Here is a 72,089-nt window from a genome sequence, read left to right on the forward strand (position 1 = left end):
CTCGTGAGGTCAACTTTTATAAAGGGAATCTTAAGAGCTAAATCAGTTAATAGAAACTACTACTGACTCAAAACGTTTTGGAGGTTCATATATTATTTAACATTTGGGGGGATATTCACAAGGATTTATCTCTGATTTATCCCCACTTTAACGCATCAAAAGTGGAGATAGATTTAACACCCCAATCACAAGCTGGTGCAAACTGCAGACATTGCCAGTTTTCCCATGATAACTACACCAAAATTTAACTCCATGGTGGACACCACCAACTAACCCTAATGAGATGCAGAGTAGGCGTTCCCGTGCAAAAACACATGAAAAAACCACAACAGTACTTTCACAACAAACTGCCAGATCTGAGAAGTGCAACAAAAACAGGTGATAAGCCGTGATAGCACCAGGGAGTTAACACCTGCCTTTAGGCAGGACAACTACCCACAGCATGAAAGGGAGCCCAGCCAAGAGCCACACCTGAAGACCCACAGATGCCATGGAGACAATGATCATGCAGCTCTGATACCAAAGAGGGCCACAACATCCCCGCCACCACCCAGCCCCCCTCAACCCCCCCAGACATACACATACCGTGCACGACACAAGAGCCACAAAGAACGCATGATGACGCACATTGCCAAAATAAATACACACATGTGTGGCCAGAAGCACGAGAAACAGTCGCACAGCACAGAAGTAACAACCAAAAACTTTATTGAAATACATCATAAAACACCAATGCGGAAGACTCCTGTCCGGACAGTCAGGGACAATCTCGATGTCACAGCCTGGAAAATAAAGCACAAAATCAGGACGTATGTAAGGAGCGAGACACAGAGAAACAGAGAAGGAAAGTAAGCCAGAGAGAGAAATAGAGGGAAGGAAGGGAGAGGGAGAGAGAGAGAGGCAAGGGAAGGAGAGTTAGAGAGAGAGAAGGAAAGGAAAGGAGAGGGACACTGCTGCACATGCGCACACAGGCCCCACTGTTCACCTGCTGCCACCAGTGTGTCCACCAGTAGGCACACCACGTGTCCGTGCAAGCTCCAGGCCCCGGTCCAGCCACCATGGCATGGCCCACATTATGAGGACCCTCCCCGTGGCCCAGCAGCGCCCACACATGACGCTGAGTCCTGAGTCATCAATGGCGGAGACCATATCAGTGCACACTTCATCAACGCAGGCTGCACACACGCTCAGCTACTTCGGTGCCAGTAACTCTGTGCAAAAGACACACAATTGATGGACGGAATGCAGAATAAATCAAAACTTTCATCCCCAGTCAAGAGATCTGGTTAAATCCATTATTCTTTTGCTCACCATGCCACCCCAGTTTAGACCTGGCCATAGCAAATCAGTCTTGACACTGTGCTTCATGGGAACAGTTCAGCCCGAACTGCCAAGCCAGGTCCTCCCTAGACCGGAGACTGTCCCTACATTCATCCACACATTCATACATGAATGATGAAAGACATGACACAGCAGTTCGTTACTGGATGTTTAATGCACATCCAGTGAAGTTTGGCAGCTGGAGCGGTACAGGGCCATGCCAAGCACACTACACAATATGGGCCAGTGGAGGGCCAGCCACAGTCCATTCGGGGATGACAAATACTGCGGAAGAGGAAGGGTACAGCCCGCAGTCTGATTGCCATGTCATTGAACATCAAACAGGATATGGCAGTCCCTGTCGCGGTCCAAGCTGAGTGCTGCGCAGTGTATCAGGGGTCAGTGGAAGGTCATGGGGTCATGTGCGGCACCAAGCAGAAACAGGCCAGGTGGCAGAAATTAATGCTAGTGCCTCCTTCTGAACACAATCCCATCCACGTCCTCAGATGTGTGCTCTGCCCCACCTGTGGGTGTTGCAGTACTGGCTGTGGCACTCTGTGTCACTGACACATCAGGGGTAAAAGAGGATTTTTTGGCCACACTGTAGCAGTGAAACATCAGGTGCCAGAGTGGATATGCCTGCCACATTGTGAGGCACTGACACACCAGGGGGCAGAGATGTGGACGGTGTTGGGGCAGCAGCATTCATCAGCGCCATGCCTTGTGGCAGCAATGCCATGATGAGGATCTGCAGGGCATGGTAGATCCCAGCTACATTTCGCTGATCTGCAGTGGTGGCCGCCATCCTTTCCGCCTCCATCCACACCATGTACTCCTTGAGCCTCAGCATGTGTGCCAGCTCATGGCTGAGATCGCTGGAGACAGTCTGTTCTTCTCTCCGCGTCATGACTCCAGCGATGTCAGTCAGGGCTCTTTAGAGACCATGGAGTGGGCCTTGGGTATCTGTTAAGGACTGGAGCTGGTCCCTGATCGGACCTCGAGACCCATGGATGGCGTCCAGTTTGATAACCATGAGGGAGTACCCCTCCCGCACCTGCTCAGCCATCTCCCTCTGGCCCTCCAGCACACAGCATTGGAAGGCCATGTGTTGTAACTGGAGGTCTTGCAAGCTGCCAGGGCTGTGGGTGCCTCCTGATGGGTGGTTTGGGTAGTGGGTGGGGTCTCCACAATGCAACTGGGCTGCCCTGATCCTGGAGGTGAGTTGCGGATGATGTAAATGATGTGTTGGGGGGCTTGGGTGCCGATGCTGGAGGTTTTCCTCCTCGCCATCAGTGAAGAGTGGCTGGGACTGCTGTGCATGAGGTGTTGACGGTGCCTCTGCAATGTGTAGGGGAGATGGTATATTGCAATGTGTCCACATGTATGTAGCCACATTGTACATGTTGACATTCAGACAGCATGGCATTGTACATTGTGACAGTCTGCAGATTAGGGCCATGACCCAGTGTCATTGTGGGTGTGCACTGTGGTCTGCTTGATTGTGCATGTGCGCCTTTGTGGCCATCTGCACTTGCTCCAAGTACCTGGTAGTCACTCACCCTGTTGCGGTTTTGTTGTGTCCTGTCGAGCAGTGTCCGGCCCCCCAACTCCTGCCACAGTCTCCACACTGATGATTGTTGTCACCAGCTCCTCCATGTCATCCAGCACGAGCTGTGGTGCTGGGTTCCCACCTCCAGTCTGCATTGCTGCCTTCTGGTTGGCTGCAAGTTTCTCCTTGGTCTTGCGCTTGATGTCAACCCATCGCCTCTCGGCCTCGCCAATTGACCTTTTGTGCTCTCCGACGGCATTCACCTTGTCCATGATGTCACGCCATATCCTATTTTTGGTGCCCAATGACATGTTGGAGTTGATGAACAGTTGTTGATGGTGTTCCATCACCTCCATTATCAGAATCCTGTTTTCCTGTGGACTGAACTACGTCTTCCTCTTCTTCTTGTCCTTGCCTTTCCCTGTCCCCGAGTTCCCAGGCTGGTCGTCCAGGATGCTTGTGGGGTTGCGCTTGCCTATGCGCCTGCTCCGGCTGCCTCCATGGTGCTTGGGTGTTTGTCAGTTAGTGTTTGAGTGTTTTTTCTACTCTGCCATTGGTGTATTGCAGGCCTGGCGCCTCTTATCTCTGATTTCCTTATTTTGCTTTGGCCCATCGCATGTTTTTTCGCGCTGAGGTTTGTTTGTGTTTTTATCTCCGTCAAGGTGGATGTATCATGGACATTGGCCGCAGTTTCGGCAGACTATCACATGGTACCACCTTGTTGTGAATTACGTGGTGACACAGGGCTATTTTCCCACGATAGGCTGCGATATGTAAAGTTGCATTAGCATTTTTTGGTGATGTTTAGCACACATTCTTGTGAATATACCCCTTGGAGAGCAGAGAGTTAACAGTGCAAACATCTCTAAAATATTCTACGTTAAACAAGTATCAAAACATTATGGCAAAGCCTATACCTCAATGGTCTACAAGATCACATAAAATCAGTCAATCTTAGATATACTCTTATCTAACTTCATCAGGTTATTAAAAAAGCTAAGACAGGAGGAGCTTCTTGCCCAAATGACCTGTCTCCAGCACATTTCAAAGCTGAGCCTGAACTTTGGTAAAACCTTTAACATCAGTGTTTAAATAATGTGGGTCTTATGGAGTAGTTCCAGACTCCTGGGGAGGAACCACAGTTCATCAAATACATCAAAATGGTGCAATAGGATAGCTAACTAATTATAGGCTTACTGTTTTATGCGACATTGAGGTAAAGTTCATCTTCATTCTCCTACTAAAGGATCATGGAGACTGGGTAGAACAACAGATTTGTATGCACTCAAATCAAACAGGCTTCCTTCAAGAGACTGAAACTACAATAATTCTTAAAGCTCTCTCAGCGATTTTTTAGAATTCCGACAGTAAATAACATCCTCCTTATCCATGCTTTGTGTATTTAAAATCTACATATGGTAAGGTCTCAAGAGGCGCTCTATAGTCCAAATTAATTTTTGGGAGAATAGTGCCAGCATGTGTTAAAAGGAGACACACTGGTAAGATTGTAAGTATTTTGTTGCTTACAAAGTAGAGCTACCAACTCCTGCTGCCAGCCTGTCGGTTCACCAGGTTACACCTGTCTCAGTGAGACATTACCATTGAGATAGAACAGGAAAACACCTGCACATAACTTTGAATGATTACAACACATCCCCTTTACAGAGGAAACAAAGGAGTAAAGAAAAGAAGAAAGAGGAGACCAGGAAAAAAAGAAGAAGTCTGTACATTCAAAACACAGCATTAAGAATTGAGCAAAGCTATACAAAACATTTCAAATTAAAATGAAACTGTCCAGTGTAAACTAAGAACAATTTTAGTGGCCTCAAAACATTTCATAATCTTCATACCTTGTGGTATGACGGTGAGACCTAGAAAAATGTTGCGAAGGACCACAATTGGTGGGCAACTTTGAAGCAGGTGAAACACCTGAGCATGAAGGAAACACAGACTTGTCACCCTGGAACTTCACCAAATGAGACATGCTCCATTTACCACCATTATGCACAGTAACCGCATTGTTATATACTGCAGTAACAACAAATTGTCCCATTTATTCAGTAACACCCTTCCTGTGCCAGTGTGGTCTCTTGATGAGTACTCACTCGCCAAACTTCCATGATGTGACCTTGGTTGATTTTTTTTAAATTAAACCTTTGTTTGTACATATTTTGGTAGGACTTGGTTTTATCATTCACCTCCTCCACACTCAAAACAGGACCCTCGATGACAGGAAGCCACCCAGGATTGAGTTTGGATAGCGCAACCCTCCCTCTTAACATTTGAAATGGGGATTTCTGCAAAACGCTGTTGACTGCAGTGGGATGAGCCCCCCAGGTGTCTCTTAAGATGCCCTTAAGAGGAATGCTCATTTCAACTGCTCTTGGTACGCATGCTTTGACTACTCTGTTCATGCGCTCTGCCAGTCCATTGGCCTGAGGAGCATAAACAGCAGATCTCTGATGAACAATGCCATAGTCATTCAAGAATTCATGCATTTCTTGAGAAATAAATTGCATGCCAGTATCTGTGATGAGGAACTTGGGAATACCTTCAAATTCGTCTTTAAGAAAATCAATAACCACCCTTGTGCTGATCAAACTTACACATCTAGTGGAGACCCATTTAGAATAGTAATCCACCAAAAGGATCACAAATCTGTCTGCCAGGTTCAATAGCTCAAAAGGACCCATTAGATCTATCCCCAACTTGACCCAAGGTTCCAGTGGGATCTCAACAGGAGACAGTGTGGGCTTGTTAACAACACAGAACTTGTCACAAGAAGCACACTCATAACACTCATTACCCACTATTTCCACCTGACCATCCATCTTTGGCCACCAATACCTCTCCCGGAGGCAAGACTTCATGTGGCTACTCCCCAAATGCTCTTCATGAGCCAGGTTTATGAGCTTTGCTTTAAGACCCTCAGTTGGAATCACTCTCTCTACACGCAAAAGTGGGCCTTGGTAAAGGGGAAGCTCATTCCTGATGGACCAAAAAGGGAGTAAATCAGAGTCCATCCTCTAGTTGTCAGGCTAACCTTCAATAACAAAACGTGTCACTGCAGGAAGAACAGGATCTGCTAACAAAGAACTTTGCCACTCACCCTCTTGAATGGCAGACTCCTTGACCCAATTAACATTAGTAGTATCAAAGTCAGACACATTATCAGAATATTCAATAGGTAGCCTTGATAGACGATCTGCTGCTTTGGTGGCAGCGCCAGGGAGATATTCCACATGAACATTGTACTCTTCTAAACCTTCACTCCAATGCTTAAGTCTCTCACTCTCCATGCAGGAGAATACCTGCACCAAAGGGCGATGGTCAGATCTTACTAGGAAAGGAATGCCCCAAAGGTAAAACTTAAAATGCTTTACAGCCCACACCATGGCCAAAGCCTCCCTCTCAATACATGAATACTGTTGGTCCGGCTTCTCCAATGCCCTAGAGGCAAGCGCAACAACTTTCTCCTCATCACAATCAACTTTAGAGAGTACAGCCCCAAGACCACGCAACCTGGCATCTGTAGTTAGGGAATTTTTCTTTTTGGAGTCAAAATGACCCAAGGTTGGCATTTTTCCTGTATCTTGTTTAATGGTACTAAAAGCTGTGGCACACTCAGGCGAGCAAACAAAGTGTGCTCCTTTCCTAAGGAGGACTCTGATGGGTTTAACTGTGGAGGCGAAGCCTTGGATGAATTTTGAATAAAACTCAACGGGGCCGAGAAAAGACCTCACTTGCTCTTTGTCAGTTGGAGCAGGAGCATCAACAATGGTCTTTGCCAGATCCAGCTTTGGTTGGATACCCTCCCCAGATATAACATGTCTTAAATATGTGATAGAAGATACATTAATTGTACATTTCAACCGATTTACTGTTAAACCTTTGTCAGACAGTGTTTGTATTGTTATTATTGTTATTGTTATTATGGGTTTATATAGCGCCGGGTCACCTACAGGTCTCAGGGCACTTTGACCACAGAACATAACATCCAGGAGAGAGAGAAGGTGGAATGCCTAGGCTGGGCTGAACGATGTTCGGAACAAGCTGGTCTTCAGGGCTTTCCTGAAGCGGAGTAGATTCTCCTCCTTTCGGAGAGTTTCAGACAGGGCATTCCAAAGCTTCGGTAATAAAACCGAAAAAGATCTGCCTCCCATTGTGGCCAGCTTAAAGCGAGGACATACAAGGAATTTGGCATCAGAGGACCTAAGATTTCTTTCCGGCCTATATATCTCGATCCGTTCCTTGATGTAGGTCGGGGCCTTCCCGTAAATGGCTTTGTGGGCTATGCAGAGGCTTTTGAAAACAGACCTCTGTCCAATTGGTAACCAGTGTAGGTCTTTTAACAATGGAGAGGCATGGGTTCTCCGCGGGAGATTGAAGATAAGTCTGGCGGCGTCATTTAAGACTACCTGAAGTCTGTTTGTTAGTGTTTTTGGCAGGCCTAGGTATAGCGCATTGCCGTAATCGAGTCTTGACACTATAGTGGCCGAGACCACTGTGCGTAACATCGATTGGGAAAGAAGAGGGGCCAGTTTACGCAGCTGTCTTAAAAGACCTGTACAAATGCCAACCACTGTGGAAACCTGGTTGGTCATTGAGAGGCCACTGTCCAGTTTAATACCCAGACTTTTGACCGTGGCTGCCGGCTGTGGGGTTGGGCCCAGCTCCTGGGGCCAGTACAAGTCACTCCAAGAGGTGCACTTGGATGGTATTATCAGCACCTCTGTCTTCTCCGGGTTGATTTTGAGCTGGTTGATGGACATCCAGTGGACCGTGTATCGGAGTATATCTTGCGCATGCAACTGGGCATGTGTTGTATCATCTATGCCCAGCAGCAGCTGCGTGTCGTCAGCATAGTTGAATACTCGGCAGCCCATTCCCGCTAGTGTGTTAATCAGGGGCTGTAGATATATATTAAACAGGAGTGGGGATAGTGCTGAGCCCTGGGGGACACCACAAGTCAGACTTCCCACTCCTGATACACTGTCTCCCATCTGGATTCTCTGCGTTCTCCCAGATAAAAATGATTCCAGCCACCGAAGGGCTAGGCCCTGAATCCCAAACCCAGCCAGCCTGTTCAGCAGGATGGGATGGCTGACAGTATCGAACGCCGCCGATAGGTCTAACAAAATCAGGGCGCTCGGTCTTTTGCTGTCAGCCATCCTTCTGACCTCATCCAGCACCGAGAGCATGACCAACTCGGTGCTGTGGTGTGCACGAAAGCCTGCTTGCCTCTCATGGAGTAGATGGTTAGACTCCAGATAGCTTGACAAAGATTTGAGTACATGCTGTTCGAGTACTTTAGACAGGAAGGGCAGCTGAGATATAGGTCGATAGGTCGATAGTGTGCATCTTGTGTGCGTCCTGAAAAAACATGATGGTGGGAACATCCTTCAAGATCACTTTCATATTGTGCTGAAAACGGCAGCTGCTGGGGCTAACCCAAATGGCATCCTGATAAAACAGAAAGCTCCCAGTGGTGTTACAAAAGTAATAAGGTGTCTGGAATCTGGATGGAGGGGGACTTGGTGGTACGCTGAAGATGATCATTCAATCAATCAAAGTTATGTGCAGGTGCTTGCTTGTTCTATCTTCATGGTAGCGTCTCACTGAGACAGTTGTAACTTGGGGACCAACAGGCTGGCAGCAGGAGTTGGTGGCTCTACTTTGTAAGCAATAAAAGACCTACAATCTTACCAGTGTGTCTCCTTTTTACACCAGTGACTGGTTGTCAAAGAAACAAATATGGCGGCACGCACGCATGTAGCGTAATGTGATGTGTGTGCATGTCGCATGATGACGAACGTGATTGGAAGCAATTGTGCGCATGGGCAAGCACGTCAGCAGAGGAGTCGCAAGGAGGAGTAACTGCCCAGGGAAAGAAGCAAAAATTGATAAAATTGCCTATTTCTGACCTGGAACCTCGCAGAAAATCAGGAAAAGCAGGAGGAAATCCGTTGGTAGTCGTAGGGAGTTGCGTCTTCACTGGTCTCACGATGGCACTCGATGAGGAGAAGACATCAGTCGTAGGTTCACAAATATTGGAGAGAGTTGGTGGCAGACGTGTCACCCGCGAGTTTTGCTCGTTGCCAATGTTAAAAGGAAACACACTGGTAAGACTGTAAGTCTTTTATTGCTTACAAAGTAGAGCCACCAACTCCTGCTGCCAGCCTGTCAGTTCTCCAGGTTACAACTGTCTCAGTGAGAGGCTACCATGGAGATAAAACAGGCAAGCACCTGCACATAACTTTGAATAATTACAACACATTACTTTGTGCAATCCAATAAGATCTTGGTGAGAATAAAACTGAGGTATGGCCCAACAACAACTGAAAAGATTCCAACAAGGTGCGGTTTGAAACAGGCTGAGAGCAAACCCATTTTCTATTCAAGCTATTTTTGCAGATTTGAATAGCAACTTGAATGTGGCAAACTCTGACCTGCCATGGTTGAACCGGATACCTATGTTAGTCTGCAATATAAGGATGACATATTCCTTTTTTTAAAATAAATTAGCCTAGATTAACAAAAGATAGTGTAATATACTGAGGGGGTATCCCTTGGTGTAGCACCCACTGGAGTTATTTTGTTCTTTAATCCAGAATTGGTCACTCTACACCTCGCTCACCATGAGGGGTACCTCCACAGGAGTGTTCAAGCAATATGGTATAGGGGCCTAATCATTGCACTATATACATATAACAGATTTTTCCCAGTTCTCATATGGGAGCCAAAAATCATTCCTCTTATTTTTTTAAGCCCAATCTAATCAATTGATATATTTGATTGAGATCAACCATTCTATTTTATTTGAGGGAGTAGCTTTATTCCAGTTCTTACATATTTCCCTCCGGGCAAGCAATATCAGAAAAAGTATATATTTTTTACATTATTTGACAGAGATACCTGGATCCCAAAGAAAACAAGAGACATGCTTTCCTGGAGCCTTTCTACAACTATATCACATATAAGGCTACTTATGTCCAACCAAAAACTTTGGATCTCAGGGCATTCCAAAAACATATGTATATCGTCCCCTTTTTCCTTTCCACACTTTGGGCATGTTGGAGTAGTGCTCCTTCTTCTTTTTGATAATTTATATGGCGTCCAATAAACCCTGTGAAGACAGAACTGTGATGTTGCCTTAAATTTGCAGAACATACTGTGGAGTATAGCATGTCGCAAAATGCTTTCATAAATGTTTCAACTGCTCTCCTGGCAAGCTCTTCTCCCACAATATTGATGGTAGATTGAAGTCCTCCTTTGCAAGTTCTACTAGCAGCCAATACCAGTTTGCTACTTCTTTTTTCCGGGTTGCCATGACCATCAAGCTAGATTCCAAGATGTTTGATAGTCCCATACCAGTGCCGGCGGTAAGACTCCAACTCTTCAGTTGCATATATTTAAATCTGGACAGTTGATTATTGCCAATCTCCTGACCTTCCTCCCAAGAGATTAAGGCTCCATCAACCATCAATTGGCCCCAAGTTATTTTCCCTGCTTCTCTTATTGGGAGAGCCAAACAGTCTTTGGTCTACTCTGGAGACATTCCGCTATAATAGTTAATTTTTGATTCTCTCCTAACTTTGTACCATGTCTCTGCAAAACCGAATAAAGTCTTAAGATGCCCTTTTTTGAAGAAACGTAGATCCCCATATTTCTGCATAAAGGCTTTCCTTCACATTGTGGAGCATTAGTCTGAACATTTTACCGATGCCGGAACTATCCACTGTATTAAATAACATAATTCCTCCTTTCAGAAGAAATAGCCAGACATAATAAGAGAAATCAGGCAATCATAGACCCCCCTTATCGTATTGCCTTTTTAACTTTTTCCATGAAATTCTGACACCCTTGGAGGCCCATATGAAACTGGTCATTTTTGACTGAGTTTTTTTAAGCCTTTCCTGCTTGAAAGCCATGGGGATATTTTGAAATAAAAATGTGAACTAAGAAAAGATAGACATGTTCACCGCTGATTCTACCATAGATTGTCAAAGGGAGATGGGACCAACTAAATAAAAGTTTCCCCACTTCTTTACAAATATTTAGAACATTTGTTTCGGGAATTAATTCTATTTTCTGAATGATTTTGATACCCAGGTACCACACTTCCTCTTTAACACATTTTAAATGTGTTTTTATATTCCATGTCATAACAACCGTTTTGCCTTCATTGTTCTTGTGTCCTGAAATCTGACCAAAGCGCGATGCTAGATTATACACTGCCGGTAATGCTGTGGTGAGCTCTGAGGTGTATATCACTAGATCATCCGTGTATAACTCTACTTTTTTCTCCCAGGACCGATATTTAAAAGGGAGTATGTTGTCACTTATCCTAATCTTCTCCGCAAGGGGTTCAATATATAGATCAAAAAGGAGAGGTGAGAACGGGCATCCATGCCTGGTTCCGCGATGTATGTTAAAGGATCTTGAAATATTTCCATTCACTAATATTTTTGCTGTAGGGTTGTTACATAATAATTTTATTGATCAAGAGAAATTATCCCCTATATTAGCTAATCTTAAGATATTTTGCAAATAGACCCAATTTACCCAAACAAAGGCTTTGGTGGCATCGACTGTACTAACTGCCAGTGGTATTTTAAATGTGGATGCTTGATCTATGGCCCAATCGAATTATAGGTTAAGTCTTTCATTTACCTCCCCCGTATAAAGCCTTTCTGATCTTCATTAAGCAACATACTCACTACTCCATTAAGCTTATCTGCCAATATTTTTGTGTAAATCTTGTAATCAGAGTTTTACAACGAGGTAGGCCTATAGGAGTCACAGGAGTTTGGTGTTTTTTCTGGTTTACGTATCAGAGTAACCGTAATAGAAAATATCTAAAAACAACCTACACATAACTGGGACTATGTATAACATTTTATATATTTCCACAGGGAGGCCATCTGGGCCTGCCGCCTTATTCAATTTCCCTGATTTTCTTGCATTTCTGATTTCACCTTCTGTTATTGGGTGGTTTATTCCCTCCCTGTGAATATCTGAAAGTTTTCGGGGGAGTTCTTGGCCCAACCATTTTTCCACCTCCTCATCCAACGTAGTTAGGTCTTCCAAATTAACCTTCTCGAAATGGTTTAGCATAGTTTCTTTAATACCCTCCCTCATCCCAGTAAGGCAACCTGTCTCATCATGTTTTAATTGTTTTACAAAATTTCTTACCAGATTATTCTTAACTTTCCAGGCGAGTAATTTACCACAGCCTTTCCCGTAATTAAAATGGGCTAATTTACTTACTTACCATCTCTCCTTTAGTTTTGCTTCTACTACTGATACAAGTTCCATTTTAAGGGTTCACATAGAGGATTGATGCGGCCCCTGTTCTATGTCTGCCTCTTGTAAGTGTTGTTTCAGCTGCTGAATCTTATTCTCGATATTGGTAATCTGCTTCCTTTGTTGTTTATTTTTTATAGGATTGGCTTGATGTTATATTCCCTCTCAAAAAGGCTTTTTAAGCATCCCACACTATGCTCAATGGTGCACTGTCAATCTTATTTTCAAAGAACTCTCGATATTCCATCCCTAGTTTTGCTATCATGTTCTCTCCAGATAGTATGGTACGATCCATAGTCCACCTTCTTTGTACTTTAACATTTGGTGGAACCAAGACTAGAGTTACGGCTGAATGGTCTGACATATGTGATCCTACATGGATAGAATCCTTAACCTGCTCTTTTACACTTTGGTTGATTAAGAAGAGGTCTATTCTTGATTGGTGCCCATATTTTTTGTTATTACTCTCTCTTCAAATATCACACCAACCTAGTTTCTTTATTGAATTTAATATTAAAAAACATATTGTGTTATGTACTGTCACTCTGCTTTTGTTGGAGCGGACTCGATTGCCTTCCATCACCACATTGAAATCCCCCCATTATAATTGGCTCAGGAAAAAAAGCTCCCAAATGGTGTGGGATCATCCAAGTTTGGAGCATAATAGCCGACCACAATATAGGCTTGATTACAATACATTATTATAACTATTGCCCATCTGTAGCCACCTTCTAGCTTTAACAACATTACACATTTAATTACTAGTTAAGTGGGTTACTTGAAGGATAATAATCTGCGCTGGGACATCTTTTAAATATTCTCATTCTGAGTCCATTTACATTCCATGATAGCAGTTCTAACTGTTCTCTCTGACTAGGGAACATAATCGTTCCTTATATTCCTTATCACATTAAGACCTGAGGACGATGCTTTTTTATTTTCTCCCACTGCTTCCCCACCCATGCACTAAAACCTTCCCGTGCTCCACCTCCCCCCCTTGCAAAACCCACCTCTTCCTTCTTCTTTATGGCCTAAGCCTATGGAGACCCTCCAAGGTTGAGAGACTAGATATCAGAATTCTAAATGTGTACTCCCTATTAATTTATCATTTTAAACAAATCTGTAGTTAATTCTGGATCTAACAGGAAAGGAAAAGAAGAAACATAAGATTCCAGCAATGTATCACAAAGAGAATATACAAAGAAAGACTGTGTTTTGCCTTGCCTGTTCCAACCCTGTACCCAACAAGGATATAAGAAACTCTACACCCTCCTCTATTCTGCGGAAATTTTGCATCTTGTTATTATGCATTACCCACAGACTGGCAGGAAATCTTAACTTGGCCATTACACCCAGCTGTTTAAAGGGCTCAATAATTTTTTGGCTGTGATCTGAGAAACATTGGATCTGATTTCAAAGTGTATCCCTTCTGCTGTTAAGATTTTCTTTTTTAGCGCATGGATTAGAGTTTATTCTTTAATCTTATGCGTATTAAAATTAACCAGGATTTTTCTTGGTTTTGTTTTATTCGGGTTACGCCTGAATGGGTCTCTGTGGATTCTCTGTATATCCTTGACTAAATCTTCTTCGGCATGAACAATATGGATACTCAACTTGATAATTTTTGCCACAAATGCCCTTATGTCTTCCCCCTCAGTCCCTTCTAGGAGTTTTGAGATGCGAAGATGACATCTTCTCTGGTTATTTTGTAATGACTCAAGGGTGTCCTTCAACAGCACTAGTAGAAAAACAGAGGGAGAAGGAGGATAAACAAAACTAGGTTGGCCTCCGAATAAATGTAGCAAAAGATCAGGAACCCAGAGTGCTGGATTCAGAGACCTAGTTTGTGTGTTATGGTCACTGCATGAATGATGTCAGTACATACCAGAAGAAGAAAGAAAAATTTATTTCTAGAGTCCCCTCACTCACCGGGGTTTCCCCAGGGTGACATGCTTCATCATTGGGGCCATCCCAGTTCTCTACGAATAGGGGCGTGCTGCGACTAGCGAACTACGCAGAAGCACTTTGTTTGTGAATAGACTATGTGTGGTGTAAAGTGATGAGGTGGTGGAGTGGGTGTAAGTGAATTAAAAATACCGTGCTAGTGGGCCTCAACAATTTTATTCTGCTCCTAGTTTGGTATATTAAAATGGGGGTGACACTGCTATTTAACCTTAAGTAGGGCCAAATCAGTATTTATGGTCAACATGTTTCAAGCTCCCCAGGCTTTTTGTCAGGACCATACAGGGACCAGCCCTGTATTTACCACTCCTATATTCTAATGAATATGATTAATGAAAATACTACTTCTAACGCTGTTAACTTTAAAACATGCGTGTTATACATACGATTTGTACTTTCTCGATGTTTCTGTGAAAAAAGAATGACACATGATTAGTGGCAAGAGTCCCCTCCTTTAGAGGAAGGGGGTCGCACATATAATTCACGTTTTTTTGTAGGGTAATGGTGTCCCTTGTGCACCTTATTGGTGTGTGCAGGCTTTCCAGTCCAGTGCATTCAAAATTAAAGCAGTGTGAGACTTGTGGTTTTGTGAATTCACACATAGAAACAACACAGGACTTAATGTGACTATAGACAAGACACACAACACATATATATTTTTCATCATGGTAAAAGCGACATATTTACATGTATTGGTGGTTAATGGCACTTCATGGTCTCTGGTGGGGGCGGGATCACCTCATGGAAACATTGCTGTTGGATTCAATTGAAGTTCTTAAAATAGCGTTTCCGCAAAAAAATCGTGTGCATAGGGTGAGTGCGGGACCCTCGTTTCAACAGAAACGTGATCATGCCGACTTTCTATTTGCGTAAAGGTACTTACTTCCTTATCGGCGAAACCGCACCGTGTTACCTACTTGTTACCGCCGGGATTCCTTCCTGAACGGTCGCTCCCCTTGCTCTCCTGCCAGAATCTTTATTGATATCACCTGCATCGCAGCTGAAACCATGTGTACCCGAGTTTTCCTGACTGCGCCTGGTATCGTTGCCATTAACAAACGCTATCGCGTTCTGAAGCTCTTACTCGCGCAGCGCTTTGAGTACTTCATTGCCCATAATTGAATTGTGCTTGTTGTAATTTTATTATCTGCATCTCGCTCTGTGCCACATTGCCTTTAAAGTTAACCGCGTTTATCTTATCTTCAACATTAGCGCTTTGAAGCTGATTGGCGCTTTAGAATCCTAGTTGTTCAATTTAGTTTGGCGCTCTGTGTTCATTACGTGCACCTCATTGATGCGTTGTGCTTCAACGTTGGTAGTCTCTGAGTGGCGCTTTGGCAGAGGTATTGTGCTAGAATTGAGAGCCTTTGGCTGCCTGTTGACGATCATTGTGCTGTGCCCTCGCTGCTGCTTTTAGTTTCACTTTTGCCCTCCATTTTGTGTTTTCCTCTCCCCTGACCCGCCTCTCTGATCCCGCCTCCCAGCTCACCCTCCCACACACGAAGAACAGACTCTCCCCAGCCCGTACCTAGCTGTGACCGCCGGGATTCCTTCCTGAACGGTCGCTCCCCTTGCTCTCCTGCCAGAATCTTTATTGATATCACCTGCATCGCAGCTGAAACCCTGTGCACCCGAGTTTTCCTGACTGCGCCTGGTATCGTTGCCATTAACAAACGCTATCGCGTTCTGAAGCTCTTACTCGCGGAGCGCTTTGAGTACTTCATTGCCCATAATTGAATTGTGCTTGTTGTAATTTTATTATCTGCATCTCGCTCTGTGCTACATTGCCTTTAAAGTTAACCGCGTTTATCTTATCTTCAACATTAGCGCTTTGAAGCTGATTGGCGCTTTAGAATCCTAGTTGTTCAATTTAGTTTGGCGCTCTGTGTTCATTACGTGCACCTCATTGATGCGTTGTGCTTCAACGTTGGTAGTCTCTGAGTGGCGCTTTGGCAGAGGTATTGTGCTGGAATTGAGAGCCTTTGGCTGCCTGTTGACGATCATTGTGCTGTGCCCTCGCTGCTGCTTTTAGTTTCACTTTTGCCCTCCATTTTGTGTTTTCCTCTCCCCTGACCCGCCTCTCTGATCCCGCCTCCCAGCTGACCCTCCCACACACGAAGAACAGACTCTCCCCAGCCCGTACCTAGCTGTGACCGCCGGGATTCCTTCCTGAACGGTCGCTCCCCTTGCTCTCCTGCCAGAATCTTTATTGATATCACCTGCATCGCAGCTGAAACCCTGTGCACCCGAGTTTTCCTGACTGCGCCTGGTATCGTTGCCATTAACAAACGCTATCGCGTTCTGAAGCTCTTACTCGCGCAGCGCTTGGAGTACTTCATTGCCCATAATTGAATTGTGCTTGTTGTAATTTTATTATCTGCATCTCGCTCGGTGCCACATTGCCTTTAAAGTTAACCGCGTTTATCTTATCTTCAACATTAGCGCTTTGAAACTGATTGGCGCTTTAGAATCCTAGTTGTTCAATTTAGTTTGGCACTCTGTGTTCATTACGTGCACCTCATTGATGCGTTGTGCTTCAACGTTGGTAGTCTCTGAGTGGCGCTTTGGCAGAGGTATTGTGCTGGAATTGAGAGCCTTTGGCTGCCTGTTGACGATCATTGTGCTGTGCCCTCGCTGCTGCTTTTAGTTTCACTTTTGCCCTCCATTTTGTGTTTTCCTCTCCCCTGACCCGCCTCTCTGATCCCGCCTCCCAGCTGACCCTCCCACACACGAAGAACAGACTCTCCCCAGCCCGTACCTAGCTGTGACCGCCGGGATTCCTTCCTGAACGGTCGCTCCCCTTGCTCTCCTGCCAGAATCTTTATTGATATCACCTGCATCGCAGCTGAAACCCTGTGCACCCGAGTTTTCCTGACTGCGCCTGGTATCGTTGCCATTAACAAACGCTATCGCGTTCTGAAGCTCTTACTCGCGCAGCGCTTTGAGTACTTCATTGCCCATAATTGAATTGTGCTTGTTGTAATTTTATTATCTGCATCTCGCTCTGTGCCACATTGCCTTTAAAGTTAACCGCGTTTATCTTATCTTCAACATTAGCGCTTTGAAGCTGATTGACGCTTTAGAATCCTAGTTGTTCAATTTAGTTTGGCGCTCTGTGTTCATTACGTGCACCTCATTGATGCGTTGTGCTTCAACGTTGGTAGTCTCTGAGTGGCGCTTTGGCAGAGGCATTGTGCTGGAATTGAGAGCCTTTGGCTGCCTGTTGACGATCATCATTGTGCTGTGCCCTCGCTGCTGCTTTTAGTTTCACTTTTGCCCTCCATTTTGTGTTTTCCTCTCCCCTGACCTGCCTCTCTGATCCCGCCTCCCAGCTGACCCTCCCACGTTCCGCCCCCTCCACCAACCATTTAAGCCAGATGGTCCCACGCGCAGCGTCCACGCGCTACGTCCATGCCGAAGGTGCGCCAAAGGTAAGCCTGTCTACGCCCGTCAGCGCCTGGACCGCGCCCAGCGCCAGACCCCCTGGTCCCCGTATTGCCCTCCCCTCCCGCATCACTTACGAAGCCACCACCCTCCTAGCCCTTAACCCTGGCCGCTCCCCCAACTGCGTCCAAGCCGCTCCTGGACACACCCATGGACCCTTTTCCTGCTACTCCTGCAAGTTCGACGGCACCAAGAACAACTCCTCATCCACGAACACAAAACAGTTAGCCGATCCCAACCACCTACAATGCGTCCTGCTCAACACCCGCTCGGTCCACAGACACGCCACTGACCTCTGGAATCTACTCGACACCATCTCTCCGGACGTCGCCTTCCTAACAGAAACATGGATGAATGCCTCTTCAGCCCCAGACATCACCATCGCCATCCCGGAAGGCTATAAGATCATTCGCAAGGACCGTACCGGCCACACAGGAGGAGGCATCGCTATCGTCCATAAGAAATCCATCCGCATCTCAACAAACTCAGACGTCAACCTCGCCAACTCTGAACACCTTCACTTCCAGATCCACATCGACCCCAAGACCACACTCAGAGGCACCCTCCTTTACAGGCCAGCAGGACCCCGCGCACAATTTAGTGAGGACATAACGGACTTCATCACTCCACAAGCGCTCCCCTCCGAGGACTACATCCTTTTGGGAGACCTCAACTATCACCTTGATAAGAACAACGACCGCAACACCACCACCCTTTTGGACAACCTCGCAAACCTTGGACTTAAACAACTTGTCACTACCCCCACCCACATCGCAGGTCACACACTCGACCCTATCTTCACCTCCAGCAAGCATGTTTCCTTCAGCCACACCACTGCTCTCCTTTGGACTGACCACAGCTGCGTTCACTTCACCTACAACAAGCCCACATCCAACAACCACCCCCAACCCACTCTGCAAAGAAACTGGAACAAAATCACCATCGACCAGATCTCCTCATCGCTTCTTCAAAAGCCCCCCGCCCACTCCTCAGACCCAGACCAAGCAGCCACCAACCTCACCCAATGGTTATCCAACAGCGCCGACATCCTAGCACCACTGAAAAAACGACAAATCAAACTAGGCAGCAAGAAGGCCTCCTAGTTCAACGATGATCTTGAGAAATCCAAGAAACTCTGTCGCTCCCTCGAGAAGGCCTGGAAAAAAGACCCAAACACCAGCACCAAGGACGCCTTCAAAAACGCCACCCGCATTCACCACCAACTAATCCGAAATGCCAAGAAAGCAGCCTTCAAGGACCGTCTAGATAACAACTCCCACAACAGCAAGGAACTATTCAACATCGTCAAGGAATTTACCAACCCCTCAGCCAACGCCAACGACATCACCCCCTCTCAAGCCCTCTGCGACTCCCTAGCCTCATTCTTCCACAACAAAATTGCAGACATCCACAACAGCTTCGACAACCAACCAGAAGACCAAGCCTCCCAATCCCCTGCAGGTCCCCCACCTCCCCTGAACATCCTCAATGACTGGAAGCCAATTTCCACTGAGGACACCATCCGTCTGATGAACTCTATCCACTCAGGATCCCCCACAGACCCCTGCCCTCACCACATCTTTAACAAAGCAGACTCCATTATTGCACCGCACCTCCGAGACGTCATCAACTGCTCCCTCAACTCCGCAACCTTCCCAGAAAGCTGGAAACATGCCGAACTCAGCGCCCTCCTGAAGAAACCCACAGCTGACCCCACCAAACTCAAAAACTATCGCCCTATCTCACTCCTTCCATTCCCGGCCAAAGTCATCGAGAAAGCTGTCAACAACCAGCTCGCCGCATTCCTCGAAACCAACAATTCCCTCGACTCCTCACAGTCCGGCTTCCGAGCCAAGCACAGCACCGAAACAGCCCTCATCGCAGCAACAGACGACATTCGAACTCTACTGGACAATGGAGACACAGTCGCCCTCATCCTCCTCGACCTCTCCGCAGCCTTCGACACAGTCTGCCATAGCACCCTTCTACAACGCCTCAAAAACATCGGAATCCAAGGAAAAGCACTGGAATGGATCACCTCGTTCCTCTCCGGAAGAACCCAGAGAGTCCGCCTTCCACCATTCAAGTCAGAGGCCACTGAAGTCATCTGCGGCATACCTCAAGGGTCCTCACTCAGTCCCACCCTCTTCAACGTTTACATGAGCCCCCTCGCGGCCATCGCACGCCAACACAACCTCAACATCATCTCCTACGCCGACGACACTCAACTGATCCTATCACTCACCAGAGACCCTAACACGGCCAAAACCAACCTACACGAAGGAATGAAAGAAGTAGCCGAATGGATGAAGCACAGCCGTCTGAAACTGAACTCAGACAAAACAGAAGTCCTCATCTTAGGCACCTCCCCCTCCGCCTGGGACGACTCGTGGTGGCCAGAGGCCCTTGGAAAAGCACCCATCCCGACGGACCACGCACGGAATCTGGGCGTCATCCTGGATTCCTCACTCTCGATGAAAAGACAAGTCAACACCGTTTCTTCATCTTGCTTCAACATTCTTCGAATGCTCAAAAAAACATTCCGCTGGACCCTACCGAAACTAGAAAAACAGTCACCCACGCTCTGGCCACGAGCCGACTGGACTACGGAAACACCCTCTACGCCGGCACCACCGCAAAACTCCAGAAAAAACTACAACGCATCCAGAACGCCTCAGCCAGGCTCATACTAGACAACCCGCGTAAAGAACACATCTCTGATCACCTGAAAAACCTCCACTGGCTCCCCGTCAATAAGAGGATCACTTTCCGACTCTTAACCCACGCACACAAAGCACTCTACGAAATCGGACCCGAATGCCTCAACACACGACTATCCTTCTACACCCCCTCCTGCCAGCTACGATCCTCCAATCAAACCCTTGCTAATGTACCTCGCATCAACAAAACCACCATGGGAGGTAGATCCTTCTCCTACCTAGCAGCTAAAACTTGGAACTCACTTCCCACTCACCTTCGCCTTACTCAGAACCACTTAGCATTCAGAAAGCAACTCAAAACGTGGATATTCGACAAGTAACTCCCCAACCTTCTACAAGCGCCTTGAGACCCTCTGGGTATGTAGTGCGCTATACAAATCTTTTGACTTGACTCGTTCCCCTCCGGACCGCATATTGTCGGCGGTACGGTGAACGGTGTATTTAAGGTTGCCGCGTTTCCGGGTTTTGGGATTGTGAGAACTAGACAGTTCGATGTGTGGCGGCCATCTTGGGAGGACGTTTGCTTGACGGGACAGTAAAGGCATTGAAAACATAAACGGAAATGTTTATGAACTGTAATTCGAGTCGTTTTTTAAAAAAAATGAATTTTTAATGGTTCCATGGTATTTTACTCTTATTATTTGATTTTGAATTCACGCAGTAAAAATAAAAATTATTAAAGATGTTGTTCATTTTTTTTTGTTGGGGGTTCTATTTTCGCCCGGCCTGCACACCCGTGGGGGCACGGGTACTTGGTACCTTTTAAACTCTAAAAAAAGGTTGTTTTGCAGGCGGTATTCTACTAGTTGCAGGGTTAGAAAAAACGGGCTTCTATATTTGGTGACAAAATTGTAATGTTTATCACTCAACTTTATTTAAAATCCTGTTGGTGTTGTGGACAGGGCAAATGTATCATTCTTTTTTGAGAGGATGTTTTCCCTCAACTTTATTTATACTCCTGTGAACACTCACTCTCAATGGTGAAGAAGTGTTTCATATCTTGTGTTCAGCAAAAGTAATTATGGTTGATAGTGCCGACCGCGTTTGTCTATTGGGTTTGCTTACCCCCTAAGTATGACAGGTCCATGATGATACCTCGATAGTAGGTATATGAGGGGGCAATTTTACTTCCAATTCCAGTTTTACGATCATTGCTACTCTCTGAATGCACCCCAGGGAATGTCATCGTTTAACCCATGGGTGTCTGTGTGCAATTTGAAAACCCATCTTTGTTCACGCTCATGCAGAATCTTCTCTTGGTTTTCTTTGTTTTTTACATTCTCCAACACCACCGACGTCAAATCATTGGGTGTGTGGTTGTGCTCAATGAAGTGGCTCGTCATCCTGGTTGTTGCTCGTTTGCAGCGGATGTTACTCCTGTGTTCCACTATGCGGGTGCTGACCTTCCTGGTAGTCATACCTACATAGTGTAAATTGCAGGTGCATGTTATTAAATAAACAACCCCGCTGGTATTGCAATTTGAAAAACTCCTTAGTTCCCATTTGGTGTTGTTGTTGAAAATGACTGATTTCGTCACTGATGTTAAATGACAGACGCTGCAATTGTTGCAGGGAAAATGCCCACTTGGTAATGGTTGTAGTCTCATTGTAGGGATTGTAGGTGCTGGGCGAGTGTGAACCAAAAAGTCTTTAAGGTTTTTTCCTCGGCGGTGGCTGAACAGAGGGGTTGGTATGTTTAATCCACCACTATTGATCACAGGCCAATGTTTCTTGATCATTTTGGTTACTGCGTCAGATACTTGATTGAATGTTGTGATGCAGATGGGTCTTTTGTTTTCTGTTTCGGATTTCTCCTTAGGTTCCAGTAAAGAATCTCTGTTGTTGTTTCCAGCACGTTTTTTAGCATCTTTCACTAGTTTCTTAGGGTATTTTCTGGATTGTAGCTTCTTACTCAGATCCTCTGCTTGTATGATGTAGTCTTTTTTGTGGCTACAATTTCTCCGCAGTCGCAGGAATTGACCAAACGGGAGGTTTTGTCTGAGGTGTCATGGATGGAAACTATCATAAGTTAACAGACAATTTCGGGCTGTTTCCTTGAAATGAGTTGTTGTGATGGGGCATCCTGATTCTGCACATATGTTCAAATCTAAGAACACTAGACGTGATCTGCTCATGGAGCTAGTGAATTTCAAGAAACGATCTTGTTCATTTAGCCATGTCAGGAAGGATCCTGCTTCTTCTTCCGTTCCCTGCCAGATTAAAAAGACATCGTCTATGTAGCGTTTTCATGTTAGTATTTGATGTCTGTATGGATTGGTGTTGTTCAGAATTTTGGTTTTCTCCAGCTGATAGACATACAGACCCGCTACTCTCGGGGCAAATGTGCTGCCCATGCTAGTCCTGTGTTGTTGTTTATATAGCGTGTCCTCAAATCGGAAAAAATTCTCAGTGAGTGCTAATTGGCAACACTCCATCACCAAATGTCGAGGGGTATGGTATTTCCATTCATTCTCAAACAGTACTTCTTCCAGTATCTGTAGAGTTTCTCTATGTGGGAGACTTGTGTATAGACTCTCCACATCCAGGCTAATAAGGACACTGGATGTGGGGTCAATGCTCAGTTCTTTCAGTAAGCAGAGAACGTCCTTAGTATCTTTCAGGTACGTATTGGTATTTTGTACAAGAGGTCTCAAAAAGGCGTCCGCAAATCTTGATAGCGGTTCCAGGATTGATCCAATCCCCGAGACTATAGGTCTGCCCGGTGGCTCCTCAAATCTCTTATGAATTTTTGGGATTGTATAAAAATAGGGCATTATTGGTTTCTTGTTTTCCAAAAAGTCTGTTTCCTTTTTGCTTAGCCAGTCATTGGCAAGGTATTCTTCGACAAGATGTGCAATTGCAATCCTCAAACGTTCCGTGGGATCCTCTTTCAGGATGATATAGTTTCTTGTGTCTCCTAGGAGGCGTAGTCATTCCTTCCTGTAGTCTGTAGTGTTTTGTAGAACTATTGCCCCGCCTTTGTCGGCTGGTTTGATCATGATTTGGTCATTTCTGGATAGTTCATGTATAGCTGTTAATTCAGCCTTGCTGGTGTTATGAAAGACCCTGACTGTACGTGGATCCAGATCTTGTACTTACTTCATTATTGCTTTTTCAAAAGACAGTATTTCCACTGGTAAACTATTGGTTGGTAGTACAAAAGTTGACTTTTTCTCTAGTCCCGTGTCACTTTTTGTTTGTTCATCCGGTTTCTTGTCTTGGAAGAATACCTGAAGTTTTAGTTTCCTAAGGAATTCTTTCAACTCGCAACAAAGTTTGAATTTGTCAGTGAGGGGAGTTGGTACGAAACCCAAACCCTTATTAAGAACTATTGTTTGTATTTCTGTAAGAGTCAGAGAGGACAGATTGACTACTAGATTGGGTTGTGGCTCGTTGTTGGTTCCGGCGGCCCCTTGCTCCGTGTGTGGCGTCCTGTTGTCACCACCGGTTCGGCCCATTGCACACTCTGGTTCGATTTGTTTCTTGTTCTTTGTGTTGGTCGGCCTCTCTCTAAAAAAGGCCTCCCTTGATTTCCTTGGTTATTGCCCCAGTTTTGGTAGTTTTGTTGATGGTACATGGGTGGACCATAGAAGAAAGGTGGTGGTGGAGGACCATAAGTGTAAGGGTCCTGGTACATTGGCCACATGGGTGCTGGATTTCCTCTGTGGTTCCTTATATTGCCTCTTCCTCTTCTGGATCTTCTGTTGGGGGTGGTGCTGTAATTACCCGAGGCTCCTGAACTGTCTGACCCTGAATCTGAGCCATCACTGTCAGTGTTGTAACCCGGGTTTCTACTGCTGAATTTGTAGTCGTCCTTGATGTACGGATACACCTTTTCATGAGAAAATGATTTCTTGTCTTTTGACAGTTTGATATATTTTGAGTCTTTCAGACTTATTTCCAAATCAGTCATACTCTTATTTAACTCTTCCAATCTTTTTTTGAGTTCAGCAGGGTTTTGGAAGGATTTTAAACGTACCTCCATGGAGTGAATCTCATCTTTTAAAGAATCCACTAGTCATGTCGCTGTTTTGATTATCAGAACTAACCAATCTCGGGTACAATGCCACGAGATTAGTGACCAATCCTTCTTAAATTGTTTGTCATGTTGGAATATAAAAGGTTCATTTCTGACTATCAAACCCCTAGGTGCTGCGCTGGCTTGTAAATACTCTGCCATCATGATTCCATGTATCAATGTCTTAATCTGTGTCCTTTTAAGCTCCGTCAGTTCATCCCTACACTGACTTGCATCGCTGTTTTCTCTGTTGGGTGCCCCTGCATGTGGTAGCATTGAGGCAATTACTCTGTCTACTTCTTCCTATGAAAAGGATAGACCTGTGGTTTCCGCCATGATTACTTTATGTTTGCTATGTGTGTTACTTTCTAGAGTCACTTGGCCATCTGGGATAAGCCGATCCGGTGACCTCTTTAAACAGTATCAAAACTCCCACAGCCCTGTGGCTGCTAAATGCAATAGTAGAAAAACAGAGGGAGAAGGAGGACAAATAAAACTAGGTCGGCCTCCAAATAAATGTAGCAAAAGATCAGGAACCCAGAATGCTGGATTCAGAGACCTAGTTTGTGTGTTATGGTCACTGCATAAATAATGTCAGTACATACCAGAAGAAGAAAGAAAAATTTCTTTCTAGAGTCCTCTTCACTCACCGGGGTTTCCCCACGGTGACTTGCTTCATGATTGGGGCCATCCCAGTTCTCTACGAAAAGGGGCGTGCTGCGACTAGCGAACTACGCAGGAGCACTTTGTTTGTGAATAGACTATCTGTGGTGTAAAGTGATGAGGTGGTGGAGTGGGTGTAAGTGAATTAAAAATACCGTGCTAGTGGGCCTCAACAATTTTATTCTGCTCCTAGTTTGGTATATTAAAATGGGGGTGACACTGCTATTTAACCTTAAGTAGGGCCAAATCAGTGTTTATGGTCAACATGTTTCAAGCTCCCCAGGCTTTTCGTCAGGACCATACAGGGACCAGCCCTGTATTTACCACTCCTATATTCTAATGAATAGGATTAATGAAAATACTACTTCTAACGCTGTTAACTTTAAAACATGCGTGTTATACATACGATTTGTACTTTCTCGATGTTTCTGTGAAAAAAGAATGACACATGATCTGTGGCAAGAGTCCCCTCCTTTAGAGGAAGGGGGTCACACATATAATTCACGTTTTTATGTAGGGTAATGGTGTCCCTTGTGCACCTTATTGGTGCGTGCAGGCTTTCCAGTCCAGTGTATTCAAAATTAAAGCAGTGTGAGACTTGTGGTTTCGTGAATTCACACATAGAAACAACACAGGACTTAATGTGACTATAGACAAGACACACAACACATATATATTGTTAATCATTGTAAAAGCCGCATATTTACATGTATTGGTGCTTAATAGCACTTCATGGTCTCTGGTGGGGGCGGGATCACCTCATGGAAACATTGCTGTTGGATTCAATTGAAGTTATTAAAATAGCGTTTCCGCGAAGAAATCGCGTGCATAGGGTGAGTGCGGGACCCTCATTTCAACAGAAACGTGATCATGCCGACTTTCTATTTGCGTAAAGGTACTTACTTCCTTATCGGCGAAACCGCACTGTGTTACCTACTCATTCCCCTCCGGACCGCATATTGTCGGCGGTACGGTGAACGGTGTATTTAAGGTTGCCGCGTTTCCGGGTTTTGGGATTGTGAGAACTAGACAGTTCGATGTGTGGCAGCCATTTTGGGAGGTCGTTTGCTTGACGGGACAGTAAAGGTATTGAAAACATAAACGGAAACGTTTATGAACCGTAATTCGAGTCGGTTTTTAAAAAAAATGAATTTTTAATGGTTCCATGGTATTTTACTCTTATTATTTGATTTTGAATTCACGCAGTAAAAATAAAAAATATTAAAGATGTTGTTCGTTTTTTTGTGTTGGGGGTTCTATTTTCGCCCGGCCTGCACAACCGTGGGGGCACGGGTACTTGGTACCTTTTAAACTCTAAAAAAAGGTTGTTTTGCAGGCAGTATTCTACTAGTTGCAGGGTTAGAAAAAACGGGCTTCTTTATTTGGTGACAAAATTGTAATGTTTATCACTCAACTTTATTTAAAATCCTGTCGGTGTTGTGGACAGGGCAAATGTATCATTCTTTTTTTGAGAGGATGTTTTTCCCTCAACTTTATTTATACTCCTGTGAACACTTACTCTCAATGGTCAAGAAGTGTTTCATATCTTGTGTTCAGCAAAAGTAATTATGTTTGATAGTGCAGACCGCGTTTGTCTATTGGGTTTGCTTACCCCCTAAGTATGACAGGTCCATGATGATACCTGGATAGTAGGTATATGAGGGGGCAATTTTACTTCCAATTCCAGTTTTACGATCATTGCTACTCTCTGAATGCACCCCAGGGAATGTCATCGTTTAACCCATGGGTGTCTGTGTGCAATTTGAAAACCCATCTTTGTTCACGCTCATGCAGAATCTTCTCTTGGTTTTCTTTGTTTTTTACATTCTCCAACACCACCCACGTCAAATCATTGGGTGTGTGGTTGTGCTCAATGAAGTGGCTCGTCATCCTGCTTGTTGCTCGTTTGCAGCGGATGTTACTCCTGTGTTCCACTATGCGGGTGCTGACCTTCCTGGTAGTCATACCTACATAGTGTAAATTGCAGGTGCATGTTATTAAATAAACCCCCGCTGGTATTGCCATTTGATAAACTCCTTAGTTCCCATTTGGTGTTGTTGTTAAAAATGACTGATTTCGTCACTGATGTTAAATGACAGACACTGCAATTGTTGCAGGGAGAATGCCCACTTGGTAATGGTTGTAGTCTCATTGTAGGGATTGTAGGTGCTGGGCGAGTGTGAACCAAAAAGTCTTTAAGGTTTTTTCCTCGGCGGTGGCTGAACATAGGGGTTGGTATGTTTAATCCACCACTATTGATCACATGCCAATGTTTCTTGATCATTTTGGTTACTGCGTCAGATACTTGATTGAATTTTGTGATGCAGATGGATCTTTTGTTTTCTGTTTCGGATTTCTCCTTAGGTTCCAGTAAAGCATCTCTGTTGTTGTTTCCTGCACGTTTTTTAGCATCTTTCACTAGTTTCTTAGGGTATTTTCTGGATTGTAGCTTCTTTCTCAGATCCTCTGCTTGTATGATGTAGTCTTTTTTGTGGCTACAATTTCTCCGCAGTCGCAGGAATTGACCAAACGGGAGGTTTTGTCTGAGGTGTCGTGGATGGAAACTATCATAAGTTAACAGACAATTTCCGGCTGTTTCGTTGATATGAGTTGTTGTGATGAGGCATCCTGATTCTGCACATATGTTCAAATCTAAGAACACTAGACGTGATATGCTAATGGAGCTAGTGAATTTCAAGAAACGATCTTGTTCATTTAGCCATGTCAGGAAGGATCCTGCTTCTTCTTCCGTTCCCTGCCAGATTAAAAAGACATCGTCTATGTAGCGTTTCCATGTTAGTATTTGATGTCTGTATGGATTGGTGTTGTTCAGAATTTTGGTTTTCTCCAGCTGATAGACATACAGACCTGCTACGCTCGGCGCAAATGTGCTGGCCATGCTAGTCCCGTATTGTTGTTTATATAGCGTGTCCTCAAATCGGAAAAAATTCTCAGTGAGTGCTAATTGGCAACACTCCATCACCACATGTCGAGGGGTATGGTATTTCCATTCATTCTCAAACAGTACTTCTTCCAGTATCTGTAGAGTTTCTCTATGTGGGAGACTTGTGTATAGACTCTCCACATCCAGGCTAATAAGGACAATGGATGTGGGGTCAAAGCTCGGTTCTTTCAGTAAGCAGAGAACGTCCTTAGTATCTTTCAGGTAAGTATTGGTATTTTGTACAAGAGGTCTCAAAAAGGCGTCCGCAAATCTTGATAGCGGTTCCAGGATTGATCCAAACCCCGAGACTATAGGTCTGTCAGGTGGGTCCTCAAGTCTCTTATGAATTTTTGGGATTGTATAAAAATAGGGCGTTATTGGTTTCTTGTTTTCCGAAAAATCTGTTTCCTTTTTGCTTAGCCAGTCATTGGCAAGGCATTCTTCGACAAGATATGCAATTGCAATCCTCAAACGTTCCGTGGGATCCTCTTTCAGGATGATATAGTTTCTTTTGTCTCCTAGGAGGCGTAGGCATTCCTTCCTGTAGTCTGTAGTTTTTTGTAGAACTATTGCCCCGCCTTTGTCGAATGGTTTGATCGTGATTTGGTCATTTCTGGATAGTTCATGTATAGCTGTTAATTCAGCCTTGCTGGTGTTATGAAAGACCCTGACTGTACGTGGATCCAGATCTTGTACTTCCTTCATTATTGCTTTTTCAAAAGCCAGTATTTCCACTGGTAAACTATTGGTTGGTAGTACAAAAGTTGACTTTTTCTCTAGTCCCGTGTCACTTTTTGTTTGTTCATCCGGTTTCTTGTCTTGGAAGAATACCTGAAGTTTTAGTTTCCTAAGGAATTCTTTCAACTCGCAACAAAGTTTGAATTTGTCAGTGAGGGGAGTTGGTACGAAACCCAAACCCTTATTAAGAACTTGTGTTTGTATTTCTGAAAGAGTCAGAGAGGACAGATTGACTACTAGATTGGGTTGTGGCTCGTTGTTGGTCCCGGTGGCCTCTTGCACCGTGTGTGGCGTCCTGTTGTCACCACCGGTTCGGCCCATTGCACACTCTGGTTCGATTTGTTTCTTGTTCTTTGTGTTGGTCGGCCTCTCCCTAAAAAAGGCCTCCCTTGATTTCCTTGGTTATTGCCCCAGTTATGGTAGTTTTGTTGATGGTACATGGGTGGACCATAGAAGAAAGGTGGTGGTGGAGGACCATAAGTGTAAGGGTCCTGGTACATTGGCCACATGGGTGCTGGATTTCCTCTGTGGTTCCTCATATTGCCTCTTCCTCTTCTGGGTCTTCTGTTGGGGGTGGTGTTGTAATTACCCGAGGCTCCTGAACTGTCTGACCCTGAATCTGAGCCATCACTGTCAGTGTTGTAACCCGGGTTTCTACTGCTGGATTTGTAGTCGTCCTTGATGTACGGATACACCTTTTCATGAGAAAATGATTTCTTGTCTTTTGACAGTTTGATATATTTGGAGTCTTTCAGACTTATTTCAAAATCAGTCATACTCTTATTTAACTCTTTCAATCTTTTTTTGAGTTCAGCAGAGTTTTGGAAGGATTTTAAACGTACCTCCATGGAGTGAATCTCATCTTTTAACGAATCCACTAGTCGTGTCGCTGTTTTGATTATCAGAACTAACCAATCTCGGGTACAATGCCACGAGATTAGTGACCAATCCTTCTTAAATTGTTTGTCATGTTGGAATATAAAAGGTTCATTTCTGACTATCAAACCCCTAGGTGCTGCGCTGGCTTGTAAATACTCTGCCATCATGATTCCATGTATCAATGTCTTAATCTGTGTCCTTTTAAGCTCCGTCAGTTCATCCCAACACTGACTTGCATCGCTGTTTTCTCTGTTGGGTGCCCCTGCATGTGGTAGCATTGAGGCAATTACTCTGTCTACTTCTTCCTCTGAAAAGGATAGACCTGTGGTTTCCGCCATGATTACTTTATGTTTGTTATGTGTGTTACTTTCTATAGTCACTTGGTCATCTGGGATCAGCCGATCCGGTGACCTCTTTAAACAGTATCAAAACTCCCACAGCCCTGTGGCTGCTAAATGCAATAGTAGGAAAACAGAGGGAGAAGGAGGATAAACAAAACTAGGTCGGCCTCCAAATAAATGTAGCAAAAGATCAGGAACCCAGAGTGCTGGATTCAGAGACCTAGTTTGTGTGTTATGGTCACTGCATGAATTATGTCAGTACATACCAGAAGAAGAAAGAAATATTTCTTTCTAGAGTTCCCTCACTCACCGGGGTTTCCCCACGGTGACATGCTTCATCATTGGGGCCATCCCAGTTCTCTACGAAAAGGGGCGTGCTGCGACTAGCGAACTACGCAGGAGCACTTTGTTTGTGAATAGACTATGTGTGGTGTAAAGTGATGAGGTGGTGGAGTGGGTGTAAGTGAATTAAAAATACTGTGCTAGTGGGCCTCAACAATTTTATTCTGCTCCTAGTTTGGTATATTAGAATGGGGGTGACACTGCTATTTAACCTTAAGTAGGGCTAAATCAGTATTTATGGTCAACATGTTTCAAGCTCCCCAGGCTTTTCGTCAGGACCATACAGGGACCAGCCCTGTATTTACCACTCCTATATTCTAATGAATAGGATTAATGAAAATACTACTTCTAACGCTGTTAACTTTAAAACATGTGTGTTATACATACAATTTGTACTTTCTCGATGTTTCTGTGAAAAAAGAATGACACATGATTAGTGGCAAGAGTCCCCTCCTTTAGGGGAAGGGGGTCCCACATATAATTCACGTTTTTTTGTTGGGTAATGGTGTCCCTTGTGCACCTTATTGGTGCGTGCAGGCTTTCCAGTCCAGTGCATTCAAAATTAAAGCAGTGTGAGACTTGTGGTTTCGTGAATTCACACATAGAAACAACACAGGACTTAATGTGACTATAGACAAGACAAACAACAAATATATATTTTTCATCATGGTAAAAGCTGCATATTTACATGTATTGGTGCTTAATAGCACTTCATGGTCTCTGGTGGGGGCGGGATCACCTCATGGAAACATTGCTGTTGGATTCAATTGAAGTTATTAAAATAGCGTTTCCGCGAAAAAATCGCGTGCATAGGTTGAGTGCGGGACCCTCGTTTCAACAGAAACGTGATCATGCTGACTTTCTATTTGCGTAAAGGTACTCACTTCCTTATCGGCGAAACTGCACTGTGTTACCTACGCATTCCCCTCCGGACCTAATATTGTCGGCGGTACGGTGAACGGTGTATTTAAGGTTGCCGCATTTCCGGGTTTTGGGATTTTGAGAACTAGACAGTTCGATGTGTGGCGGCCATCTTGGGAGGACGTTTGCTTGACGGGACAGTAAAGGCATTTAAAACATAAACGGAAACGTTTATGAACCGTAATTCGGGTCGGTTTTTTGAAAAAATGAATTTTTAATGGTTCCATGGTATTTTACTCTTATTATTTAATTTTGAATTCACGCAGTAAAAATAAAAAATATTAAAGATGTTGTTCGTTTTTTTGTGTTGGGGGTTCTATTTTCGCCCGGCCTGCACACCCGTGGGGGCACGGGTACTTGGTACCTTTTAAACTCTAACAAAAGGTTGTTTTGCAGGCGGTATTCTACTAGTTGCAGGCTTCTTTATTTGGTGACAAAATTGTAATGTTTATCACTCAACTTTATTTAAAATCCTGTTGGTGTTGTGGACAGGGCAAATGTATCATTCTTTTTTTGAGAGGATGTTTTCCCTCAACTTTATTTATACTCCTGTGAACACTTACTCTCAATGGTCAAGAAGTGTTTCATATCTTGTGTTCAGCAAAAGTAATTATGGTTGATAGTGCAGACCGCGTTTGTCTATTGGGTTTGCTTACCCCCTAAGTATGACAGGTCCATGATGATACCTCGATAGTAGGTATATGAGGGGGCAATTTTACTTCGAATTCCAGTTTTACGATCATTGCTACTCTCTGAATGCACCCCAGGGAATGTCATTGTTTAACCCATGGGTGTCTGTGTGCAATTTGAAAACCCAACTTTGTTCACGCTCATGCAGAATCTTCTCTTGGTTTTCTTTGTTTTTAACATTCTCCAACACCACCCACGTCAAATCATTGGGTGTGTGGTTGTGCTCAATGAAGTGGCTCGTCATCCTGGTTGTTGCTTGTTTGCAGCGGATATTACTCTTGTGTTCCACTATGCGGGTGCTGACCTTCCTGGTAGTCATACCTACATAGTGTAAATTGCAGGTGCATGTTATTAAATAAACCACCCCGCTGGTATTGCAATTTGAAAAACTCCTTAGTTCCCATTTGGTGTTGTTGTTGAAAATGACTGATTTTGTCACTGATGGTAAATGACAGACGCTGCAATTGTTGCAGGGAAAATGCCCACTTGGTAATGGTTGTAGTCTCATTGTAGGGATTGTAGGTGCTGGGCGAGTGTGAACCAGAAAGTCTTTAAGGTTTTTGCCTCGGCGGTGGCTGAACATAGGGGTTGGTATGTTTAATCCACCACTATTGATCACAGGCCAATGTTTCTTGATTATTTTGGTTACTGCATCAGATACTTGATTGAATGTTGTGATGCAGATGGGTCTTTTGTTTTCTGTTTCGGATTTCTCCTTAGGCTCCAGTGAAGCATCTCTGTTGTTGTTTCCAGCACGTTTTTTAGCATCTTTCAATAGTTTCTTAGGGTATTTTCTGGATTGTAGCTTCTTACTCAGATCCTCTGCTTGTATGATGTAGTCTTTTTTGTGGCTACAATTTCTCCGCAGTCACAGGAATTGACCAAACGGGAGGTTTTGTCTGAGGTGTCGTGGATGGAAACTATCATACGTTAACAGACAATTTCGGGCTGTTTCCTTGAAATGAGTTGTTGTGATGAAGCATCCTGATTGTGCACATATGTTCAAATCTAAGAACACTAGACGTGATCTGCTCATGGAGCTAGTGAATTTCAAGAAACGATCTTGTTCATTCAGCCATGTCAGGAAGGATCCTGCTTCTTCTTACGTTCCCTGCCAGATAAAAAAGACATCGTCTATGTAGCGTTTCCATGTTGCTTCCATGATGCTTTACTGGAACCTAAGGGGAAATCCGAAACAGAAAACAAAAGACCCATCTGCATCACAACATTCAATCAAGTATCTGACACAGTAACCAAAATAATCAAGAAACATTGGCCTGTGATCAATAGTGGTGGATTAAACATACCAACCCCTATGTTCAGCCACCGCCGAGGAAAAAACCTTAAAGACTTTTTGGTTCACACTCGCCCAGCACCTACAATCCCTACAATGAGACTACAACCATTACCAAGTGGGCATTTTCCCTGCAACAATTGCAGCGTCTGTCATTATCATCAGTGACGAAATCAGTCATTTTCAACAACAACACCAAATGGTAACTAAGGAGTTTTTCAAATTGCAATACCAGCGGGGTGGTTTATTTAATAACATGCACCTGCAATTTACACTATGTAGGTATGACTACCAGGAAGGTCAGCACCCGCATAGTGGAACACAGGAGTAACATCCGCTGCAAACGAGCAACAACCAGGATGACGAGCCACTTCATTGAGCACAACCACACACCCAATGATTTGACGTGGGTGGTGTTGGAGAATGTAAAAAACAAAGAAAACCAAGAGAAGATTCTGCATGAGCGTGAACAAAGATGGGTTTTCAAATTGCACACAGACACCCATGGGTTAAACGATGACATTCCCTGGGGTGCATTCAGAGAGTAGCAATGATCGTAAAACTGGAATTGGAAGTAAAATTGCCCCCTCATATACCTACTATCGAGGTATCATCATGGACCTGTCATACTTAGGGGGTAAGCAAACCCAATAGACAAACGCGGTCTGCACTATCAACCATAATTACTTTTGCTGAACACAAGATATGAAACACTTCTTGACCATTGAGAGTAAGTGTTCACAGGAGTATAAATAAAGTTGAAGGAAAACATCCTCTCAAAAAAAGAATGATACATTTGCCCTGTCCACAACACCGACAGGATTTTAAATAAAGTTGAGTGATAAACATTACAATTTTGTCACCAAATAAAGAAGCCCGTTTTTTCTAACCCTGCAACTAGTAGAATACCGCCTGCAAAACAACCTTTTTTTAGAGTTTAAAAGGTACCAAGTACCCGTGCCCCCACGGGTGTGCAGGCCGGGCTAAAATAGAACCCCCAACACATAAAAACGAACAACATCTTTAATATTTTTTATTTTTTCTGCGTGAATTCAAAATCAAATAATAAGAGTAAAATACCATGGAACCATTAAAAATTCATTTTTTCAAAAAACCAACTCGAATTACGGTTCATAAACATTTCCGTTTAGGTTTTCAATGCCTTTACTGTCCCGTCAAGCAAACGTCCTCCCAAGATGGCCGCCACACATCGAACTGTCTAGTTCTCACAATCCCAAAACCCGGAAACGCGGCAACCTTAAATACACTCTTCACCGTACCGCCGACAATATGCGGTCCGGAGGGGAATGAGTAGGTAACACGGTGCGGTTTCGCCGATAAGGAAGTAAGTACCTTTACACAAATAGAAGGTCGGCATGATCACGTTTCTGTTGAAACAAGGGTCCCGCACTCACCCTATGCACACGATTTTTTCGCAGAAACGCTATTTTAATAACTTCAATTGAATCCAACAGCAATGTTTCCATGAGGTGATCCCGCCCCCACCAGAGACCATGAAGTGCTATTAAGCACCAATACATGTAAATATGCGGCTTTTACCATGATGAAAAATATATATGTGTTGTGTGTCTTGTCTATAGTCACATTAAGTCCTGTTTGTTTCTATGTGTGAATTCACGAAACCACAAGTCTCACACTGCTTTAATTTTGAATGCACTGGACTTGAAAGCCTGCACGCACCAATAAGGTGCATAAGGGACACCATTACCCTACAAAAAAACGTGAATTATATGTGTGACCCCCTTCCTCTAAAGGAGGGGACTCTTGCCACTAATCATGTGTCATTCTTTTTTCACAGAAACATCGAGAAAGTACAAATCGTATGTATAACACGCATGTTTTAAAGTTAACAGCGTTAGAAGTAGTATTTTCATTAATCCTATTCATTAGAATATAGGAGTGGTAAATACAGGGCTGGTCCCTGTATGGTCCTGATGAAAAGCCTGGGGAGTTTGAAACATGTTGACCATAAACACTGATTTGGCCCTACTTAAGGTTAAATAGCAGTGTCACCCCCATTTTAATATACCAAACTAGGAGCAGAATAAAATTGTTGAGGCCCACTAGCACGGTATTTTTAATTCACTTACACCCACTCCACCACCTCATCACTTTACACCACAGATAGTCTATTCACAAACAAAGTGCTCCTGCGTAGTTCGCTAGTCGCAGCACGCCCCTTTTCATAGAGAACTGGGATGGCCCCAATGATGAAGCATGTCACTGTGGGGAAACCCCGGTGAGTGAGGGGACTCTAGAAAGAAATTTTTCTTTCTTTTTCTGGTATGTACTGACATAATTCATGCAGTGACCATAACACACAAACTAGGTCTCTGAATCCAGCACTCTGGGTTCCTGATCTTTTCCTTCAACAGCACCTCATTCCTTTTAAGAGGGTGGTCTCTTTTGTGTTACCCATTGTCTGTAATGTCGGATCTTTCATCAAAGTTTCTAACTGAGCTGTCCTAGAGGCAAGATCATCCCGTTTTTTCTCTAAAGTATCGCAGGCCACTCTAATCTCCTTTTGAATTGATTCAGATATTTCAAATCTATTTCTTACTTCCGTAGTGAGTAACTGAATTACGTCACTGACTAACTGAGACTGAGGTTGAGATCGGAGAAATGATTTCGCATGAGACTGATGTTGCATTTGTGCCATTTCTACTTGAGTTTCCCATCCCCCTTTTTTCAAGGTTAAGCAACACATTTTCTTGGAGTACTGACCCAGTTTGAGAGGTGAGGGGCTTCATAACTCTAAAGGGGGGGAACATTGTGTTCTCTTCCTAGGCTAACTGGGTTACCTCTAGTTCCTTTAGTTCTTTTAATGTTTCTATTTCTTGTGGCTCAGGGTTATTTACAAACACCTGAAACCTATTTAAGGTTCTAATATCTTGACCTCCCTCCAGAGTATTATCAGGGTTTTCCAAGCCTGGATTTTTCAATAGCAGGGTTTTTGGTACCACCTTAAAAAAGGTTCTTAATGAGGGTGTAATTATTAGTTTTTTGGTGTTTTTGGGTTATCTGACTGTGTCTCTGCTTTTTTTCCGTTCAACCTCCTCCTTCTTGGACTTTCCCACTCTCCTGTATCGAGCCCAATCTGGTTTGGGGGATCAGACTCTATTGCAGTTGTCTTATTTCAAATTTTAATCTGAGCACCCTTCAAAGAGTTCTTTGCCCCTAAACTTCTCAGTTGGTATCTGCCTTGCAAAGCGTTCCTCTCTGATGTCACCTCCACTTTTTCTTCCTCCTGAAATGCTTCTACTTTAAGCTAATCACCAGTCTTTATTCCGACTGGGCCTTTGTTCTTATTCTTTTTTTTTTAAACCCTGATTTCTCTATTTATCTTCAACACACCCTTTTTGTGCTCCTCTCCTCACACAACCTCTCCCCATTCTCCTTTCTACAGCCTTACTCTGACCTGTTTTCCGTATTCCCTCCTGCATGGGCTTGATACCTGCAGAACAATCGGGTACTGTTTCCCTGACTGTGTCAGCTCCAACCGACCAATACAACCTTCTCCTCCTTCACACCGGGAACGTCTCATAAATGTGCTGCCTCTGCATAAACTGCTCTGGATGGAGTACTGCCCTACCACTCTCCAGCCCCTGCTGAGCTCGCGAGCAGCTCGAGCCCAGCAGGACTCCGGGTCGGGCAGCCACGCACGCTCCACCAGCTCCACTGCCACTGACCCCCCAAAACACCACCAACAGGGCCAGAAGAAGCAGACAACAGCAGGAAGCTGCGAGCTGCAGGGCATGGGAGCGACCGAGGCTCCTTGAATGGTCCGAACACCCTCAACACCTCTGCGGTGCCCCAACAGCGCCAATCACCAAGACAACCCTTGCCAGGGATTCACTCCATTAATACATTTTTAAAGGTTCAGGGGGGCATTTTACTCGTACACGGTTTTCTCCAGCCTCTGGAGCCTCCCCGACCACTTACTAACCGTCCTCCATGTTTTCCCCAAGGATGACATAGTCCTACTTTTAAGATTAATGTATGCATTTGCATCATACACTAAGAGGGATGGCTTGAAATTAATATAAAAAACGAAATTCATGATTTTTGCCAATCCATAGAAAAAACCTGGCCTAGTATTTGGAGTATAAATTGGAAATTTCCAGGACTTACATCAGTTTAGTAGGTATTATCTTTGACTGTCTGAACAACTATAAAACACACTTTCAAGCCCTTGAGCAAAAGCAACATCTCTTCTATTTGCATTTAAACATTGCAGATTCAGTTTTGGGCTCCATCACTTGCTCCATACTTAGAATAATTGATCGCAAATTGATATCTTTACTCACATATGGATCCAAAATCATGCATGGATGTGATTCAAAATGATTGGAAACAGTCCAAGGGGCCATTTATAAGTGCATATTTAGATGCAATCCGACAGTGCTCAGGTTCAGATTAGCTTGGAATTTGGGGGCATATTATCAAGGGATTTATCTCCGCTTTTTTGGCTTTAAAAGCCAAGAAAGCGGAGATAAAATTATCTCCCTATAACCTAGCTGTCACTAACACCAGTTAGCGACAGCTAGTAAGAGATAGCGACCATCTTGGGCCCCGCTTTGTATGTCAGAAAAATGTATCACTAATGACATGCAAAGTGGGCGTGCCAAGATGTCAGAGACTGGAAACAGTCGCTAACATCGCTGTCTCCTATTACCAACTTTTGGAGATATTTGCGCTAAGTGCGAATATCTCCAAAAGCTAACACCTCCCCAGGAGCAGTTCTTAGCCATGTTATCCAATAGGAGGTGGATAACATGGCTAAAAGCATTAGCTCGGTAATGCCTGAATATTGCTGATTTTTCAGCGATATTCATGCATTATTGCCGATTTTTATCGCATTTGCGATAAACCTTGGTAATACCAAGGTTTATCTGCGATAAATATCGCAGCAGCTCGGCGATAATTTTTTCACGCTAACCAAGCAATAGCGATAATTATCGCTATTGCTTGGTAATATGCCCCGCGGTCTCGTAAAGCAAGTTATCGCGCCAAGGGGCTTTCGTTAATTTCTATAAAAACTTTTAACAAGCCCCAGAAAGATCCTTGACATTTCATTTATGATCTGGCAACAAAATGCACAATCCATGGTGTGATAATCTTTCTTCTGCCTTGTCAACTTCAGGGCTTTTTTTTTTCTTTAACAGGTAAATTCTTCACACAAGCTTCGAACAAATCAGTTAGACTTCTTCCACAGCTTCGAGATAAACATCACCTTGCTACAAAGGTTCTTGTGTGGACTGTTATCAAATCTTATGGTTAGCCAACTCTCCAGCTAGACACTTATTACTTTCCTTACCTAAAGTTAAAGTGTATGAGCTTAAGGATGGGCAATTTTCTCACAAAAGACATTACATGCTGGAAGCATTCTTGACCACCCCAAAGCTGTCGTCTTTGGGGTATAAACAAGAAACAGTTTTACATGTCTTGGATATCTTCCTCAAGTACTTGCCAGCAGGACTTGATTCTATGTTAAAGTGGCCTCCATCCACAATTGTCTTGTAATTTTGTCAGATATGTGGATTATGTTTCGGCCTGTATGACATAGCCTTGAAGGTTCATACAGAATAGGAATTATCCTTACACATGTTGCATCAATTTTTAATCAGTTGAGTAATGAAATGCTCTTTTAGTGGTTTTATATTCTTGCATTGCAAAATACCTAAATTGTTACGTGGTGTTTAAGTCACCTTAAAATTGATCTGTCCTTTTGTATTATTTGCTGCTGTATTTAGTACTTCACTATTGCAATGGGATGGTGTGGTATGGTATGATGTTGCTGCACTAGCTTTTCAACTACGTAAGACACCAGTCAGCGCAAAACAGTGGCATAAATTAGCAGATGCAGTGTTCACTTTTGTGATAAAACCCAATGTGTTAGGCCTGGTGTGCGGGGGGACCATGTAGTGAATGTTATCAATGAAGACTTCAGATACATCTTATAGGAAATGAATTGAAAGGGAGAGGTGCTTTTCACTTACATGTTTATGCATGCATATTAAACATACCGAAATCTGAAGACTTTGTGGCGCTTGGTTAGTATAATTGTTATCTTGATGGGCTTTTCCAACAGCTTCCTGCAAAATGAACAAGGAAAAAGTAACTTATAAAGGGTTTCCTATAGGGCTGGTGATTCTCAAAGTTGTAAATCAAAGGTAAGAAAATTACAGATGTAGAACTTCCACAAAGAGATTTGTTTCACATTGTGACCTTCGCGGCTTCAGTAGAATTTTTCATAATCATTATTCATCTTCTAACATTGAGCACTGTTAGCTCAGTCAGAAGGAATGCATTTTCACTCTACTGCTTTATAATCTGATGCGACAAAAAATAGGCAATTTTAGGATCCACTTGACTGTTGATTATGCTATTCTACAAATAATGTTCACATTATGCTGGAAATGTGTCATTTTTTTATTCTGGAAAAAAAGAAGCGCTTGGTTTCATAGAAGATAGCATTTTACTTAGGAGAAAAGGAAATTGAGACACAGGCAGTGCTGTAGCTTTCTCATGAATTTTGCAATTGAGACTTCAAAAACCACAAAGTGAAGGAAGGAATGCCTGAAATATTCTAAGCCACAGGTGATCACTTGAGTAGCATTCCAGACCATCTTTTTTCATCCACTGTCTGCTTCTAGGCAGAGACCCACCTTATGCAAACCTGTTTGGGCCCTACTCCATTGGAACAGTCCAGCCTGGACTGTATTCTTTATTGTTTTCTTCAAACATTGCTTGCACATCGTTAGATCTGGGGGTCTCTAGTTGGCAGAGGTAGGTCCAAATAAGGATATTGCTTCTAGTCAGGGTAAGAGGGATCCACTCTTTGGATAATCCCAGCTCAACCCCTTGGTAGCTTGGCACGAGCAGACAGGTTTATCAAAGGCAATGTGTAAAGTATTTGTACCAACACTCACACTAACACAGTGAAAACACCACAAATGGACTCCAACATACACAGTTCAAGAATATGATTTTAAAAGAGTTCTAGGGAGTATGGGTCAAAATAATCCACAGTTGCATCACTTTTAGCCGAAAGTACCTGTAGATGCGGCAAAAGTTCCTAGCGGCAACTGCAGCGTCGAAAAACAGCAATGCGTCACTCCTGAGACCCTGAGGAGGCGATGCCACAACCCCGCTTCACGCAGCTGGCGTGTTGCTAAGAATCGGGGGGCAGATTTATGTTAACTGGTGCATCCCCAGGGATGCGCCAGTTAATGTGCGCCACAGTGCGCCACAGCTCTGCCGCCCATGGTGCGTTGCATTTACAATGCGGCGCACCATGGTGCAAGGCAGGGAAGATGTGTGACGCATCTTTCGGCGTACGGGCGGCGCAGTGCGACATGACTCCTGCAATGCACAGGGGCCACCCCTGCATTGCATGGTGCATCACCCTTACGCCTGCTTTAAGCAGGCGTAAGGAATTGACGTAGAAAGTGACTCAGTGAAATCTTGTAGATTTCACTGAGTCACTTTCCAGGGGCGTTCCTGCGACGGAACGCCCCCCCCTGCACCGGAACGCCTACATGAAACCTGATGCAGGTTTTATGTGGCGCAGGGCCTTACACAGTGATGCATCTCCATAGATGTGTCACGTTGTAAATGCCTCGTAGGGATGCGCCACGTTTACACCGCCTTGCGTGACGCAACAGCGGCGTAAACGTGGCGCAAGGGCCTCATAAATCTGCCCCCCAATCTGTATGGGGAGCGGTGCGATAACTTGTGTGGATTCCGGGTTGCAGGTTCTCCGGTAGAAGCATCTCGCACAGGCACGATACAACGATCTCCGGGACGGCGACGATCTTTGCTGTGGCGGCAATGTGTGGCACAGCGTTGATCTTCTGTCGAAGCCCCTCGATGCGTTGACTTTGCAACGATGTTCGCAGCAACGTGATGCATTCCGTAAGCAAGCGGTGCAACGGTTCTTCACAGCGACGACAGGCTCTGCGACGATATTCGCAGCGACAGGAATCTTCCCACACCGGGGAGATGCGCTCCGCAAGTGAGCGATGCGTTGATTCTTGCAGCAGCAACTGGCGCTGCAACGATCTTCACGGTGACGGAAATTTTCTCGCACTGTCGACGATGCGCTCCGCAAGCAAGCGATTCGTGCAAAATTGTAGATCTTCTTTTCTTCTTCTTTACCAGCTCCCCAAACAGCAGGCACAACCTCCAGAGGCCCCACAAATTGACCAAGTACTCTAGAAAGGGCAGAACTTACTCAGCAGAGTTCAGGGGGAAGCTGGGGGGAAAGTCCTTTTGTTCCTGGGACTTCTTAACAGGAGGCCAGCTCATCTCAGGCCCTTGGAGATCTCTACTAGAAAGGGGACACAGCAACAGCAAAGTCCTTCCCCTCTCCTTGGCAGAAAAGAAGCAACTGCAGGTCAGCCCACAAACACACAGCAGGACCGTCCTTCCTCTTGAGTCTTCCAGCTTTCTCCTTGCCAGAGGTTCCTTCTTGATTCCAGGATGATCTAATTTTCTGAGGTCTGGGTATCCTTTTTTATACCAATATTCTCTTTGTTCTCAGTCAGAGGGAGGAGAGGCCTTGGCCTAGTCCAAACCAGTTCTGGTCAGTCCTGGAGCAGTTTGTTTACCTGACTCCTTCTTTCCTTTGAGAGAGAGGGGCAGGGTCGTCAGCCACCCAGCAGGAGGCGGAGCCAGCATTGTGGAAGGCAGGGACAGCCCTATTCAGGCCCAGGTGCTATCCCCTTCCACCACTCAAGCTGCAGATGAAGCTATTCAGCCTAGGGCTGACTCACTCAGCTCCTTGAAGCCAACCCAACCCCTGTCACTCACAAACCAGACAGTCAAATCACAAGCAGGCCAAGGCACACAGAAAAGTCAGTCAAGAAAACAGCCACTTTCTAAAAGTGCTGTTTTCAAACACAGGATTTAAAAAATATCCTTCCTAAAAGATGTTATTAAATTCTGAGTTCAGGGATACCAGACTTTAATTTTCTATCTTGCTCCTATGGGAAGATATGCAGGTAAACATTATACACAGCCTTCCCCATTATATCCTACTAGCAGCCAATCCCGACGTTGTCTGGGTATGAATTGCTGCCGGCCAGTAGTATATTGTTTTGTAGGATTTCGGTTTGATAGCATTTCTTATCTGTGACGGGCCTGTGAAACACTCCGATTCACAGTGCACTGCTGATGCACTTAAGAGTGCGCGTTCAGTAGTGTGTGAACTCGAGTTTCCCTACTTTATTTTTCCTTGCAATATTATATAGCGCAAACTCGACAACATGGCATGAGCACAATTTACATTACAGAAGAACACATTCATTTGTGGTAGGCATGGGTAGACAAAGCGATTTGCCTGGAATCACAGGATGTTGAGCTGATGCCGAGATTCGAACGTAGCTCCCCAGCTCTAAAGTTCGCAATTCTAGAACTTGTGGCGGGGGGTGTGTTTAAAAGTGTATGTCGGTGCTGGCCATCAATGAGAGAGACCTGTGCATTTTTCAAATGGTTGGTGAGAAATATGAGTATGTTTTGGAGATGTGGGCCACCGTGCCACCAATGTACTGACCGGGGGAGGGTAAACACCCATTATTCCGCAACTTTCTTTCCGCATACCATCACTCCGCATACTTTCATTACAAAAGTACCATGACTCCGCAATGCCATTATAACGCATGGCAATACATTTTATATGCTTTTACTACGCATACATTTACAACGAAATTCGTTGTAAATGAATGAATGGTAAAAGCATGTTTTTTTTAATGTTTGGATAAGCTAAGTATGGGTATAGGGGTATATGTTTTGGAATACTGAGGTATATGTTTTGGGGTGTTTGGGTATTTTAAGGGTTCAGATATAGTTTTGGGTTATGGGGTACAGGGGTAGTTTTAGGTTTTAGGGAAAGGTATGAGTTTTGTGGTACAGGGGTATTTTTAGGGTTCAGGGCTAGGTTTGGGTTTTGGGGTATAGGGGTATTTTTAGGGTTCAATGGTAGGTTTGGATTTTGGGGTACAGGGGTATTTTAAAGGTTCAGGGCTAGGTTTGGGTTTTGGGGTTCAGGGGTATTTTAGGGTTCAGGGCTAGGTTTGGGTTTTGGGGTACAGGGTTATTTTTAGGGCTCAAGGCTCGGTTTGGGTTTTGGCGTACAGGGGTATTTTTAGGGTTCAGGGCTAGGTTTGGGTTTTGGGGTACAGGGGTATTTTTAGGGTTCAGGGCTAGGTTTGGGTTTTGGGGTACAGGGGTATTTTTAGGGTTCAGGGGTAGGTTTGGGTTTTGGGGTACAGGGGTATTTTGAGGGTTCAGGGCTAGGTTTTGGTTTTGGGGTACAGGGGTATTTTTAGGGTTTAGGGATAGATTTGGGTTCTGGGGTACAGGGTATATTCATAGGGTTAAGATGGGTTAGTGTTTAAGGGTGTTAGGGTACTTTAAGGAGTAATGGTGGGTTATGATTATGGGGTGCAGGGGTATTTAAAGGGAGCAGGGTGGGATTAGCACAGGATATGAGACATGGCATGAAGGGCGGAACGTACCACACGCCCCCAGTGTTTGTCACGCCCCCAGCACACACCCACAGCACAACGCAGACACACCCACAAAGGACTACTTTGCTGGCATGGTTCTTTTACCTTTTAAATGTATATGGTGGGCGTCTGCATAGCCTATGTCCTTCTGCTGCAACTGCCCTTTCCAACGCTGTATTGGGTGTTGTGATTGGTGCTGTGGTTCCTGAGATTACCCGCCTCAAAGGTTTGGGCTCTCTCTTTATTATATTAGTATAGATGGGCAATATAGCCTTTCAATAGTGAAAAACGAAATTGGCAGTATTTCACTGTCAGAGCATGTCACCTACATTAGTACCTGCTCTACCTTTCACATACACTGTACCCTACTCAGGGGGTACCTTGGGCCTTCCATAGGGGTGTCCAATGTGCACAGAAAGGGAAGGGTTATCTCTGGTCAGTGGGGAAACTAGTCTGGTCATCATGGCAGTTAGCAACTGCAACACAAGCACTGCGGTGGTAGGCCTGAGACACCATTTTAGGGCTACTCATGTGGGTGGCACAATCAGTGCTGCAGGCCCACTAGTAGCATTTGAATCACCAACCCCCGCATATTCAGTGCACTTTACTAGGGACTTACTGGTCAAACAAATATGGCAATTATGGATTTCCAAACACAATAACAATTTATACAGAGAGCATATGCACTTTAGCACTGATCAGCAGTGGTAAAGTGCCCAGAGTCCTATTGCCAACAACCACAGGTCAGGAAAAACAAGGGAGGAAGAAGCAAAAGGTTTGGGGATAACCGTGCAAAAAGGGCAATTTCCAACAGATATTATCCAAACCGGAATGCCCTGCGCCTACCTGGAGCTCAAACCAGCAAAGACAGGATTTCTATTATTTTCCAATAACAACATTGAAATGTTACAAACTTGGCTCAATTACATGAACCTTGAGAATTTTGAACCCCTACATTCACTGAACGTCAAGTCACCTGAATTTACCTTGAATACCATTTTCAACCTCAAGGAAAACATTTAAAAAAAACAAAGATGGCCTGTTACCAGCTCTCTCTCCTAAAGAAAGTAAAACTGCTACCAGTGGAGGCTGCTACGGAACAGGGGTGGGGGGCAAAAGGGAGGATAAAAAAATGTAAATATATCACTTAGATGATTACGGCGGCAGCTTTCCCTCTGCCCTCTTCTCTTCCTGGCTCCCGGCAGCCCACAGGCTCCCCTAAGCCAATCAGATAGTGTCTGGGAGTCTGAAGACTGTTCTTCACCCGGCTTTGCAATACAACCAGGGGGGGTAATGGTAAGTGTGCATGACTGTTTTGCCAGCCCAAGATGGCCGGCCGAACCGTAATGTGCACTTATGGTGCACCAACCACTCCTCCCTGTGACCCCAGTCCTGCCTGTCCTAACCTGACCCATAGCCCGTATTAAAAATAGAATGATAATAATGTTATTATTATCGTTTTATTTTTCCCTTTCCCAGACTCTCCTCTGCCTTATTGGAGGAGCTGCCACTAACTACTACTTCCAAAAAGTGACTCCAGAACTGCTATTCAAGGTCTCGTACTCTTGCATGGATGGTGGGGATGTCCTGCTTTGTGGTCTTCCAGGCTCCTCCATGGTAACAATTAATGCCATTCAAGCTGAGATTCCTCATCTCAGCTTAACACCTTGGCTGCTAGGTGTTTTCCCCGCCTGTTCTGACTTTTTTTGATTATCATTGTACTATGACGAGCTCAGCTCGTCATCAGCACAGCTCAACCGTGCCTCATGACGAGCTGAGCTCGTCATGAGCATGGAAGGGGTTAAAGAAATATGATCACATCACCCCAATCCTGATGGAACTCTATCAGCTCCCCTTAGCAGCCCACATCATCTTCTAAACCAACTGCATGCTTTACATAGCCATTGTAAATAGTACCTTTCTTTATCTTGAAGACAAGCACACTATCTTTGGTAATAGTGCACACTACCTCAGCACGGACACCAACCAACAGCAGATTAAGAATCCTAAGAAATAAAAAATAGAAGGCAGCAAGCCTTTTCCAATGATGTACCCAGTAACTGGAACAGCATCCCAGCATCCAGTAGGGCTGTCCCAGTGCTGCTCCAGTTTAGGAAAGAGTTGAAGATGTACCTCTTTAAAGAGCAGTACATCACAATCCACTACCATCCACAAGCCAGGTGCCTCTAATATCACTCGTAGATGTTATGCGTCTCTTCAATCATACATGTGCACAAAACTCCACAGCCTATTGGCTAGGTTTGAGCTAGAAAAATACCACAGCCATAAATACATGGGGACAGTTGTAATTGTAAAGATTAACATTGCAGTTGAGTGGATAGAACACATGGTGCAGTTATAATAAATGATAGCCTAAATGTTGTCTTTCATTCATTAAAACTAGTACACAACATTTCCCACCAGTACCCAGAGCTATTGAATCAACTGATAACCATCTGTTAAAGGATAAATACATAGCATGCGAGTGACTGAGACCATTCCTTGCGCTAGAGATCCATAATCAGTACCTATTTTACATCTCCTCTTACAAACACCCATCATTTTATTACTCCTCCCATTCAAAATTGTCAAATAACATTCACTCTACCAGTAGCCTTCCAATTCAGCAAGACACCTCCTTATTAACACTTAATTATCAAGAATCATCCCGCCGGAAATATCTCTTAGTTCTATGAAACTTCCACACTGTGTACACAACAACATCATCTCTGCTGCCTTCCCTGAAACATGGACCAGTCCATATCATACAACCACACTGGCTCCTTCCAGCGTAGATCATGCAACACTTACGTACCCACACTAACCAACTCACAGAGCTTCCAAATTTGGTCTCCTCACTATCAAATCTTATTTCTACATCTTGTTTTCTAACTGACTCGCAAACATTTGCATTTTAATATCTCACAGAGACCAATAGATACGTCTTTGGTGACTTGTATGTATTGCTGGACTCACAGTCTGCTGCAGCCACTTGTAGAGATTTGCCAACATGACTGTAATTCCGCTTTAGTAACCCCAACTTCAGCCTCACTAATTCCTAATGTAAACATAGGGACCTTGAGTTAAAACAATCCCTGTGATAAATATCCCATGATGACATGTAACTGCATATCATAACTGAACCTGTAAATCAGCAAAACAAATACAAGAAGATCCTTAATATCCCAGCACATTAAGTCTGTGAATCTGACCTTCTTGCACATTCACCTTGCACGTTGCGCTCAAAACCACTCTAATTGGGAATGCTTAATACTATACTTAATTGACTCTCATGCACCCCTCCACATTATCCTCTCACAATACACACACACCAATATTTCAATCCACTTCCCTAATTTAGTCATCCCCAATTTCATGTATCCTACTATTTGCATAGTCTTTGGCTATTAGGCCTATCTCAACTTATATTTTTTTGGTAAAAAGAGTGAACACTCACTTACTTAATAGCCCCCAATGGACTACTAACTTGTCTACAATGTTGTTTCTGCTAATAACATCTTCTGAAACTGCTCATAGCCATGTGTTATATTCACGAGTTAGGCCCATGTAGCGAAGCAGGTTATTTCTTACATTGTCCACATAGATATCATGTCCAGCTGTGATGTTTTGCACACATTTGCACACATGTTGGATTAGTTTCTCTGAAACTAAACTTGTTTTTACATCTAGCTTTGCACAACATTATAACAACGCCCTGAACACAATGTACGACGTCTTGTTTCGCAGTACGTACCAATGTCATCATTATCTTCATCCACGGGGTGATATGGCTATCCACACATCCATAACATTGCTAACCTATATGCACATAGCAAGGCTGCTTTCTATTAAAAAAGATGAGCATCTCGATATTTTAGCAGAGGAGGCACTTCCTTTGAAACCAAGGTCATTGCATGCTGAGAAATCATCACACAGTGGTCTGACATCTCGTGATGGGTGTCTTGTTTACCAAGAAGGTGTCCTTCACTCTATCCCATCAGGTAATGGCGTTGGATCGTCTCTTAGGGGATTCTTGCCTCTACACCAAAACACACCCTAGGTACACTTAGAATAGGGTCTGCATAGTAGGAGTACACTACATTACTGCCTTGTTTATATGCCGGCATATATATATTTGTTTAGCACCAAGGTAGAACTATATCTGCTTGTTTTGCTTTTGGTGCTCGTAATCATGTTTATCTTCTTCTGTCTACTAATTACTTCGGCACACGTATTGTATGCAAGAATAATATTGGTTCATTAAATATTATTGAAAACGTCCCACTGGGTATTCTCTGTATATTACTCTGAGAATAAGTGAGCATGAGTGACTGAGCAAAAACTTCCGAACTGTTTCCATGGTCCCTGAGGGGTCAGGGTTGTCATGTTCAGTTCTTGACAGAAACAATTTGCTCCCTGGTAGGTTATGGGGGCTTATGGTGGCACTATGATGTAGCTGGTCCTTAGGCAAATATACCCTATGGGATTGTGTCATGTGGGGTAGAATCTTTGCTGCCATATACACCAGAACACATGATACCCCTTCAATAGTAGTTATACCAGATGCACTAAAACAGATTCAGAATAAGATTGGGGCAGAGACTGCCCTAAATGTGGGAATGAAACTGATGGGCAATTTTGCTTGGGTATCAGCCATTATGTTGTGTAACATAAGAGGGGAGGCAGCAGCAGGGGCTATACGCCAACACGTGAGGGAATTCACTCCTGCACAACAGGAGAAAAAATTGCCTAAGATTATCAACGGTACATATCCCTGACTTGGCAGAGATAATTTGGGAGCCAGACAAGAGAAACAAATAGTTAAGAGCAGTTCTGAAAAGGTTATCTCTAAGCAAGCACCTGATTCTTCAAAGAGGAAATGTAATAATAAAAAAATAAACAAAACAGAGTCACTGGGTGTTTATCCTCAACAGGAACACACCCGAAAGAAAATACAATCTGAGAAACTGTGACAATATTAGAAAACCTGACAGGTATCAGGACACTGATACACATTCATCTTGTTCCTTTCAGGAGACATCTAAAAAGCATTCGGAGAGAGACGGGTGGTCAGAGTACACGTTGTAAAAGCGAGTCAAGCCAAAAAATGAGAGGCATAGCACTTCTGACTAAATCATTAAACAGGAAGACAAACAAATGACATCAACACTTCAATTGAAAAAAGAAGAAGGTAATGGCGATTACATTTAGAAATGCCCAGGCTACTGAGGACTCTGCTTCTGAATGGGGAATGGGCAGTGACGATGCTAGACAGCTCAGCACAAATCACCATAGCTCACCGGAACATAATGGATTATCTGGGGTAATAGCTCTAAATGAGCATGTCACAGTGATAACACCTGATACAAGATTGAGTGTCCCACATCATTTATACAAAATAACACTCCAAATGGAGGGGGACGTACCCTGGCAAGCAAAGGGTCTCTTTTGGGAGAACTTAACCTATGGTTATGACATTCTTTTGGCCAAAAGTATTGCCCACCTGAGTTAGTAATGAATTGCCCTATAGGAAAAGAAGTTATTTTACCTGCTTTCTCCAACCTCGTACCAGAATCAGTTAAAAATTCATTCCCGCAAGTGTGGGTGTTAGCTCCTGCACTTTACTGCAATCATGTTGGGTGGAAGAATGAGTCTCCTCATAACAAAATCCCATTAAAATCAATTCCTCAACCACAGAGACAATACTTGATTAAACATGAGGCAAAGAAACAAGTCAGGGACCAGGGTGCATAAGAGAATTGCACCTCACCTGTGAATAATCTCTTGTTTCAGGCAATGAAACCCGATCATTCATATAGTCTAGTTTTAGATTATAGACATTTAAATGGATCCACATGCACATTTGCTGTACAATGAATAATGTTGTGCAATAAAATACAAAACAACATTATACCTCTTAAATTGACTTTTCAGCCAACCTATAGCACCCGGGAGAAGATATTTGACTGCATTCTCGGCGCTAGACTCCCAATGCCAATTTTGTCAATTATCCCAGGGGTATAAGAATAGCCCCAGGTTGTTTTTAGCCAGGGTACCAGAGTTAATTCAACATTTTGAATCAGAGGCATTGTCCTATGTAGATGACGACGTCTATCTGATGGACGATGAATTAACCAAACACTTGTAAGGGGTGACACATGCTGTAGAATAAACCTATTTTGAATTTAATTGAATTGATATAAATAATTCTTGGGTTCACCCACTTGAAATGCAAATTTAATTTACCTCAGTGTCCTATTTTTAGGGTATGAATTGTCAAGTGAAGGCAAAAGCCTAGCACCACAATTTATAGAAAAATGTGCACTGCTCCAACCTCCAACAACTCTGAAAAGACTACAATCCATTTTAGAATTTTTGAATTTTGACAGGACGTACATTTTGGATTATGCAGAAAGGGTGAAGCCTTTCCACGATTTAATTAGACCAAATTTTTAAATACACCATTGGACATAGGAGCATACTGATATACTACGTTCCATACAATCTGACACAAATCCCTGTTGATTCCACTAAAGATACTCTGAAATACTCCTCCCAACTCCATCTGCTGTGGACACCTTATAGTGAGACATAACTGCACTCTATTAGTCTAATACAGGACCCAGCAGTGTGTGTTTACTGCTCTTTTGACCCTGGTTATGCTTCACGACCACTTCCCACAATAAGACCCCTGGGGGTTACAAAATGTTTCTCCTTAATTGCAGGTCCCAACCAAAACATGCATCTGAAATTAATATACTCCTTGATGGAGAACAACCTGACGTCCTGTTTCTAAAAAAAATCTGACCCTGATCTGGTACAAGCATTGCCCTCTGGTTATTATATTTTGAGGAATGACAGCGAACTGAGAAAAGGGGGAGGTATCACCATCATTCTGAAGGATCATTTGAAGGGGCGTATTGAGCAGATTTTGTTCAAGATTGTGAAAATATGTTCTTCGCAATCTCTTTTTCACCTATCCTTATCTATTGTCCCCCTGGCGCATGTAGACAATTTTTTAAATCCCTCACAGACACTGCTGCTATGCTAGCTAGTACTGCACCTAACATTACCATATTAGGCGACTTCAACCTGCATCTAGAGGGCACACTTAAATCTGATGCCCTGGACCTTACCCAATACTTATTGGCCATACAATTAAGCCAAAAAGGTCACATTCTTGACCCAGTATTTTTAAACAATTAAGAGCTTTTAGAAGGAAATCCTACACCCGTGCCATGGTAGGACCATTTTCTGATCCCAATCCAATGGGACATCACATCAAAGTCCTCTAGCATCCAATCTTCCAAGAGCTGGGAATGCCCCTGGGCAAAACTCTCACCAGAGGCATGGACCATTGCCCTGAAAAATACTAAACCTCTATGGGATCCCAACCCCAACATAGCTACTGACAATATCAATCATTTTAGTGAATCTTTCTTGGATACCTCCATACCGTTTAAATGGAGTCAGAAAAGGCCTAGGGAGAAAACACATCCTGGTACTCACTTAAACTTAGGGAACTAAAAGAAAACTGCAAAAGGCTAGAGAGAGCTTGGAGAAAAGATTACAGCACAGTAAAAAACACAGAAATATAGACAGTCCATTAAAACTCACCAAACAGAAATAAAGAGAGCACAACCACAGCATTTTGAGAACAAAATGTCATCTGCTGTTATTGCTCTCAAGAATATCTTCCAAATAGCAAAAAACCTTATGAAGTTCCCTGTGCTTGAGCCACAGTCTGACTCCTCTCAACTGTGATGTAATGAACTTGCAGCTTTTTTCAACAAGAAAATCTTAGATATATTTATAACACCTTCCCCCAGGCCCGCAGTTATGATAACACAGCCTTGGAAGCAAACACTCCATTGGGCAGTTGCCCACAACTGGAGGAACTTCCAACTATGAACTTGTCCACCTTATCCCAACTCTTCGCCCAGATTAAATCTGGCTCCCCTCGAGACCCAGCACCTATGTATTTGCTTAGTAAGGTTTAAGAAACCATACTTTCAGTTTTACTAGAAGTGATAAATTCATCAATATCCACCTGTCAGTTTCCCCTGACATGGAATCATGCCATGATAAGAGCACTGTTAAAAAAAACGAATCTTAACCATGAGGTATGGGGGAACGTCAACAGAATTCTCTCTGAGTTCTTAGAAACTCACTCCCTACTGCATACCTCACAAACAGGTTTTCAACCACAACATGGCACAGAAACTGCCCTTTCAGAAGTAGTGGAGGAATCAAGTAAAATCCTCGACCAGGGATTTGCAGTGGCCATCATCCTACTTGACCTGAGCTCTGCATTTGACACTGTCAATTATAACAATCTTCTTGACAGACTTAGAATGGTTGTAGTGTCAGGTGGGGTTTTGGCCTGGATTAAGTCCTTTCTACTGGATAGATCATTTCAGGTATTTGAAGGCAGCAAGACCTCCAAACGTGTGCCACTAACATGCGGAGTCCCTCAGGGCTCTTCTTTGAGCCCACCCTGTTTAATGTCTATCTAAAACCTCTGGCCGAGTTAGACATGCCTTATGGGATCCATATAGTCACTTACGCTGATGACACACCGCTAGTGGTAGCCTTAAATCATCCAAAGAACCTGCCAGCCAACTTAGAAGTCTGTCTGGAAATGGTGGCCACATGGATGGACCAGCCCTGCCTCAAACTTAATGGAGAAAAGACCGAGATAATGATCTTGGGTAACTACTCTGGCTCCACATCGGGACTGAGCTACCCTAATTGCCTTCACCCCCGCAACCCTCTGAAACTAAGATCAAAAGTCGGACTCATAATTTTGAAATCATTATGTATGGCTCAGAAAACCCTCTGGGGCATTGGTCCCAAAATCAATCATTCCCTCATTACCTTCTACCATCCTGCACAATGCCTCCATTCAGCTAATGTGTTTTTAGCATCTGTACCTAAAATCAAGAGAACCAGCTCTGGGGGGCCGTACTTTCTCCTACAGCGTGGCAAGATTATGGAACATTCTCCCTATTCTTCTCTAATCAACAGCCCCCCACCTTTCTTTTCGGAAATTCTAAAATATGGCATAACTCCCATACTTCATCTGTTTGCTGTCACTAGCGCTGGGATGCCTTCGGGTAGCTTTGCGCTTAAATTTTTTTAATTAATAATAATAGCTTCCAAACTTTTACACACACATGTCAACATACCTAACTTGGTGATCCGCGTGGGTGCTGGACCTACCGGGTACACTAACATCACTTTCAATGAAAGCAATACAGTACCTATTGCTTACAAATCACATTTATACACAAACTGTGAAATTCTTCAAATCAAATCAAAACATTTATATAGCGCACTACTCACCCGGAGGGTCTCAAGGCGCTGGGGAGGGGGGGCCGCTACTGCTCGGACAGCCAGGTCTTGAGCTGCTTCCTGAAGGCGAGGTGGTCTTGGGTCAGGCGGAGGTGGGTCGGGAGGGAGTTCTATGTCTTGGCGGCCAGATAGGAGAAGGACCTTCCTCCTGTTGTGGCTCTTCGGATGCGGGGGTCGGTGGCGAGGGCGTGGCTGGTCGATCGAAGCTGGCGGGTGGGAGTGTAGAAGTTGAGGCGGCTGTTGAGGTATCTTGGGCCTTGGTTGTGTAGGGCTTTGTGAGTGTGGGTGAGGAGACGGAAGGTGATTCTCTTGTTGACCGGGAGCCAGTGCAGGTCTCTTAGGTGGCCGGAGATGTGGCTGTGTCGGGGGATGTTGAGGATGAGTCTTGCTGAGTCGTTCTGGATCCGCTGGAGTCTCTTCTGGAGCTTGTCGGTGGTTCTGGCGTAGAGGGCGTTGCCGTAGTCCAGTCGGCTGGTGACGAGGGCCTGGGTGACCGTCTTCCTGGTCTCGGTGGGGATCCACCGGAAGATCTTACGTAGCATGCCCAGGATATTGAAGCAAAACGAGGAGACGGCGTTGACTTGTCTGGTCATGGAGAGGGAGGAGTCTAGGATGAAGCCTAGGTTGCGTGCGTGGTCTGTCGGTTTGGGTGCGCTGCCCAGGGCGGGGGGCCACCAGGAGTCGTCCCAGGCAGAGGGTGAGGAGCCCAGGATGAGAACTTCCATCTTGTCTGCGTTCAGTTTCAGGCGGCTGGTCGTCATCCACTCGGCTACGTCTGTCATCCCTTCGTGTAGGTTGACTCTGGCGGTGGCGGGGTTGTTGGTGAGGGAGAGGATCAGCTGAGTGTCGTTGGTGTAGGAGATGATGTTGAGGTTGTGTTGGCGTGCGATGGCCGCAAGGGGGCTCATGTAGACATTGAAGAGGGTGGGGCTGAGCGAGGAGCCCTGAGGAACGCCGCAGATGACTTCGGTGGCTTCTGATCTGAACGGGGGTAGGCGGACTCTCTGTGCCCTTCCGGCGAGGAAGGAGATGATCCACTCCAGTGCCTTCTCCTGGATTCCGATGTTGCTGAGGCGCTGCACTAGGGTGAGGTGGCAGACAGTATCGAATGCCGCTGAGAGGACCAGGAGGATGAGGGCCGCTGTTTCTCTGTTGTCGAGCAGGGCTCGGATGTCATCGGTAGCTGCGATGAGGGCGGTCTCGGTGCTGTGGTTGGCCCGGAAGCCAGACTGCGAGAGGTCGAGGGATCCGTTTGTCTCGAGGAAGGCGGCCAGCTGCTTGTTGACGGTCTTCTCGATGACTTTGGCCGGAAACGGGAGGAGCGAGATGGGGCGGTAGTTTTTGAGTTCGGTGGGGTCCGCTGATGGTTTCTTCAGTAGAGCGCTGAGTTCGGCATGCTTCCAGCTCTCAGGGAAGGTTGCGGTGTCAAAGGAGGTGTTGATGATGTCCCGCAGGTGGGGTGCAATGACAGCGTTGGCCTTGTTGAAGACGTGGTGAGGGCAGGAGTCGGTTGGAGATCCGGAGTGGATGGTGTTCATCGTGCGGATGGTGTCTTCGGTGCTGATCGAGGTCCAGGCGCGGAGTGTGGTGGTGGGGGGCGTTGGTGCGGTCCTGGGGAGCGTCGTTGTAGGCTGAAGCTGTTGTGAATGTCAGCGATCTTGTTGTGGAAGTAGGAGGCGAGGGAGTTGCAGAGGTCTTGAGATGGGGTGATGTCGTTGTTTCCGGCGTTGGGGTTGGAGAACTCTTTAACGATGTTGAAGAGTTCCTTGCTGTTGTGTGCGTTGCTGTCCAGTCGTTCCTTGAATACAGTTTTCTTGGTGGCGTGGATCAGTTGATGGTGTTTTTGGGTGGTGAGCTTGAGGGTGGTCATGTTGTCTGGTGTTGGGTCTCTGCGCCAGGCTCTCTCGAGGGCTCGGCAGTTCTTCTTGGAGCTCTTGAGTTCGTCCGTGAACCAAGGTGCTTTCTTACTGCCGGGTCTGCTAGCCGGGGTTCTCAGTGGGGCGAGGTCGTCTGCGCAGCTGCTGATCCATTTCGTGAGGTTGTCGGCGGCCTGGCTGGGGTCCGCTGAGCTGGTGGGGGGGTGCTGGCTCAGGGAAGCGGCGAGCTGGTCGGCTGTGATCTTGTTCCAGCTTCTGAGTGCGACTTGTTGCTGGTGGTGGTGGACCGTTCTTCTTCTGAAGCTGAAGTGGATGCAGCTGTGGTCCGTCCAGTGGAGTCCGGTGGCGTGGCTGAAGACGATGTCCTTGCTGGATGAGAAGACAGGGTCGAGTGTGTGTCCGGCATAGCGGGTGGGGGTGGTCACCAGCTGCTTGAGACCGAGGTTGGCGAGGTTGTCTAGCAGGGTGGTGGTGTTGCGGTCGTTGTTGTTCTCCAGGTGGAAGTAGCGCTGGGAGTTTTCCCTGGCCCCTGAATAGGCCTGGTCTGCATTTGGAGTGGTGGGAGGAGTAGCAGCTGCACCTAAATAGGGCTGTGACTGCCTTCCACAATAATGGCCCCACCCCCCTGTGGTATGTCTGGAGCCAGGGCTTATACTTTGAATGGGGAATGTTGTGCACTGTAATGGTATTTTCAAAGTGTCACCAGAACTGGTTTAAACTGAGCTCAGGGCTCTGTGCCAGGGCAGAACAAAGACTGTTAGTACTATAAGTACTGGGGCTGTGACCCCATGTCTGTTGAGCACATTTGGAACTGGGACTGAACCCCAGTCATAAGGACTGGCTGTGTGGCCTAAAGGACTCACTGGATTGCTGTCTTGCTTCTTGCCCTGCTGCCAGCCACTCCCTGACTCTGTTCTGAGGGGACACAGTGGCCCTGACTGAGGAGATCGCCATCAGGACTGCTAGACTTGCTGTGCTGGCCTCTCTGCCTACTGCTGCCTGCCTTGTGCACCCCAGTGTTCTCCAAGTAAAGGAAGCCCAGTGCCTGGCGGGTGCTGGTTGTGTTCCTGGCCTCTGGCCCTATAGCACCTGGGGAGCACTACATTGTCCACCTATTTTTGATGCCCCATGTAGGGAGTGCACCTACTCTGTGTCCTTTGTGGTCCAGATTTCCGGGTGAGCACTGATTCTCCTTTCTGGCTCCGGGGGGCAGTGCAAAGCATTGGGAAGTACCTCTGTACAGGAGAGGTGAATTCCCCAGCTGAGCTAAGGCCACAGTCAGCACCCCTACCCAGTCTCTCACTGTCCCCTCCCGCCACTTGTATTGGGACAGCCAAAGTGGGTGGTGTACGGCGATGACAGCCCCAAAGGAGAGGACCTCAACTGTGCTGCTCAGTAGATCACAGGCAGTCTCAGGGATAGAAGGAAGTCTCCCCTGGCTGCGAAGTGCTGAAAGGGCTGGCTGGACGTCACCCCCGGCCTACCTGCAGTCCTTCTCAGGCGGCCGCCCCATTTTGCGAAAGAAAGACTGTCCTTGTCCCAGCCTCCACACTAGCTTAGTGCGGGGAGGACCAGGCCCCTCAGCAAACTATTGGGGGCATTTTCTGGCTCACAGAGCAGGGTGGAACCTCGACGGAGGCCCCCGAGTCCCATGGTGGTTGGCCTCCTTAGGACAGACGGCCTACCATAATTCATATAAGAACTGGCCAGAGACTTCTGCGGGGCTCATCTTTCCACTGTTGTGGCTAAGAGTACTGCAGCTCCCCTAAGAGGAGTGGAGTCATTCCTGTAGGCTTGTTGATCTGACGGGCTTATGGTGACCTCTGGTTTTGTGTGATGTATATGATACAGTGAGGCCCCATGATTGATCTTACATTTTGTGCCCTGATGTAATTTGCTTTTGATGTTTATATTATCAAGCATGCACAGTATGGTTGTTGACCCCTGCGCTGTTATGCCTTAACATGGTGATTACCTACCATAAGGCTTGACTGTTAGCCTAATGGATACAAAATGGTTCTTTCAATTCATCAGACCCGCAACTGCAATGTTTGGTTTGGCCTGTGGACACATTGGGTGCCAATCTAGATTCCTGGGTAACACCGAAGGGTTTTGAATCAATAGGCCTGATCAGCGATCCATACAAACAGAAAACTCGGGGTGTAGACGTAATACAATATTGGGAAGTTGTGCCTTGATTGGATAAACACCTCAACACTATCCCAGGTGAAGCAACACGTGTCCCTTCTTTCTGATGAAATGGCACCCGTGCCTTGGACCTGTATGCGGCTGTGTGCATCACAGCCTCTTATCGGTGTGGCTCTGGTGAAAGAACTGCATTGCGCTGCTACAGGTAACAGATCCTGGTGCAAACGAGCGGCTATGGACTGGGATTGTTCTTTATTAGCAGCCGTCTGGCTTCATAACCTCGAAGGTGAGTGCGGAGCTGCAAGAGCTGCAGTGGTTTTCCTTTTGAAGAGGCATTTGACACGCGGGCACCTTGGGCTAAGATATCCTCTTCTAAAACCTGTGAATTGGACCTGGAGGTGTATATTTTTATATTTGTATAATAGGTTTATTTACATATATATATGTAAATATATTTTTAATAGTGTTTTAAATAATGTATAATTAACTCCTTTGCTGCGGCGGCTATTCCGCCGCAGCGCTAACGGTCGCGGGCGGGCGCGCGGCTCACCCACGCTGGTGACAGAACCGTTCCATCACGGCTTGCGGTGAGCTGTGCTTGTGACGGAACGGTTCCGTCACGGCCCCGCCCGCTTAATTAAACCCGCCGCGCAGGCGCGTAATCAGCGCCGCGCAGGCGCGGCGGCCAGGCCGTGATGGAACCGTTCCGTCAGCAGCACAGCCCACCCGAGGGGCGTGACGGAACGGTTCCGTCAGCAGCATCGAAGGTGTTAAGATTAATAATTATTTTCGAATATTATTAAGTAAATATGTTTAAAAAATATGTTTTTTTTACATTACATTTATTATTTTCACAATGTAAGCTTTTTTTACATTATTTTAAGTATGTTTTATTTAATTGTGCTTAATTTTTAATTACTTTATATTATTTTTAATACATTTAAAAAAATTGATATTTTAGTTAACTATATTTACCTATCGATATTTTGTACTCAATTTTTTAGCACTTACCTGTTTTGTAGATAGGGATTCTATATTCTGTACTTCAATATTTTGGAGTCGATATTTTGGGCACTTTACATTATGTCTCTCAATATTTAGTCACTGGACCCTTTTAAATACTACCTGTAAGTGCACGTTGAAGATAACTCGACTGAGAGGTTCATGTACGCATAAAACCCGGACATAAATATACAAATTCCCTATTGTCACTGTGTACAATGTACTATTTCACAGCATAGGTCAATGTGGCTTTTTCCACTAATAGACCTGCTTAGGTTAAAAAGTCACCTTTTCATAATTCAAGTAAGGAATTGATGCATGTGCTTCAGTAAACAATTTACAAAATTTGAACAAAACATTTGTATGACTAAAGAGTAACCACTATTTCCTCCCCATTGGAACCGATGCAATTGAGTCAGCTGTTTTAAATTAATTATGTGTTTTTATTGCAGATAATTTGTACTCCATAGTGCATCAAATAGTGACATTAATACTGGTAAATGTGTACTTCAGTTGTACTCGTTTGATACCGTATTATAGCCATGATTAACTGAAAGATAACTAGAAAACATATGCATAGCATTCGACTGTGCACAAACCGCGGTTGGGACATTACTTGGGACGTTTTGATACGGTTGATCTAGAAACATGCTTTTTTATCTAAATCTGCAAGTTATGCAGCAGGGAGTGTAGCATGGGGCTGTATGGCAAACACATGGGGCCATATTATCAAGAAAGGGCGCTACATTATCGCCGCTTTTATCGGCAGGGAACTGCCGCTAAAGCGGCTATAATGGGCTTGATAATATGGCCTTGTGAATTCTCATGGAAGCCCAGGTTTTGGTGTTAACCAGGGCTTCTAGGGGAATTCACAAGGGCATATTATCAAGCCCATTATCCCCGCTTTAGCAGCAGTTTCCTGCCGATAAAAGCGGCGATAATGTAGCGCCCTTTCTTGATAATATGGCTCATAAATACTGCAAACACAATGGCTGAAGAATCATGGGGCATATTATCAAGACAGGCGATGAAATTATCGGCGTTTTAATGGCAGAAAACTGCCGCTAAAATGTCGATAATGGGCTTAATAATGTGCTCTATGAAAGTCCAATTGAAGCCCATGTTAGATGTGAAGGACATCTAACATGGGCTTCAATTGGAATTCCATAGAGCATATTATCAAGCCCATTATCGCTGTTTTAGCGGCAGTTTTCTGCTGCTAAAACGGCGATAATTTTATTGCCTGTCTTGATAATATGCCCCCAAGTTTTTCCTGTGGGCCTCATTGTAATGTTGTTCTGTAAGGTGTGGTGTGATGAAGTGAGGTTTGCATGGTATGCTGTGATGTATAAAGTGGTAACGAGCTGTCCTTTGACAACATTAAATATGTCAGGACACAGCGGACAGTGTATTATGCGAAAATTATTATTATTATTCTTATGATTATGGCATCTGATATTGCAGTGGGTATTTTATTGCAATTCGTTTTTAACCTATGCCTCCACTCTTCCACATTGACAACAGATTGTGGTGCGGGCCTGTGTTTTGCAATGCAAAAGGGGTTAATCATGATGCACGATCGCAGCAGGTATGTAAGTGCACATATGCAGGGAGTCGTTGAGTTTTAGGGGGGCTTCCTTATTGGTCTGAAACTGGGAGATGTATGGCCCTAGAGAGCCATTTTGAGGAGTGCATCTAAATAATCACAAAAGAAGAACTAACACTGGGTTTTCAGCTTTGCTCTGCGATTGTCTTATCTGTAACCAAACTGTAATTACATACATTTCAAGAACAGTTCATTGGCTCGTAACTGTCACGCTAAGTGAACCAGCTGAATTTTGAGCAAAAACCAACGTGTGGGAGGAAGGTGTGTCAACAATCCTTGTAATTGTCACTTGGTTTACCTTCAGGAAATATATTCTTTAATTGCACTGCAGGGCTTTCTTGCTTTTGTGCATCACTGAACTTCAGCATTATCAAACAGTTTGCTTTAATCCTGTCACAAAATAAGACAAGCCAACGAAGCTGAAAGTAGGACACAATCTGCATACCCGCTGCTATTTATTGTTTCATCTAATGAACAAACACTGTCAAATGCCAACAAGCCTTGAATTAAGTTTTCTTCTAATGTTGTATTTGAGAATGCTAAAGAAACATTGCAGTTTTCCTCGTGCATTTGGGCTTGTCGCCTTTGATTCAATAGATTTGTTCTGGGAAACTGTCCATACCTCTTGTAACTCAGGGCCCGATGTAGGAGCCCTAATACCGGTCGGAAACGGTCGAATTCGGCCGTTTCCGACCGGTATTACGGTTTTCTTATGTAGGGGGCTACATAAGTACAGAATCGGTAATTTTACCGATTCTGTACATTTCCGATTCGGTAAAATACCGAATCGGTAAATGTACAGAATCGGTAAATAGAGATGTAGGTGGCACTCTGAAGAGTGCCACAGGCCTTCAGGAGTCGGTATTTTCCCACCCAATCCAATTGGGTGGTAAAATACCGAATCCAGGTGTGCATGCACATCTGTGCATGCACACCTGTGCCATGTGACACACAGACATGCCCTTAGGGCATGTCTGTGTGCCACATGGCACACAAGCCTGTAATTGGGGTGCTAGAGGGTGTCAAAGTGACACCCCCTGCACCCTTGCAAGAATAGGTAATTACCGAATAATACCGATTCGGTATTCCATATTGATTCCTATGGGCTTCAAGGCCCATAGGAATCAATGGGGGATACCGATTCGGTATTTACAGAATCGGTAAATACCGAATCTTACAGATTCGGTATTTACCGAATCGGAATTACCTACATTTCCCCCCCTCTAATTTACCACTTCGTAAATACCGAATCGGTATGATTCGGTATTTTAGAAGTGGTAAATTAGATTTACCTACATCGGGCCCTAAATAAGAGGCACCAAAAAAGACCTTGGCGACGCTGTGTAAAGTACTGTTAATTAGAACATTGGAATGTTGGGAGCTGCATTGAAAACAATGGAGTGCTCTGGGCTTATAATGGCTGGTATAAGCCTGGAGCTCCAACATTCCAATGTTTCTTTGTTCGCAGCTCTGGCTGTGAACAAAGGCTTCAGGGAGCCTGAGGGGATTCCAATCCCCTCACGCTTCCAAAAGGCTTTGTTTTTTTTTGTTAGAACAGTCTGTCCTCTAGTGACAGAATGTTCTAATAGCCTTATAGCCCTTCGTAGATGGGCTATACCGCTATTAAAGTCCCTCTCCCTTGTTAAAGGCCCTCGCCTTCGGCTCGGGGCCTTTAACGCTGGAGAGGGCCTTTAATAGCCGGTATAGCCCTCTACGGCGGGCTATAAGGCTATAGTATTGTCCGGTCTTTGAGCTCGTTTCATGAGATAAATTTCAAACGTGAATACTGATTAATCCCACGTATATTCACACAGTCAATTATGAGTTGCAGGGACTGGTATCGAATACCCACTATTTCCTCATATTTTAACTTGAAAATCTGCTGAAACCAAATTGAGTCAGCAAATTCGAATTGTTTATGGATTTTGAAAGATTACATGGCTAAAACGATGGAGTTCATGTTTGAGATGGCGTTGCCATCAATAGAGAAACTTGCGCACTTTCAGATGTGTTTTTGATTAATCTTAGTTGGTAAGTGCAACCATGAATCTTCTCACTACCACTACGAGTCCCACTGCACCACGGACAGAACAGAAAGGACACAACAGAACGATAACTTGCTTTACCGGTTCCTTGTGCGAAACCGGCTGATTTAACTTAGCTATGCGGTGTTTGACTAAGGGGCCCTTTCGATCATTTGATGTCCGGCTGGACTACGACCACCAGCATTCCTTACCTGAAGAGAGGGTGGGGGCCCAGAGAATGCGCTGCATGGGACACCACAGATCCTTTGCTGCCCGGATGGACTCCAACCACCAGAATTCCTTGCCTAAGGAGAGAGCTGGCCGGGAGAATGTGCTCTTAACACTGCAGATGTCCCACTGCATGGGGTGTGCACGGGACATGCCTGGGAATCAGCTCGGATGAAGCAGGTCACAAGTGCAGTTATCTTTCAGGCACTAGGCCAAGGATTTATTTAAATGGTGAAGCAGGTGCCGTGGCATTGGGGCCTAATGTTGACATAAGTTCACTAAACACCAAAATGTGCTATTTTTAACACTACATAGTTATCTTGCAAGCAACAGGGTTATTATTTGAATGGTGCAGCAGGTGCAGTGGCACTGGGCCCAAAATAACTCCTCTAAACACATAATATTGCTATATTTTTAACTAAACAGGCAGTCACAAGTGCAGTTATCTAGCAAGCGCGAGGGTTAAGATTTCAATAGTGCAGCAGGTGCAGTGGCAGAGGGACCAAAAGCTCTTGGGGCCCCATTAAACACATATTATTGCTATATTTTACAACTAAACAGGCAGTCACAAGTGCAGTGTTCTTTAAGGGACTAGAGTCACGATTTGAATGGTGCAGCAGGTGCAGTGGCACCAGGCAACAAAGTTGTCAGAACTCCTCTAAGCACCTAGTATTGCTATATTTTACTACTAAACAGGCAGTCATAATTGCAGTTACCTTGAAAGGGGCCTGAATTAAATTGTACAGCAGGTGCAGTGGCAACGGGGCCAAAAGTTGTCATTAATCCACTGAACACCAAATATTGCTATATTTTACTGCTAAACAGGCATTCACAGTGGCTCATGATTTAAATGGTGCAGTTGGTGCGGTGGCACTGGGCCAAACATTTGTCAGAACTCCTTTAGACAGGTGATATTGCTAATTTTACTACTGGATTGGCAGTCACAATTGTAGTTATCTTGCAATTGAATCGTGCTTGATCTAAATGCTGTAGCAGGTGCAGTAGCACTGGGGCCAAAATTTGTCATGACTCCACTAAACACCAAATATTGCTATATTTTACTACTAAACAGGAAGTCATAAAAGCAGTTATCTTGCAGGTACTAGGAGCAGGATTTGAATAGTTCAGCAAGTGCAGTGGCACCAGGCCAAAAAGTTGTCAGAACTCATCTAAACACATAGGGGTCGATTTCGATTCGGGAAAAGAATCCGTACGATGATTCGTTTTCGTAGCCGTTTCCGTATGAATCGTACGGATCCATCCGAATAGCGTAGTACGATTCGTTGCGAGAAAATACGTCCAAGTCACTGCGAACCTTACAAAATGAAGTGTAATTCCGTACGACAATGACCTGCACAGTGAAACGTACGATTCGTAAAAATGCTATACACCCACCAAGTACGATCTGGACCGGGGCATGGATACGCTATTCGTGCGGTAAATGTCGAGTATGAGCAATTCGTAGGAGGGCAACACTATCACATACCAAAATCAAGGGGTGTACGCATGGAGTGTATGCACCGTACACCTAAGACCTTGGGGTGTACAAACCGTACCCCTACGGTCCGTACACCTATGATCATGGAGTGTACGCACGGGGACATACGCACCGTACCCCTGAAATCCAGGGGTGTGCGCAACGTACTCGGGGGAGTCCGTTTTGTACGCATTTTGAGGCGAAATCTGCTTTTATGGAAGTTTTAATCTCCCGTAGAAAAAGAGTTGTACGGATTGTTGTCGATACGATTCGTAGTTGCTGGGTGGGAAAATGCAGCTTCGATCCATATGGACATCGCGTTCTGCGCGTTCTGAATGCGATTCGTACAGGAAAAAAGCTCCGTACGGCTATTCGGAGGGCATTTTACTGAATCGAATCAACCCCATAATATTGCTATTACATCAATTAATTCTATTATTTCTCTCTTTCATTTCATTTATAGAAAAAATTATATTACTTCCTTCCACTATACTACTAGGAAAAGCGCAATATATTGCCTTTTTGTACATAGACAAGCCATAACACTTTAACAAACTTTCTGTAACTTACATTGTGCAACTAGTGAGCAAGTTACAACGTACAACAGAAACAGCGAATTATTAATCACATAGGCGAAACATAATGCATTTAGCAATGTTTGTCTTATTTGGTGTAAATCCTTTAAGTAGTTTTGGTGATATTAAAGAAAAAACAAATTGGAATATCTAGAGAAGTGAACCCTCTGCAAATCCTCCCAATCTCGTGCAGAGATCTGATTGGCTGCTAACCCTTCAACTCGGTAGTGTTGGCAGCCATTTTGAGACTCAGTCTAAGCCAAGTCCCAAACAAAAAGGTGACAAAAAAGATAAAGGCGCAGGGTAGTAATACCCTGATCCCTTAGACCTGGAGTTCGATCCCCCAGGGACCCTGTTTGGGCAAAAAAGCATTTTGGTTTCACAAATTTGCTGCAAAAACAAAACAAACATAGTCTCCCACACTTGCTTCTAGTTGAGCTCTATGGATGGGCCAGATCCAGGGTATGCATATTTATATTTGAAATGGAGGGGTGCACACACACCCCTACTCTATGCATTTCACAGTGCCCTTAGGACCACCACATCCCGGGGTTTAATTATCTGTAGGAGGGGGACTGCACGGACCCCCCTCTTTGGTCCATGAGGGCCAAGGGACCACCACCTCCTGGGGCATGCCCACCACACCAAGGGGAAAGGTGGGGCTGTGTGACCCCCCTCCCAGGCTGTTTATGGCCCTGAGGACCACCACCACCCCTGGGCTAGCCCTGTGCAAACAAAAGGGGAGAGGCAACATAGACCCCCTGCTGGACCCATTAATGTCCCTGAGAACCACCACCCCAAAGCCGGCTCCCTAGTTCCTGGGGTGGCCATCTCCATGACATAGCTGTTTATTCTCGGTTGTTCGGGAGAGCAAACAATTACTCCACTCCCAGTGGACGGGAGAAGGAAGACTGCTCCCACTTACTGAAAGAGAAGTTTTCATCTATTTTCCTGCTTGCTGTCAAGCGGGCAGCAAAGTTGATAAAGAGTATTGCTCCCACACGCCGGGAGCAGCATTTTTGACCTCTCCCTGCATGTGGGAGCAATGCCAGCTCCCGTTGGAGGGTAGGAGCTGGCAGGGACCACAGGGGAATTGAGGCTAACGCACGGAATCCAACAGTGGACACTGGGTGCCTTGGATGGGTTCCAGGTCCTCCAGCATCAAGAGGCTTGACCCCAGAGAGGGGTTCCTAGGGCCAAAATCGGCATGGGGAGATGATCTGCCCGGCTCACTCCCCTTTTTCGAGGCAGTTTACATTGACTGTAATCAATGGTTTCTTTGTTGTCCTCCCCTGGCAAAAGCAGAGTCCATGGTTCTCCCTTTAAATTATTATGAATATTTAAATGTACAAAATCAACAGGAAGCTCTTCCCATTTGGCTCGCCCCATCCACTTTAGTAGCACGCAAATGTCTTCACTCATTTTCACTGGATGATGGACACCTTACCAAAAAGCTCCCCAGCGAGTTTCCCTCAGATTTCAGTGACAGGTTCTTTATCCTGAAGAATATGAGGACACTAGGGGCCGATTCCGACCTTGTGCAGAAAGCACACCAAATGACTCTTGTCCAAAATGCTTTTTATATGACTTGTGTCAGGGGAGTCCGATTGAATAAGTACAATGCATTTCAATGCATCTGGATATGATTCGAATGGACTCTCATTGACTTCAATGGGAGCCTGTGTACCAAACGCGTACACAGGCTCCCATTGACAAAGGGGGTGGTTGGGGATTATTGTGCACCCTGTGGCTGGCACCCCTTGGTGCCTGCCACACTGTGCATGGTTGTAAAGAGGGCTGTAAAGTGTCCTGTACAGCAGGTTTGAAGAGGAGCTTTAAGAGCCACTATACGAGGCCCCACCCCTCTGTTTTTCAAGGGCCTGCAGCTGCACCTCCTGGTGTTTGTAGTGATGGTAGTTTCGGGGTCCGTGAGGGTCACACACCCCATAACTGGCCAACATAATGTCCCAAATAGCAAGTTTGCAGAGGTGATGAAAGAAGCCCCATCCCCTTTAGCAAGTGCCTACAACTGCACTTCTTGATGCTTGTAGCGATGGTGGATGGAGTCCCCAGGTGGCTGTGAGATCACATAGGGGTACCCATGGGTACCCCTACGGGCATTATTAAGAGGGCCCCGGTGAAAGGGGCCTGCTACAGGCCCCTAAAGACCGATTCTAGCAGCCTTTTTGATCCGAGCAAAACAAATTGTAAAGTCTGTTCAAATCATTTATCGTACTTGCTCGCTTGGAAAACCTACTCCACAGAGCTGTACAATTCGGCTCTGGTGGGCTCTAACTCTCTGTATACCTTTCTGAACTGATTCTGTCAGCGCTAAGGCTTTCCAGGCATCATACTAGGATGTTCGGAACTGGGAATGAATCGGTGATGAACAAGGGCTCTGGATTGATTTAGGCAGTTCCAAACCTGATTTGGAGCCCTTCTGAATGAGATTGGAATCAACCCCACAGCTGGCCAGTTTTGGAGTGTGTGACCCCATTGATCTCACAGCCACCTGGGGACTCCATCCACCATTGCTACAGGCGTCAAGAAGTGCAGTTGTAGGCACTTGCTAAAGGGGGTGGGGCTTCTTTCATCACCTCTGCAAACTTTCTATTTGGGACATTTTGTTGGCCAGTTATGGGGTGTGGGACCCCCACGGACCCCGAAACTACCATCACTGCACACACCAGGAGGTGCAGCTGCAGGCCCTAAAAAACAGAGGGGTGGGGCCTCGTATAGTGGCTCTTAAAGCTCAGACAGAGTCTGACCTAGGGTGGTGTGGAGTGCAAAAAAACGATGGATTTAGGCCCAGATCTTTGTACTGGGATGAATGTAAGACATTGTTCTGCATTCTGTCCATCAACTGTGTTTTTTGCAATTTTCACCCAGAGTGGGCTGGGTATGCTCAGACGTGAGTCCCAGGCTCTCCACATCACTTGAGTCAAGCTATCCAGGCTGAAGAAGGCTGATAGCCAGAAACCGGTCCTTGGATGCTTGATTCCGGTCTAGGAAAAGCATGGCTTGGTAGTTCGGGCTGGACTGTTCCCATGATGCACATGGTCAAGGCTGATTTGCATATAGCCATTGTCTTACCTAGGGTGGTGTGGAGTGCAAAAAAATGATGGATTTAGGCCCAGATCTTTGTACTGGGGTGAATGTAAGACATTGTTCTGCATTCTGTCCATCAACTGTGTTTTTTGCAATTTTCACCCCGAGTGGGCTGGGTATGCTCAGACGTGAGTCCCAGGCTCTCCACATCACTGAAGTCAAGCTATCCAGGCTGAAGAAGGCTGATAGCCAGAAACCAGTCCTTGGATGCTTGATTCCGGTCTAGGAAAGACATGGCTTGGTAGTTCGGGCTGGACTGTTCCCGTGAGGCACAGGGTCAAGGCTGATTTGCATATAGCCATTGTCTGACCTAGGGTGGTGTGGAGTGCAAAAAAAACGATGGATTTAGGCCCAGATCTTTGTACAGGGGTGAATGTAAGACATTGTTCTGCATTCTGTCCATCAACTGTGTTTTTTGCAATGTGTCCAATGTGCAGCATAGGATATATGTAAGTCACCCCTACTGCAGCCCTTTAGCCCTAAGACAGGGTACACTATATCCTATGTGTGGGCATATCAGCTTGAGAAAATATGCCCCTACAATGTCCAGTACATTCTGTGATATTATAAGTGAGCAGAAAAGCCATAAAGAGTGCATGGCCTGGATACTGGTCAAACTAGTTTCCTAGCTTCATAAGGGATTCACTGATTTCTAAGATGTTTGCACCAAACTTCTTGACTTAATAAATCCTCACTGATGCCAGTGTTGGATTAATTAATACATTCACACAGTAGAACCTTTTAGAGGTTCCCCTGGAATCCAACCAAACACTAGTGTGGTCTTTGGAGGGTTTTCACCAGCCTGCCACCACGAGACATGTTTCTGACCTCATGGGGTGAGAGCCAGCACTCTCAGAAGACAGAGACAATACCTGCTCTGGGCGGGGGTGTTTCCCACCTCCGCCAGGATAGGATGGCCTTCCTGGGCTGGAAGTTTCAAAGAAAATGAAACCTTTGAAATCCAACCAGGAACCCCCAGATAGTGGGAAAGGCCAAGCTCCACTTTTGTCAGGAGAAAAGGTGAGAAAATTAGTTACATGAGGAAGAGGGTCCCTCATCAGCACCACCTCTAGAGTGGGGTAGGCAGGGTGAACCCCTCTCCTGAAATTACAAATTCTTAAGATGGTGAGAAAACCTAAATCAGGGTTAGGGTAGTTCCTCTTCCCACAGGAAGAGTCACAAGAGGGTGTTGACATCCTAAAGGGAAGTAGCCCATTGGCTACTACCTGTATCCCCTAAATTCAGTATTTAGGTGGCTCCTCAAGAATGAATTTCCGATTAATCGGATCAAAGAAGACCAAGACCAAAGAATACCCACTGCACAAGAACTGAAACCCTGATACAAAAAGAAAATGACCCAAACCCTTCAAGCTGAAAGAAGGACTTGACAACCATTGCTGCTGAGTCATCCTGAAACCTGAAAGGACTCCAAGTACCCCAGAGAACCTCCAGCCTTTGAGAAATCACCAAGAAGCTCCCTTTGAGTGAAGGTATCACTCCTCTGCACAGTGCAGGCACCGATCCTGTGAAGTCCAGTTTGTAGACTTGCTCATCCCTGATGACCTCAACGCAGCACCGAAGCAAGAGAACACCTCTCCAAGTTGTCTACTCCTGACAGTGAGGACCCTAAAAATGCATGACACCCAACTGACCTGTTTACACTTCACTCAACCCCACCGGCCGCAGCACCGACTAACCAGCTCTTCTCCCATGGTCCCCAGGCCCTTGCAACCTCCTCCCTCCAAAGAGACCCACCAGACTTACCAGTAAGTCCGCCTGTGCAGTGCAATTTAGAGTAGCCCCCTTCGTCTTTGCGTACCAGTTTTCAAGATCCTCAGCACTCTGCCCTTGCCCAACCCGAGACTCTTCTGAGCCTCTCTTGCTGTAACTTTGAACATGGTCCCAATCTGGATCTGAAACTTTGTGAAACCATTTCCCCATTGAATCATATGGTGCGTAATTGCGCACAAAAGTGATATTTTTTACGAGCTTTGAAAAATCGTTACTCCAAAAGTACTAATCTTAGAACTGTGTTCTTGGTCCTAAAAAATACATAACAATCAACTTAATTTACAAATTGGTATCAGATTTATTCTTAAGTGTGTGTTTCATTTATTGCCTCTGTAAGTGCGACAAATGCTTCACAATATCCTCTGATAAGACTAACTGCTCGCTCACACTTCCACAAAAAAAGCATTAAAATTATCTGTTTTTAACTCTGTGTGCTATTTGGAAAGTCTCTGGACTCTGCACAGTATACTTCTTTTTAGGATGCTATATAGAGAGCCAGCTTCCTACATGCAGACTCTTGCCAAATGGGGTGTTGCCTCTTTCATCGCCTCATATAACACCTCTTCAAACTTTCTGTCTGGGACACTCTGTTGGCCAGTTTTGAGGTGTATGACCCACACAGACCCTGCAACCATTTTGGAACTTAATCTTCCATCACGCCATGCATCAGGAGACACAGCTGCAGACACTTGTCAAAGTGGGTGGGGCCTCTTACATTGTCTCTGCATACTTGCTGTGCCGGACATTTTGTTGGGATGTTTTGAGGTGTGTGATCTCAAATTACCCTGGCACCACTTTGGGACTCCATCCCAATCACTACACGTGCCATGAGCCACAGTCTCAGGCTCTTGCCAAAAAGGTGGGGTCCCTTATATTGGCTAATAAAGTGCCTCTGCAAACTTGCTGTGGGGGAATCTGAGAACATCTCCAACAAACAAAGAAGCACTTGCTTCATATAGTTAAGAGGAAGTACCCTTGTTTGGTGGAGATTTATCTCTTTGCAGTCTCGTTGTCTTCTCTATAGAAAGATTTATGTTATCACAGATTTCTGGATAAAAATGCACAAGGAACAATCATATTGCTGAAACCCACACAATACCACTTATGACATTTCCTCATGGCCCATTACACAGCTGTAGTGTAGAATACGCACTGGATATTTATCCAACGAGGTAGCACATTCTAAGTAACCAACAGAAAGTACTCCCGTTGGGTAGATTTTTGTGCAAAACTGTGGGCTAGCCATAGCAGCCACCGGGCATTTCCCTGGTGGGCCGCCAGAAGGTGGCTGATTTTGGACCCCTATAGAGCTTTTTTTATTACCAAGAACCGATTTTGCAGCATAGCTGTAATATTGTCCCCCAGTAACAAAAGCAGCTGCAGTGTTTTCTATGCGTAACCACCCTAGCACCCAGCTCGACTCGATTGCCAGGACCCGTTTAAGTCTGGTCCTGCCACAAAGTCACTCACACACTCACTCACAGACACATACAGCCACTCACACACCCACTTACACACTCAGATAACCACTCTCATACCCACTCACAGACCCATATAGCTACTCATGCACCCACAAAACCACTCATGCACCAACTTGCAGTCCCATACAGCCACTCACACACCTACTCACAGACCCATACAGTCACTCACACACCCATACAGTCACTCAGATTTTACTCGTAGAAAATCATTGAAATTCAGCAGATATAGTTACCAGAGCGAACTTTAGGTTACGCCCCACAATACACCTCTTATGACCTCACATAATAATTCACTCATGACATGCTCAGTGACATCACTGATGATATATCAAATTTCATGGAGGCTATGGCTTTAAAACTTTCTAAGCACTATCAGTTTAGTAATCCGTAAACTAGGTTTTATACAGCCCTAGATGTTTTCCTTGATATCTTTATCTTTTAGTCACAATTGGAAGGTTTGGACAATTTAGGGGAGAAAAGGTGAACCTAGCAGCCACCACCATCTTAATAGCCTGTAATCTACCCCATAATGATAGGTGTACCTACTCCAATTCGTGTAATCCATCTGGGATTTTAGTGAGAAGGGAGTTCAGTTTAATGGTTACCATATTTCCCAGGCCTCTGGTGAAATAGACGTCCAGATACTTAAGTTTGTCCATTGAAATGAATACTTTACAGTGACGGCTCTCATTGTCCCATGAGATATGGGCATTGCCTCACTCTTATCTCAATTTATACCAGATAGAATTTAAGTCAGAAAGTGTACATTGGATGTGGTCCGCATATAGTAGTATCTTGGATTGGCCGGCTAGAGTAGCAATTTCAGAGGACTGGAAGATATAGCTGCCAGGAGTTCTAAAGCTAGCAGGAAAAACATTGGTGAAAAGGGTTCCTCTACCAATGGGGAACAGATTGGGGAGGAAGCATCTGACCTCTGCAGTGGGAAGTCCATATAGCCATTTACATTTAGGAGCACAATCATCTCACAGGCTTCATCTACAGAGTGTAGTAAACATGTATTACCATTCAGTGTGATCCAAAACTTATTTTAACTATGATATATAGGGCTGAAAACTAGTCCTGTGAGGCCTTATTGATCCAAAAGCAGATGCATTAGGGTCCGCATATGGTTGTGTGATGTTTTTCCTCAACCAAAACCTGCTTGAGGATGGTGAACAAGGTCTTGGATTTCTTGTTTGAGCTGGGCAGCTAGCAGTTATGCTACTATTTTGATGTCCACATTGAGGGGAGATATTGGGCGATAGTTCACATAATGCAGTAGGTCTTTCTCTGGCTTCAGAAGTACTACTAAGGTGTGCACTGTTCATACCTTGGTCAGCATTCTGTTAAGACATAGGAAGAAAGGAGTTTTACTACCATGAGGAGCATATATGGAGCCTACGCAAATCACATGCAAACTCAGTCTCAGGTAAGCAAATGCTTCTCCTCAGTTCATCATCCACTCAGGACTTAAGCACCATACAGTGGATTCAGGCTATCCTGGCTGATATGGGGTGATGCACTGATACAAGTACTAGGATGCTTGCTTCTAGTCCAGGGAGGACCTCGCCTGGCAATTCCCATGAGGAGCAGGGTCAAGACTGATTTGCATGTGACTGGTCCCAAACTGGAATTGTGTGATGAGCCAATAAACTATGGAGTTAGGCCCAGATCTATGACTGGAGGATAAGTGTTTTACATTGTTCAGCATTCTTTCCATCAATTATTTTTTTTGTATGTGCATGTGCAACCCTG

This window comes from Lissotriton vulgaris, chromosome 3_1 (assembly GCF_964263255.1).
Source record: "Lissotriton vulgaris chromosome 3_1, aLisVul1.2, whole genome shotgun sequence".
Classification (NCBI taxonomy): domain Eukaryota; kingdom Metazoa; phylum Chordata; class Amphibia; order Caudata; family Salamandridae; genus Lissotriton; species Lissotriton vulgaris.